The following is a 72,089-nucleotide window of genomic DNA, read 5'->3' as shown; positions in this document are numbered from 1 at the left end:
GAATTAGAATGAATATATTCGAAGAAACTTAGGACTAGCACCAATAGATAGTAAGATGAGGGAAAGTGGACTTGGATTGTAATAACTCTTAATTTTCATACACACACATGCAGCAGGTTTTTTTTTTTTTTTTTTTTTCTGGGTTTTTTCCGACTGTAAATCCTACCTTTTACCCACCGTCTTTTCTGAACACTCCCAAACTTTACTTTTCAAAACTAAACCATTTTGTATGGATAGACTATTTGCAGACGAAAATACCCTTGCATTCACAGTAGGCCCAAAGGCTGTAGCTAAGTATATACAACTACGGATTATAACCGTAGCCATCGCTTTATTAAATTTGTAGCCATTACTTCTATAGTTACAGATCTAATTTGTAGCCATTTCTTTTGTAGTGAAAAGTACAAACAACTAGGGATAATTAAGTGAGCCTAACATGAAATTGAACGAGCTTCAAAGGAAATTGAGCGAGGCTAACATGAAATTCAACGAGCCTCAAGGGAAATTAAACAAGGAAAACATGAAATTCAACGAGCCTCAAAGGAAATTGAGCGAGGCTAACATGAAATTCAATGAGCCTATAGGGAAATTGAGCGAGGCAAACATGAAATTCGATAAGTCTCAAAGGATATTAAGCGAGGCTAACATGAAATTAAATGAGCCTAACTTGAAATTGAACGAGCCTAACATGAAATTTAATAAGTCTAACAAGCCTAACTTGAAATTCAACGAGCCTAATATGAAATTGGATGAGTCTAACATGAAATTGAACAAGTCTAACATGAAATTGGATTTCATGTTAGACTTGTTCAATTTCATGTTATGCTCGTTCAATTTCATTTGAAGCTTACTCAATTTCAAGTTAGCCTCGCTCAATTTCCTTTTAGGCTCGTTGAATTTCATGTTTGCCTCGCTCAATTTCCTTTGAGGCTCGTTGAATTTCATGTTTGCCTCGCTCAATTTCTCTTGAGGCTCGTTGAATTTTATGTTAGCCTCACTCAATTTCCTTTGAGGATCGTTGAATTTCATGTTTGTCTCGCTCAATTTCATGTTAGACTTGCTCAATTATCTATAGCTGTATGTATCTTTTGCTATAGAAGAAATGGCTACAGATTAGATCCGTAGATATAAAACTAATAGCTACAAATCCAATAAAGTAACGCCTATGCTATCAATAGCTATGGTTTAAATTCGTAGCCATAGGTATTTAGCTACAGCCTTTGGCCCTTTTCTTGGTATTGGATGGTGCTACCGTAGACAAGACAGAGTTCCACGGTGGCACCGTGGATATCATGATGCCAACATGAATGCGAGGGTATTTTCATATGCAAATAGTGTGTCCATACATAATGGTTTAGCATTTAGAGAAGACGGTGGGTAAAATGTGGGATTTACAGTCGGAAGATAACCTTCTTTTTTTTTGTAACTCTATAATTTAATGCAAATAATTATTTAGCTAAGTGGTGTGTGTGTGTGTGTGTGTATAGATGAGGAGAGATTTCCCCTTCCTCATCCCTTCGAAAGAGGAACCGTCCTCCCTTCTTAAGGGAGGGATGTGCGTTCTCTCCAAAGGTATTTCAAAGTTAGTAGATTTTTTTTTTTTCTATTATTTAAGGATTTATGCATGGTGCCCACAGGATGACCGGTTCTAATCTACCATGGGTCCAACCAAGGCACACTCGTAAAAACGAGTGCTCACACATACACGGTGCATCGCACGAGATGCATTAAAACAAACAAATTGAATAAGTCTATGTCTGTCTCAGTCAATGGACTTCTTTCTCTTTTAGCTTTGGAAACCGTGTTGGGCCCGCTCTTACGTGTGGGGCCTGATCCAGACAATTCATTTCATTCCTGAGGTCAAAATAGGGTAGACCTCCAAATATCAGACGGATCCGAAGCGTCTTGATTTTCTACCATTGAAAATCGATTTGCAGCCATCGAGGCTTCCAATCAGGCTGATATTTGTAATGACCCTTCAATTGCCAAAATGTACACTTAGTGTTTTAAATATCTACGATTTTGGTGGATATATCCCACGATATATCTTGTATCCTACCCTTGCGATACGAAATGCACAAGTAATGCAGATATATCCCACCTATTCGATCCGGCGAGCATTTTCAATTTTAGATTCATTTTTCCTTATTGAAATTATGTTAAATTAGTGTGGTTATAAATTTATTGCTTCTTCATGTTTTGTATGAAAAATTATGGAGTTGGAGATTTGATATCCATATTTATTGGTTCTTCATGCTCTCTCTCTCTCTCTCTCTCTCTCTATTTTTTTTTTTTACATATATATATATATATATACACACTACCTGTATTGAGACTAATTTTGGAGTATTTAAGAGAATTTGATGAAATAATGATTGCATACGCTTTAATTTTGAAATTTGAATATAGGTGATCTGATTTCGGGGAAAATTGAGAAAAAAGTTAAATTTTCTCCAATTTCTCCCAAATTGCTTGCAATGCCGCATTCCAAACATGAAATCAAGTATATATGAGAGTTGATCTACTGATTTGTTAAGTCCTTGTTAATTTTTGGAAAATAAAAATTATTTTTAATTAAAATTTAATAATTTTTTTAAACTAATAATTTTAGTTTTCAAATTTTTCATTCAACCAGTTGTTAATTAAGACTAATTTTGAAGTATTTAGGAATGTTTGAAGAAATTATCATCATATACACTCTAAATGTTATGCATTCAATTTGAATATGGTTGCATTAGTTTAGTCAGACAGCGCATAGTTTAAGATCATATATAAAGGAAACTTATTATGTGCAGTTCTTTTTTGAGATGTAATGATTTAAAAGTGTGTATTAAAATATATATTTTTTAGCAATTCCTAAAGTTTCATTGAAAAATTTAACTATTTCCTCAATATTTTTTCATGTTTCCCAAAAAGTGTGATAAATTATTCGATACAAACAATATATCTCGTGCAATAACCAATACATATTTATATTCTAAGGATGCGATACGTAACGTGATACCGATATTTCGAATACTGGCAGCACCAATGATCGATTTGAATTTCATCTAGAGCATGTGGTGGGCCTGTTGAGACTCAAATATTACATAGTTTTCCCCATTTATATCTTGGTTTTATGAACATGAATCAGCGTAATATTCAATTTTACTCATGTATATATTGTAAGGTGAATTTAAGAGCTTGGATTGAAAAATGGTGCTAAAAAGTATGGATTTGATGCTCAAGAATCACCAAGGCAATGGATAGATCTTAAGAGATCAAGATTGAAGAATTCACATGCCAAAGATACAAGAAAACTAAGTGAGGAATGAAAAGAATCGAAGATTTGAAGGGAAGAATCCTGAAATCGTCCTGAAAAGTATATTCTAAAGCTTTGAAGTCTATTTTGCGAAACTGCGCAGAGGGAAATCTGTTTTAATGAAACTGTGCAGCAATAAGTCTATTTTGAAAAACTGCGTAAATTTAAAGCAGTTTCTAGAGTTTTCTAACTTTGTACAAAAATTGGAGTTCCCCACTTATAAATAGAGCTTCCTAGGGCATTCCTAAGCATTATTCAAGGCATCTCAAAACAAGAATTTTGATTTTTAAAGAGTTTTTAATTTTATTAAAGTTCTATAAATTATTTTTTTTTTAGGTCTTTTCTATTCACATCTATTTTTTTTTCTTTTTTATTTTTGCAATTTAATTATGTTTTTCTAAGTTCCCTCTAACCCAAGCTAGAAGGGAAGCACATGGGTTTAATAATTCTTTAAGCTCTGAAGTCTATTTTGAAAAATTGCGTAGAGGGAAATCTGTTTTAATGAAACTGTGCAGCAATAAGTCTATTTTGAAAAACTGCGTAAATTTAAAGCGGTTTCTAGAGTTTTCTAACTTTGTACGAAAATTGGAGTTCCCCACTTATAAATAGAGATTCCTAGGGCATTCCTAAGCATTATTCAAGGCATCTCAAAACAAGAATTATGGTTTTTAAAGAGTTTTTAATTTTATTAAAGTTCTATAAATTGTTTTTTTTAGATCTTTTCTATTTGTATCTATTTTTTTTCTTTTTGTTTTTTATTTTTGCAATTTACTTATGTTTTTCTAAGTTCCCTCTAACCCAAGCTAGAAGGGAAGTACATGAGTTTAATAATTCTTTAAGTTATGATGATTTATTGTTTTAATGATGAGAAGAATGATATATGCATGTTATCTATTATTTAGGTTTTGTTTTTTATCCTCTTCTAAGATCCATATGTTTCCATCATATGAGATCCATATTGATGGATAAGCTTACCCTAGATCAATCAGATTTCCTAGATAGGAGAGGTTTTTAACTTGCTTTATTTCTTTGATATTCATTATCTCATTGATATTGAATACTTAAAATCACTGGCGCCTGAGAATATATATCAATGGTACAAATCCATGATTTTCTAATTTTTATTTCATTTATTAAAATTTTTAAACTGTTTTATTCTTCGATTAGGCTGACCATAGTGCTCAGATCCTAGTTGTGTTATCCAAGTCATCATGATTTTGGAACATTAACCTATGTGTGGAACTTTGAAGCTTGGGTGTTATTTTAATTTAGTTGAATTACATCCATTCAAAAATTCCAAAATCAAATAATTAGTTTTAGTTTTTATTACTTAGTTTGTTTTGCATTTGATTTTTTCCTTCTCGTAATTTATCTCCCTATGGAATCAACCCTGTATTCACAGGATATTACTTACGAACCTCTGCACTTGGAGGTAAGCAATCAAGTTTTTGGTGCCGTTGCCGGGAAGAGACTGAGATAGATCAGATCTGTGCAAGATAGCTATGGTAAGTTCTTTTCTAAGGTAAGTTCTTTTCTAAACCTTCCAAATTTTCTGTAGATTTTTTTCTTTGAAAGTAAATTCAGTTGGGTCTTTCAAGCACTAACTATGACATAAGGTTGCCTTGCTTGGGATTTTATCACCCAAGTGCTATGGTTGTTCTACAATTGTTGTTTGATCACAAAGATCATCCGCTGAATCTATTGTCCAGATTAGCATAGTTTAATTTCTGTATTAGTTTTCCTTTTGTTGATTTATTTATTTATATATATTTGCTTTGTGGATTGAACCCTCATGGTCGGCTCTGCCGCCTGGGTTGTTGATTTATTTTTGCTTTGTGGACTAAACCCTTATGGTCGGCCCTGCTGCCTAGGTTGTTGATTTATTTTTGCTTTATGAATTGAACCCTCATGGTTGGCCCTACCGCCTGGGTTGTTGATTTATTTTGCTTTGTGGACTGAACCCTCATGGTCGGCCATGCCGCCTAGGTTGTTGGTTAAGTTTTTATTTTTATTTTAAGTATCATACTTGCTATTTGAATTAGTGGTATTTGTTGTGCGGCGTGGATAGTTTATGTCTCGTTGGAGTAGGGATCAAAACAATCGACTCTCTTCCGAAGGCGGACTAGTTCCACGCCTTGTTCATTCACTTTAAAGAGGCACTCAACATCACTTGGATTCCATGGCAGACCCAGATGATAATCCAAATCCAAATCTATTAGATCAATTATAAATCAAAATAAAGAAAATCAACCTAATCCTCCTCTTGAGGATGAAAATAAAGTTCATAGGAATGTGTTAAACCAACTACGGACTTTACATGAACATTTACACCCTGAGAGATTAACTTTATCATCTTGCATAGTGTTCCCCTGAGAGATCAACTTTACCATCTTGCATAGTGTTGCCTGCTCACACAGGGAACATTAATTTTAAACTAGGTGTGATTCAATTGATTCCTAAATTTCATAGCTTGGATTTTGAATGTCGTGCGCCTCAAGGACTTTGAGGAAGTAATTGCAACGTTACAAGTAAACAATGGTAATAGGGATGTACTTAAGCTTAGGTTATTCTCATTTTCTCTAAAGGATTGAGCCAAAGCATAACTAAACTCTCTAAGACCTAATACCATCACTACATGGAAAGCCTTAAGTAGAGAGTTTTTGAAAAAGTTCTTTCCCGAGCACAAAACAAATGCACTAAAACAAGAAATCATGTCATTCTCCCAAAAGGGGAATGAACTATTTTTTCAAGCTCAGGAGCGCTTCAAAGACCTTCTAATTACTTGTCCACATCATGGTTATGAACCATGGCATGTGATTGATGCATTCCGAAAGAGGCTCACCATGGATACCCTTCAGTTCATAGAGATGATGTGTGGTGGAACCTTTCTTGACAAAGATCATAATGAGGCTTGAGATTTTCTATATATGTTAGCAGAGAATACGCAGACATGGGATGTTTCTGCCAAACCAAACCAAACTAGACCCATTCCTAGAGAGAAAGCGGGGATGTATGTCCTAAGAGATGAAGACGACTTTAATGCAAAATTTGCTGCATTGGCTAGAAAGGTCGAAGCCTTGGAAATTAAGAAGGTTGATATGGTTAAAGCAAACACTTTCTTAGGTAATATTTGTAGCATTTGTGGTGGTACAGACCATGACACAAAGGATTGTCCAATAATCTCAGTTGTACAAAATATCACGCATGAGCATAAGCAAGCAAATGCTATAAATAACTACCAAAGGTCAGTTATGTAACCAATGGGAAACACATAATCCAAATTGGCGTAACCATCCTAATCTTAGTTGGAGGAATGGACCACAAATTAATGCGCCCAATACACCTCAAATGCCTCTACAAAACAACTTCTTTGGGACACTTAACAATGCACCATATGTGCCCCTACCAAAACGATCATCTATGGAGGATGCATTGACCGCATTCATGAACTCTCAAGCTCAAATGAATCAGTCTCTAATCCAATCAAATTAGGAATTAAAGACGGCCGTGGCTAGGATTGAGACTCAACTAAATGCTAGGAAAAAAGGCACCCTTCCTTCTCAACTTGTGCCAAACCCTAGAAACACACATTTCATTGGAGACTTAAATCCAAGTGAGATACATCATGAACGAGCTAAGACCATCATTACCTTGAGAAGTGGAAAAGAGGTCGATAACAAGATAATGCGACCGGTAGAAATACTGGAGGATGAGCCACTGTGTCAAGAGAATGATGAACCGGATATGGTTCAAGAGCCACAACAACAAAAGGATAAAGAGACAAAGTCATATGAGCCTTCAGTTCCGTTCCCATCTAGACTTCGGAATCCGACTGTCCCCATGATATATCAAGAGGTGTTGGATGTGCTCCAAAAGGTTACTGTCAATATTCCTCTGCCTGATGCCATTAGACAAACTCCATCATATGCCAAATATCTGAAGGACTTATGCACTGTAAAGAGGAAATTAAATGTGCACAAAAAGACATTCCTTACTGAGAAAGTGAGCGCTATCATTCAACAAAGGGTCGTACCCAAATACAAAGACCCAGGAAGTCTTACTATTCCATGTATTATTGGGAATTTTCAAATTGAGTATGCTTTGTTAGATTTGTGTGCAAGTGTCAACTTAGTACCTTATTCGGTTTACAAACAAATGGGGTTAGGCAAACTTAAACCATCCACGATTACACTCCAACTCGCTGACCACTCCATTAAGATACCAAGGGAAATTTTAGAGGACTTGCTAGTCCAAGTGGAGAAATTCTACTTCCCCGTGGATTTTATTGTACTAGACACTGAACCATATGTAAATGCTAATGCTCAAGTTCCCATCATTTTAGGCCGCCCATTCCTAGTAACTTCAAATGCAATCGTAAATTGCAGGAATGTAATGATGAACTTGTCTTTTGGTAACATGACTCTAGAGCTAAATATTTTCGATCTATGTAAGCAGCTCATTGATGATAATGAGATCCATGAGCTGAATTTCATGAACTGCTTGATAGAAGAAGAGGAATTGGAACCTAATCTGACTGAGGAATTGATTCAAGTCAGTGGGGACTTGAAAATTTTTGATTTAAAAATAGTGTTTGCTCAAATTTGTGATGATAATGAGAGCACTACCACCTAGGACATTGGTATGTACCAATGGAGACCGTGTACTCAAATCCTATCTATCGAGGACTCGCGATCTCTGCCATCACCAACCAATTTTCTAAAGCTTGATTTAAAACCACTACTAAATGAGCTTAAGTATGCATACTTAGGTGAAAACAAAACTTATCCTTTGGTGATCTCTTCATTTTTAGATAAGAATCAAGAGATTAAATTGTTAAATGTTCTAAGGGACCACAAAGGAGCCTTGGGCTGGACCATTTCTGCTATCAAGGGTATAAGCTCTTCCATATGCACCCATTGGATCCACCTCGATGAGGACGCCAAACCAATTAGACAACTTCAAAGGCGTTTCAATCCAAACATGATGAAAGTTATAAAAAATGAGATGATCAAATTATTGGATGTGGGAATCATCTACCAAATATCTAAGAGTGTTTGGGTGAGTCCAACTCAAGTAGTCTCAAAGAAATCTAAAATAACTATCGTGCAAAATTCTAATAATGAACTCATACCAACACGTGTCACCACTGGTTGACATGTTTGCATTGACTATAGAAAATTGAACCAAGTCACAAAGAAGGATCATTTCCCTCTACCATTTATTGATCAAGTTTTAAAGAGGGTAGCAAGTCACTCCTTCTATAGTTTTCTTGATGGATATTCCGGAGATAACCAAATAGAGATAGCCCTGGAAGACCAAGAGAAAACTACGTTCACTTGTCCATTTGGCACGTTTGCATTCAAACGAATGCCATTTGGATTGTGTAACGCTCCAGCAACTTTCCAACAGTATATGTTTAGGATTTTTTCAAATATGGTTGAGAAGTTTTTTGAGGTTTTCATGGATGACTTCTCTATATTTGGGAGTAGTTTTGAGGAATGCCTCAACAATTTATTTCTTGTCTTATCTAGGTGTGAAGAGAAGCACGTTGTCTTAAGTTGGGAGAAATGTCATTTCATAGTTCAAAAAGGAATTGTTTTAGGCCATGTTATCTCTAAAAATGAAATCGAGGTAAATCGCTCAAAACTCGACATAATTGCCAATCTACATATCCCTCGAACTGTTAGAGATATTAGATCACTTCTAGGGCATGCTGGTTTTTATAGAAGATTCATCAAGGAGTTTAGTGTCATTACTAGACCCTTGACTAATCTTCTTCAAAAAGATGTCTCATTTAAGTGGACAGATGAGTCTGCAAGTGCCTTTAATAAAATTAAATCATCCCTTACCACTGCACCTATCATGCGTCCACCAAATTGGATACTTCCTTTTGAACTAATGTGCAATGCAAGTAATTATGCCATAGGGGGCTTGTTTTAAGTCAAAGGAAAGATAAATGACCCTACGTTATTCACTATACGTGTATAACTCTAAACTCGGCCCAAGTGAATTACTCAACAACTGAAAAAGAGTTACTTATAGTAGTTTTTGCTTTGGATAAGTTTAGGTCCTACTTGCTTGGATCCAAAGTGGTCATTTTCACAGACCACTCGACTTTGAAATATTTGCTATCTAAGAAGGATGCAAACCTAAGACTTTTGAGATAATCCTCCTACTCCAAGAATTTAACTTAGAGATAAAAGATAAGAAATAAGTAGAAAACACAATGGCCGATCACCTTTCCAGATTGGTGTTAGATGATTGCACTGAGGAGATGCATATCCAGGACACTTTTCCTGATAAACAATTATTTGCAATCTCCAAATTACCTTGGTATGTGGATATAGTGAACTATCTTGTAATAAAAAAATGTCATATCATTGGAAGTCACAAGATAGGAAGCATTTTGAAACCGAGGTTAGGAACTTCTGGGATGACCTGTATTTATATAAATATGGGACTGATCAGATTTTTAGATGTTGTATTTCAGATGATAAAATTCAGAGTGTTATTTTATTTTGTCACATGGAAGCATATGATGGCCATTTTTCTATTAAGAAAACCATTGCAAAAATCCTGCAGTGTGATTTTTATTAGCCCACCATGTTTAAAAACACCCATGCTTTTTGTGTTGCTTGTGATAGATGTCAAAGTTTAGGAAGAGTGTTCTAGCGTAACATGATGCATTTATCCCTAATTTTACCATTGGAGATTTTTTATTGTTGAGGTATTGATTTTATGGATCCATTTCTATCTTCTTTTTTATTTCTTTATATATTGGTTGGTGTGGACTATGTTTCAAAGTGAATTGAGGCAGTTCCGGGTAGAACCAATGATAACAAAATGGTCATACGATTCCTAAAGGAAAATATTTTTTCTAGATTTGGAACTCCAAAGGCTATCATTAGTGATGGTGGGTCTCACTTTTGCAATAGGACATTTGAGGCTTTGATGAAGAAATATGGCATAAAGCATAAAGTGAGCACCCCATACCACCCACAAAAGAGTGGGAAAGCTGAGATTTCTAATCGAAAAATCAAACACATTTTAGAGAAAACTATAAGGCCAGATAGGAAAGATTAGTCCCTCAGACTATCCGACGCTTTATGGGCTTATAGGATTGCTTATAAGACCCCGATTGGAATGTCTCCATACAGATTGGTGTATGCGAAAGGCTTGCGACTTGCCTGTAGAATTGGAATATAGAGCCTACTGGGTAATAAAGAAATTAAACTTTAACATGGACTAAGCAAGTGGACAAAGAAAATTAGAGTTGAATGAATCAGAGGAGCTGAGGAGAGACTCCTATGAAAATTCTAAAACCTACAAAGAGAGGACCAAAGCTTTTCATGACAAAAACATCTTAAGGAAAAATTTTGAATCTCAACAAAAGGTCCTATTGTACAATTCTCATCTCCAGTTCTTTTCGGGAAAGTTAAGATCAAGATGGACAGGCCCCTTCATTGTGAAAAATGTTTATACCCATGGGGCTATTGAAATTAAGAATCCACGTAATGGTAATGTGTACAAGGTTAATGGTCAAAGATTAAAGCCTTATGTAGAAAACTTTCATTTGGGAGAGGAGTCCGTCCCTCTTCATGAGTAAGAATATTCAGATTGATGCTCGTAGTCTGACGGAGCATTTGTGTAGGATTTATATCATATTCAATTTTTTTTAGTGTCACCTAGCAGGTGAGTTCTTCATAGTAGATACTATCCACCATTTCTTTTATTTTTATTGTTCTCTTCATTACATTATCATTACATTGGGAGCAATATAGATTTTATGTTGGGGGGTGGATAGTCATTCATGTGAATTTTTTTTTTATATTTTTTTTATTATTTTTTTATTTTTTAGGTTTCAAGTTTTTTTAAAGGTTTATTAGGAAAATTTTTCTAACATTTTCAAAATAATATATTTATATACAAGAATGTGAACATAATATTATGTGAATTCTAAAGGCAAAGTTAATACTTAGTCTAGGTCGATAGTAGTCAGAAATCTGATAACTGAAAATTTTAGACTTGAGTTCAATTATCTAATCACTAGTTTAAAGTGAATTGTAATTTGATGTACTGAATTTGAATTCACAATACACCCTAGCTAACTAAGTGAGGAATATGATATGTGAACTAGAATAACAAATTTTGATTCAAACATGGTTGAATGAACTAGTACCATTGATATATGCTTAAAAGAGAGAATATTGAAGGAAAAAAAAAGTAATGGAAAAAGAAAATTTTATTATAGAGCATGAATACAATGATCATAACAATCGTGTCAGTAATCCGGAGTAAGGATACCTAAGTATTCATTACTGTTACAATTACAAGTACGATACCTTAGGTTATGAAGCAAACCCGGTGGGAATCTTTATCCAAGGGTGGTCTATAATAATGATGATATAATGATAAAAGAAGAAATGACATGAAGGAAATGAGATAACTAGAGATTTCATATTCTTGGAATGATTGAAATGAGTTAGGATAAAGAACATGCATATTTCTCAAAGTTAGACTAGTGTCACGGAGCACCTAAGGATATTGGATCATAACTATTCTAAATTTTGATTAGGTCACTGAACCCAAGAATGTAATGGATTAGTAAATTGAGATTATAACTAACTTCAGAGTTAGGGTAAGCATTGTTTTGTTTTGGAATTCACATGATGAATAAAAGCATAATTGTATGAATTTTTGAGTGTCGAACTATTTTTCATGTTTTTAATATTTGTGGGTAACATTTTGGAAACCCTTACGGACTATAACTCGTCCACTAGGGGAAACCTAGGGGTTTAAAAGCTTGTTGCATATGCTAAATGCAATCGAGATTACCTATGAAAGTGGTGTAGTTAGAATTTTTGTTTTCGTTTTAATTTTGTTTCTAAAATTAGTTTTTATTCTTATTTTTATTTTTTTGGCTTATTTTGCTTGTGATTAGCAAAATGCTGGGGGGGTTGTTGAGACTCAAATATTGCATAATTTTTCCCATTTATATCTTGGTTTTATGAACATGAATTAGCTTAATGTTCTATTTTACTTATGTATGTGTTGCAAGGTGAATTTAAGAGCTTGGATTGAAAAATGGTGCTAAAAAGCATGGATTTGATGCTGAAGAATCACCACGGCAATGGATGGATAAAGATCAAGATTGAAGAATTCACATGCCAAAGATCCAAGAAAACCAAGTGAGGAATGAAAAGAATCGAAGATTTGAAGGGAAGAATCCTAAAATCGTCCTGAAAAGTATATTCTGAAGCTCTGAAGTCTATTTTGAAAAACTGCGCAGAGAAAAATCTGTTTTAATGAAACTGTGCAGCAATAAGTCTATTTTGGAAAACTATGTAAATTTAAAGCGGTTTCTAGAGTTTTCTAACTTTGTACGAAAATTGGAGTTCCCCACTTATAAATAGAGCTTCCTAGGGCATTCCTAAGCATTATTCAAGGCATCTCAAAACAAGAATCATAGTTTTTAAAGAGTTTTTAATTTTATTAAAGTTCTATAAATTATTATTTTTTAGATCTTTTCTATTTGCATCTATTTTTTTCTTTTTATTTTTTATTTTTGTAATTTAATTATGTTTTTCTAAGTTCCCTCTAGCCCAAGCTAGAAGGGAAGCACATGAGTTTAATAATTCTTTAAGTTGTGATGATTTATTATTTTAATGATGAGAAGAATGATATATGCAGGTTATCTATTATTTAGGTTTTGTTTTTTATCCTCTTGTAAGATTCATATGTTTCCATCATATGAGATCTACATTGATAGATGGGCTTACCTTAGATCAATCAGATTTCCTAGATAGGAGAGGTTTTCAACCTGTTATATTTCTTTGATATTCATTATCTCATTGATATTGAATTCTTAAAATAATTGGCGCTTGAGAATATATATCAATGGTACAAATCCATGATTTTCTAATCTTTTATATCATTTATTAAAATATTTAAACTGTTTTATTTTCTGATAAGGCTGACCATAGTGCTTAGATCCTAGTTGTGTTATCCAAGTCATCATGATTTTGGAACATTAACCTATGTGTGGAACTTTGAAGCTTGGGTGTTATTTTAATTTAGTTGAATTACATCCATTCAAAAATTCCAAAATCAAATAATTAGTTTTAGTTTTTATTATTTAGTTTGTTTTGCATTTGATTTTTTCCTTCTCGCAATTCATCTCCCTATGGGATCGACCCTGTATTCACAGGATATTATTTACGAACCCTCTACACTTTGAGGCAAGCAATCAGGGCCCTAGATGAAATAATTTACTTTTCAACTGTAGATATACTTTTAAACATTCTGGCCCAACTGAGTAATAGATCTGGCTCATTTTTTAAACCATGCCCTTAAATGGCCATGTTAAACTGGTAAACGTAGTAGATCTAGCACACACATCATGTGTAGGATACAAAAAAAAGGACACTGGATTGGGCACCATCCCAAAATCATTTTTAAATGAATTTTTGGATCCAGAATTGATCTGGAACTGTTGATTAACTATGTGGGCCCACCTTGATGCGTGTGACAAATCTATGCCGTCCAATTATCCCTATGTGGCCACACAAATGCCTAATAGTCGGATTCTGTGCGGGATTGAAAAATTTGAGGCAGTTTTCGCACCCATGAGATAGGGAGTTTCCTAAACTATAAATAAGAGGTACCTAGGGCTTTCTAGGTAATGCAAGAGGATTTCCTAAAGCTTTACAAGGGTTTGCTAAAGGGTTTAGGGCTATCAAAGGTGTGTGTGTGTGTGAGAGAGAGAGAGAGAGAAAGAAAGAGAGAGAGGAAGCTTGTGGAAGGGAGGTTATGCTCATATAGGTGATCTATTGTACACTCGATATCTTAGCGCTTCTACATTCTCGTAATCGGTGAGATCTCTCCATTTTTCTTTATTCTCTTATTGTTTATCCACTCCTGCATGAGTAAAGAAGGTTTAATCCAAGCAGTGTGTGCTTGTGATCGGTTGTAATGTTATACTTCATAGTGGATTGTTGATCTAGACGAGGTCCCGTGGTTTTTACCTCTTTGAGGGTTTTTCACATAAAAATCTCTTGTGTCGTGTGGTTTGTGCTTCGATTTATTTCATTACTTTATTATCTCATAATTCTAGTGTTTTTGGGAGGCTAGATCCTAAGGTTTTGTGCAACAGTCCCTAACAAAGTGGTATCAGAGCTAAGTTCATTAAATGGAGTGGGATCGATTTTGAATTATGGAAGGTGGCTCATCAAGGATGATCAGTCTCAATGGTTCTAACTGGACCATATGGAAGGCTAAGATGGAGGACTTGCTTTATTGTAAGGACTTGTATTCTCCAATTCAAGGCATATCAGCAAAGTCAAAGGATATGTTAGATGATGATTGGAAGAAATTGGACCGGAAGGTAGTAAAGTTTATTAGACAATGGTTGGACAATTCCGTATTCCACCATGTGTCTACAGAGACCTCAGCCACTAGCCTATGGCTGAAACTGCAAGGGCTGTATGAGAGGAAGACAGCCGGCAATAAAATTTTCCTAATACGACAACTTGTGAATCTCAAGTTCAAATATGCTGGTTCTGTGGTTAAGCACATGAATGAGGTCAGTAATATATTGAACCAACTCTCCATTATGAAGATGGTCCTGGATAATGAATTACAGGCTTTACTATTGCTTAGCTCATTGCCTGATAGTTGAGAGACATTGGTGGTGTCTTTAAGTAACTTCGCGCCAGATGAAAAAGTATCCATGGAACAGGTAACTAGCTGTCTCTTCAATGAAGAGATAAGAAAGAAGTCTCAGGGGTCTACTCAATAAGAGGCCCTTGTGACACAAGAACGGGATAGAGGAAAGAACAGAAAGGGTGGGAAGGCCCGAGATAAATCAAGAGGTAAATCGAGTACTAGGAAGGATGTTGAATATTGGAATTGTGGCAAGAATGACTACTATAAGCATGAATATCGTAAGAATAAGAACGATAAGTAAAGAAAAGGAAAAGAGAAGGAAGATGAATCAGATTTCACTGAGGTCGCTTCAGATGCCGACGTTGTAGTTATTCTTTTAGCAGATCAGGATGTTTATCTCACGACTACGAGTCAGGACACCGACTAGGTAATAGACTCGGGAGCCTCATTTCATGTGACTCCACGTAGGGACTTCTTCACAAGCTACAAGTCAAGTGACTTTGGGAGCGTAAAGATGGAAAATTCTGGCATATCGAAGATCGTAGGGGTCAGCGATATTTGTGTGAAGACCGATGTGGGCTGCACATTGGTTCTCAGGGATGTGAGACATATCTCAGACCTTCACCTCAACTTGATGTCGACAAGAAGGTTGGATGATGATGGCTATGAAAGCCAATTTGTCAGTGGGCGCTGGAAGCTCATCAAGGGTTTATTGATCGCGGCCAAAGGAAAGAAGTGTTGCACCCTTTACAAGGTAAGTATCAGTGTGTGCAAGGGTGGGTTGAACGCAGCAAAAGATTCAACTATTGATATGTGCACAGGCGTTTAGGCTACATGAGTGAAAAAGTACTTCAAGTACTAGCGAGGAAGCAGCTCCTTCCAGACGTGACAGGTATACCTCTCAAAACCTGTATTGATTGTTTATCAGGGAAACAACATAGAGTTTCATTTGTTAAATCTGCTTCTCATGTTAATAAAGTGCATGCATTAGATTTGGTTTATTCTGATGTTTATGGTCCTATGAGGACAAAAACCTTGAGTGGGGTATTGTATTTTGTCACTTTTATAGATGATGCATCTAAGAGTGTTTGAGTTTATACTTTGAAATCCAAGGACGAGGTCTTTGGTGTGTTTAAATTGTTTCATGTTATAGTCAAGAGAGAGAGACGGGTAGATCAATGAAGTGCATCCGCATTGACAATGGTGGTGAATATATCGGTGACTTTCATGAGTATTGTAAGTCCATGGGTATACGGCATGAACAGACGGTTTCCAAAACCCCCCCAGCATAATGGTGTGGTTGAGCGAATGAATCACACCATTGTTGAGAGAATCAGATGCATGTTATCCCATGTGAAGTTGCCCAAGACGTTCTGGGGAGAAGCAATGCACACGGCAGTGTATTTGATAAACAGGTCTCCATCAGCCCCGTTGAATGGAGAAATACCTGAGAAGGTATAGACCGGATATGATCCATCGTACAGTCATTTCAGGGTGTTTGGATGTAGGCCATCAGTTCACGTACCAAAAAATGAGAGGTCCAAGCTCGATATGAAGATCAGGCAGTGTGAGTTCTTGGAGTATGATGATGAAAACTTCGGTTATAGATTGTGGGATCTGACCAAAAAGAATGTAACGCCCTGAAAATTGGGGGTCGAGCAGGTACTCAACTCCCGAGTTCCAACACATCACTTATGCAACATAGATAATGATGTTTTGATGTTATCCATGTTAATGCATGAAACATGAATGAGATTAAGCTAAATTAGTAAATCATACTCCAGGGATAGTTGAATTTACACAAGTGGAAGACTGTGATCAGAGTATAAAATATATAAATCATTGTAGGTCCTCAAAGTATGAACGCATTGCCAGGTTAAATAATTACAAGTATTGATTCAAAATATAAAATGTCAAAAGAGTGATAGTCCTTTACAAAGCATAAACCCTGAAGCCCCGTCGATTCAGAACGGTCTATGAAAACCCGCCTGAATACTATATATATGAGAATGCCTCCTCATCATCTTCAAAGTTCGGCTTCACCTTGCAGACTACGCCATCATCTGAACTTACAACAGGGTCTGGTTGGTGTTTAAAACACCGGCCCGTAACATGGGAGTGAGTGATCAACTCAGTAGAACAATAAAGCAAAGGTTAACATGTTATCAATTCAGTCAAGCAGTAATGATAAAGCAGCATAATCAAACATCCCTACGTACTGTGATTAATGTAAGAATGATATGAAATAATGATGTATGCCCTCGCCTAATCTCCCTCAGCGACTTCATCTAACGATCGCGGCATGCAACTCTTCCTTAGTGCTTAACCTGCTACACCAAACGCACACGTAATGCAGTGCATGAGCGTGATTACCGAGTTCTTATTACACCTTTTTCATACAGCAAGATTGGAAAGCTAAGGTACCTCCCTCATATCAATTCCCAAACAATGATCCATTCTAGGGTCGTCAATCCTAGCAGTATCATACGATGTTGCGGTTACAGGTTGCTACAAAGGGCTCGTCACCTCAATGCATGCCTGGTTTATACTCTTGTTTACTATGGCGAGGCTCGTCACCTCAGCGCAGTCTTAGAGTATGCTCGAGGTCACTGCGAATGGCTCGTCACCTAGACGTAGGCTGACAGCTGGAATACAGTGTCCCATACCACCGTATTCGGCTCACGAGTTTGGGTTGCTCGTTGGTCATTACGGGGAGGCTCGTCACCCCAGCGTAGGCCGACAACTCGACCACGGTGTCCCATACCACCATGTTCGGCTCATGAGTCTTAGCAGATCGAGGTACCAAGGTTAAAGGGGTTTTCACTGGTGAGTTTGGTACCTTAGATTAAAGCAGTAACGTCTATACATGGTGAACATACATCGGGTTAATCGGGTTACTTGACGAGCTCAACTGGTAGGAGTGCACATCGAGTTGATCGACATGAAGTGTGTAAGCACTTTGTGTGGCCTAACTACTGTCGACAACCGAAGTACGACTCGGACTCATCGAACACGTCTTGTGGGGTAAAAATAACCTCAGCCACCAAATCAGGGCCTGTTAGCGATTGCCTGGATTATACCGTAGTCCCAAACACATTACGATGTAAGAAATATGTACATGTGGTAATCATACAACACTTAATAACCATTTCAACCATGGATAGCATTTGAAAATACAATGAAACACATATAACATGTCATTTTACATATACCTATTCTACTCAAACACACCATATAGATCTACAACTACTTGAAGGAATTTATATACATGGCTAAGGTGGTTGAGAATCCTATCTCAACAACCTTATTAACTACAGTTCATCCAGCAACAACTCATTCAGGCATTTTGTCAAACACTTAGACTACACATAAACGACATACATGACGTATGCTGATTTCAACATATAATAGGGCAAATCCTTTCACCGAGGAGTTGTCTAATACACATCAATCATGTTCTTACATTCCATACACATGGCAGGTAAAATCATGAATCCATATTCATTCAGTCATTTCAACAAACACTTAGAATGCATTAAAATCAACATAGTTTACATATATGTGTAATATACGGGAGACATCGTGACTAAGCATATGAGATTGCAATCAAGTCATTCATAAATCATTTTTGACATTGAAAGCCTTGAAAACCATAACCTAAACGTATATAGTCTGCACCTTACGCCGGTAAACGTGTAACGAACTCAGTTTAACCACTAAGTCTTTGTCTACGGCACCACAACAACTTATATCAGGGAATAAGTTAGCTATTTCATAACTTACACTATCTGAAACCCTAAAACAGATTAGGGTTAGGTTTTCTTACCCAAGTACGTTGTCGAAAACGCCGGATTTGTGATACAGATAGGGTGGCTAAGTGCGTGGAGCAACGAGATCAAATCCTAGGATGAATCTCCAACTCTCTCTCTCTCTCTCCCCTTTTCTTTTCCTCTCCTCTCTTTCTTTAGGATTTAAAATTCGTATGGAATGAGAGAGAGAGGGTTTAAGCCCTTTATATAGGCTCAGGTCTGATGAAAATGGCCCCAGGGCCAAGGTATACTTAGGTTATATCCAAAGGGCGTCTGCTTCAGTCCAACGGAGCACTTCTAGAGGCCCCTTTTCTACGTGCGGTCGGACTTAAGCTCCCTGACATTAGATCTAGGTCAAGCTGAGTTTTTGGTTCGATCGGGTTCACAAATTGACCGTGGCGGACCAGTTTCAGTTCAACGGTCACCGTCACTCGATCAGGGCCACAAGTACATTGCCATGTATGAGAAATTTCTCCTGATCCAAGGGTGTATTTGGGTCAAATTCTGACGGTCTGAATCCTTATATTTAGACCTGTAAGTGAACTACTCAATTTACTTAAGTTTGGATTATCTCTTAAAGGTATTCACGTTTCTCACACACTTTGCTCCAGGCTCAAGTTGTGCATTTCTAGACACAATTAAGACTTGATTTCCGAGGGGGTTCTCAAGTCTAGTAATGCGGTCATAACTGTATAGTTTTGTGATTATCAGACTTTTGACATGCGGTCCAAGTCTGATATAGAGATTTGGTGTGCTCCCGAAAGCAACTAGGTTTAGGGATGGATTCTAGATTTCAGGGTAATGTAGCGTCAATGACTCTGTACGTTTTAGGTCTTGTAGATCATATTTAAAGTGATTAGTGCTAATGTCACAAGTACTCTAGTTTACCACCTACTAATCTTAACCTAATTGCTAAAGGTTCTGGTCCTGGATGATTTTCGCCTAAGGTGGTACTCGGGTCCTTATACGGATTTTTCTGAGACGTTACAAAGAAGCTCGTCAGGATCAGAGATGTGGTTTTCTTTGAAGATCAGTGTATAGAAGACATTAGTAAGCCAGAGAAGAACTATCCTAGTTCAAATGAGCTAGAGGACATGGATCCGGTTATTCCTCCCGTGGTGCCTGATGACGGGGGAGTACAACAAGGTGCAGAGGACGAGGGAGTTCCTAAAGAAGATGGACTGGGGGAGCAGCCCCCACTTAATCCACCTGTTGAGCCACAGGTGAGGAGGTCATCTACGGATAGACAACCGTCCAAGAGGTACTGCCGCATGAGTACATTATGCTCACTGATGGAGGAGAGTCAGAAGATTATTCTGAAACTCTAGCCGACGAGCATAAGGGGGAGTGGTTGAAAGCTATGCAAGAGGAGATGAAATCCTTACATAAGAACCACACCTATGATATGGTGAAATTGCCTAAGGGCAAGAAAGCTTTGAGCAACAAGCGGGTGTTCAGAAAGAAGATTGAGTAGAATAATTTATAGACGAGATTCAAGACCAGACTAGTAGTGAAAGGGTTCGGTCAGAGGAAATGTATAAACTTTGAGGATATATTCTCACCAGTGATGAAGATGATATCCATACGGGTGTTGCTTGGGTTGGCGACTAGCATGAATTTGGAGATAGAGCAGTTAGATGTTAAAACTGCCTTTCTCCATGGTGATTTGGAAGAAGAGATTTACATGCACTAAACAAGGGGGTTCGAAGTCAAGGGAAAAGAGCATATGGTGTGTAAGTTGAGGAAGAGCTTATATGGGCTGAAACAAGCTCCACGGCAATGGTACAAGAAATTCGACTTGTTCATATTGAAACATGGATATGACAGAACGGAGTCGGACTACTCTTTGTTCACGTGCAAGTTCTCAGATGGTGATTTCTTAGTTCTGCTTTTATACGTTGATAACATGCTCATCATGGGAAAAGACATCAAGAAGATTGACAGGTTGAAACAAGAGTTGGGCAAGTCATTCACGATGAAAGACTTGGGCCCAGCTAAGCAGATCCTAGGAATGGAAACAACCCGTGACAGAAATAACAAGAAGCTTTAGTTGTCACAAGAGCGGTATATTGAGAAAGTCCTAAAGCAGTTCAATATGAATGTAGCGAAGCTAGTCAGTACTCCACTGGATGGTCACTTCAAATTGAGCGATAGGCAGTGTCCCAAGATAAAGGCAAAGGTGGATAAGATGCAGAAGATACCCTACACGTCAGTAGTAGAAAGTTTGATGTATGCTATAGTGTGTACACGCCCAGACATAGCATATGCGGTTGGTGTTGTCAGCCGGTATCTTAGAGCATTGAGCAGCGATGAAGTGGATACTGTGGTATCTAAGAGGCTCATCCAGATTTAGTTTATGCTATGGTGACGAAAAACTTGTATTAGAGGGCTACACAGATGCAGATATGGCAGGTGACATTGACTCCAAGAAGTCTACATGGGAGTTCATGTTCATGTTTGCAGGGGGAGCGGTTTCTTTGCAGAGTAAGCTACAAAAGGTCGTAGTATTGTATACGAAAGAGGCCGAGTACATTGCAGTCACAGAGGCATGTAAACAGATGCTTTAGATGAAGAGGTTCCTATAGGAACTTAACCTGAAATAGGAGCAGCACATGGTCTATTACGATAGCCAAAGTGCTATACACTTGAGAAAGAATCTAAGTCAGCATTCCAAGTCGAAGCACATAGAGATTCAGTATCACTGGATCAGGGATACTTTGAAACAAAAGGTGTTACAGCTTGAGAAGGTCCACATGGACAATAATGGGTCAAATATGATGACCAAGGCACTACTTAAGGGCAAGTTTGAGGTTTGTAGAAACCTTGCTGGCTTAAAGAAAACGGATCTTTCCTTAGTCGAAAAGGAGGAGATTTGATGAGGTTTTCTCCCCAGGCTCGACCGATCAAGAGCCTCACTCGATCGGTTGATGGTGGCGCTCGACCAGTTGAGTAGGACTCGACTCAAAGTCCAGCAACGAATTGTTTTTATTTGTCCGGGCTACTCGACTAGTCGAGGAGTCTGCTCGACCGGACGAGGCTCCGCTCGACCAGTCAAGGACTTTGCTTGACTAGTCGAGGTTACGCAGATTCTAGTCCAATTCTGCGCGCGATTCAGAAATTTAAGGCGGTTTTCGCACCTATGCGAAAGGGAGTTTCCTAAACTACAAATAGGAGGTACTTAGGTCTTTTTAAGTAATGCAAACGGGTTTCCTAAAGCTTTATAAAGGTTTGTTAAAGGGTTTAGGGCTACCAAAGGTGTGAGAGAGAGAGAGAGAGGAAGCTTGTGGAAGGGAGATTATGCCCATATAGGTGATCTGTTGTGCACTCGATATCTCAGCGCTTATACGTCCTCATAATCGGTGAGATCTGTGTTTTTCTTTATTCTCTTATTGTTTATTCACTCCTGCGTGAGTGACGAAGGTTTGATCCAAGCGATGTGTGCTTGTGATCAGTTGTAACGTTCTACTTCATAGTGGATTGTTGATCTGGACGAGGTCCCGTGGTTTTTACCTCTTTAAGGGTTTTCCACATAAAAATCTCTTGTGTCTTGTGGTTTGTGCTTTGATTTATTTCACTGCTTTATTATCACATAATTCTGGTGTTTTTGGGAGGCTAGATCCTAAGGTTTTGTGTAATGGCCCCCAACACATGGTAATCTAATCACAAGGTGGACCACAATGTAGAAAACAATGTAAGTCTACCCAAACACCTATAAAATGAAGTGGTGAGACCCATGTGGTATGTGTATAGCATCCAACAATCTAAAAGATGTGCCCATTATTTGCACCCATTTTTGGTTCCCCAATGTGGACCATTACAAGGTTGCCACATGTCGACACTATGAGAGTTAGTACAAGTAGAAATTCTACTCACACTTGAGAGTATCTTCATTTGATTTTATTCCGATATTACCTTTTTTTAATTAATGTGGAGGTATATACTTAGGAGAATGAATCAATAAATGCCACGTGGTCAAATTTATGGTGCCAATGACAACGTACCTAACACGTCTATAAAAGACCCACTGAGAGAATGGATTTTATCACGTATCTAGTTATAATACACTCGACAAAATCATCCATGACAGCCCCTTGAAAGTTCATAGCATTTAAGAAGATTCTGAATATTAGGTGATCGAACCGATATTTAAGCGAACCTGATTATAATTCGAACCAAATCAGGAGAGAGATACATCAACCAAATTGAGTCCTAAGCCGTTTAGCAATCGAAATTACGATAATGAGAGTCCTTAATGACAAATTTGATTTATCTAATAACAAATCAGTATCAAGACATCTGGACCGCCTAATACCTCGATATGTCTAGATATCCCATTTAATTATCTGAGTCGGGAATCGGGGTTCAATTAGGATTTGGAGTTTAAGATATCAGGAAGTAATAGATCCCGTCTTTCAATCCTCTCCAACACTCCAAACCATCACATGGTGAATGGTTAAATACAGGAGGCGATTAGATCAAGACAATCCCACACCTCGAATGGAAGAGATAAAGAGTCCGACTTGATAATTGGCCATGGTCGATTTAAGGTTTAGGGTCAAACCTGGAGATTTTTGGATTGAACCCAAGCCCAATTATTTAGCCACAAAGATCTCCATAATGGGATCAAGTACGAGAGAAGGATTTCATAATCCAGTAGTTCCAAATCTGTCCAAGAGATTCCCTTATGCAGAACATGCACTGTAAACACAAAGGATCCATGGTTAGCAAGAAAATCCAGTGAGAATTTTAAAGCCTTGACAAGCTATTAAAAACAAAAAAAAAAACAAAAAAAGCTCAAGGCCCTATGCCAAACACATCTATCCAATTTTCAATTTAGCTTTCTTAATATAGCCTACCCTAGCCTAGTTCTAATATATAATACTTATTGCCTAGCGGCTTCCGCTACAGTCCCTTAGGATTAGATTAAATATCCGTAATTTTAAGTTGTAGTATCATAATCAACAGAGTTTCAATTTAGTTGATCATACCTTATGCGGTTACATCTTGTTGACCATCCGCCTCAATCATTTATTCCAATAAATGAATTAGGTATTTATCTATGGTTTATTCTATTTCTTTAGTTGTTTGATACTTTAAGAAATATTAAGTTATAGTACTAGTGAAAGAATAAGTTTTTAAGTTCGTAAAAGCAAGTCTATTGTCAGAAGGCAAAAAGAATAATTCGGAAGGTCTAACCCCTACCCTTTCACAAATCGCGTAAGTGTTAAGCACAATCGGTAATTGAGAAAATAATTGAATCCTGCATCTAGACTCTAATTAGTTTGACTCAACGCCATCGAGTAGACTCTAGCACACATCATACCCACACGTGAAAACCGATTATAGACCCTCATTCATACGTGTCTCCTTGTTTGATTGAATTGGCAGCAACATCTATGTCCAATTAGCACGTGGTAGATAAGTTTTTAGTCATTTTTCATTGTTTACTATGATGTGACCTAATTTTAGGGTGTGTTACCATCATGGTAGGGCACACTAATTGGACAAGTTGGATGTCATGGGGCTCATTGTGACTTATGGTTGTACTAGTAAAGATTGGAGCATTCCCTAACACCCCGCTTGGCACCTTGGATTTGTTAGTAAATGGGTGTATTTCAAATCCAAATAGTTACTTTTTGTATTTGGCAACCTTCAATCAATTTGGAGGTAAATAGGATTAAGGTATTTCCGATCTATCTTTTTGATGTGTTTTGAAATCCGAGATTTAGTGTAATACAAAGGCAATACTTTTTTACCACATTTTTTAGGACATGAAAGTTGCACATATAGCAAAGGTGTCTCTAGGCTACTAATCCATTAGACACATGACATGTTGATGATACTCCAAAATAATCCAATTATTGTCTACAACACAAAAATCACATCAATGGAATGATTTGAATCATCCAAATGTCGGAAATCTAGATAGATAGTTAAAAAACGTTAATGAGTCTCCATTTTTTAATCCTTGCATTTGTGGCCTACCCAATACTCAACATTTCCTAATTTTTGGCCAAAGTATAAGTTGCAATGGGCTTATTACAATCATTCTATCAAATATGCACACTAATTGGGAATATGAAATCATGTGAATATATTGAAGAATTCCAATGCCCTCCAAATACAAGATCTCAAATATAAGATTTGCTTTCTAATGCATTTCAACCAAATACAAATGAAGATTCAGACACGTTGATTCTAATCTTATTGTTATTTGGATTCCAATGCATTCCGAATCCAAACTCCCAAACGGGCCCCAAGTATGGTGTTCCAGCTACAACAAAAGGAAGCGGGACAAAATAAAGACAGTAGCAGAAATGTAGGAGGATTTTATAACAACGAAAACAGTGAAAAATGTCAATATATAGTACACGGTGTAAAAATTAGGCCCCTTCTTCTTCTTCTTCTTCTTCTTCTTCTTCTGTGTCATGGGCGTCTAATCCGAACTGTCCATGTGATGCTGAATCCCATGAAACAAGGGACCTAGTTTCACCCTAATCTAAGACTCTGGTGGGCCATAGCAAAGAGAGATGCAAATCAAGGGAGGAAACTGTTTTCTTTTTTCATGGCTTACAAAGCTTTAGATCAAAGTAAAAGTTGGGCCTTGTTGGTTTCATGAGGTGCTGCGTCATGTGGACCATTCAGATTTTGGACTAACATCACGTACTATGAGTTCTCAAAAAGTTGGCACGAGTCCCGTGGGAACTGGTGGGCAACCGAGCATTCGGCTATATATATATGGAAAATGTTCTATGCGGTCGAGCTGTGTGGGCCCCACCATGATGCGTGTCAAACATCTACCCCATTGGTCAGATGCACCATTTCATAGTGGGCCTAGGGATTAAAAATCAAGTCAAATCCGTGACTTTTGTGGGTCACACCACATACAAAAGTTGAGAGGGGTTATCCTCCATTAAAACATTCATAATCATTTGTTGGGCCCACCGAGATGTGGTTCACAAATTCAGCCCATCCATTATGTGTGTCCCAATTGGATGAGGGGTCAGACCAAGTTTCAGACACATCCAAATTTCAGGTGGGCCCCACCAAGTGCTTTTATATGTTTTAGGAATGTCTTCATATGATTTTAGATGGTACGGCCCACCTAAGTTCCATATACAACTGATTTTTGGGATATCCATAATTTAAAGGGGACCCATCAAATGAACGGTGTAGATGTTCGACACACACACACACATATACTATGAGGTTGACCTCATGGGAACTTCCCATTAGGTCGAGTTGTGTGGGCCCACTGTGATGTGAGTCAAACATCAACACCATGTATTTGATGGGTCCCTTTAGGTTATTGGATATCCCAAAAATCAGCTGTATACGGAACTCAGGTGAGCCATATTATCTAGAACAATGTGAAGACATGCCTAAAACAAATAAAAGCATTTGGTGGGGCCCACCTGAGTTTTGGATGCGGTTGAAACTTGGTATGACCCTTCATCAAAGTGGGGCACACACAAAGGATGGTCTGGATTTGTGAACCACATCTCGGTGGGTGCCATAAATGATTATGAATGTTTTAATGGGAGGGTAACCCCTCTCAACTGTTGTAAGTGGTGTGGCCCACTCAAGTCATGGATTGACTTGATTTTTAAACCCGAGGCCCACCATAGAATGGTGCATCTGACTGATGGGGCAGATGTTCGACACACATTACGGTGGGGCCCACACAGCTTGACCTCATGGGAAGTTCCCATGAGGTCGACCTCATATAAAACCGATGTCCTGTGGATGGAAAGCTCCAGCAAGCAAGTCGAATTAGAAAACCTTCAAACGTGAGAATGTTTTCATAACATTGTATGTGAACATTCATGTCACTTTTTCTTTTTTTTTTTTCTTTTTCAGATCATCTGAGCCAAGAAAAGGGTGATCCAAATCACAAAAATCATGTGTTGTAAAAATGGGATAACTCCACCAATTAGATGGGCCACATTCATTCAGTCAAAGCATTGGTGGTCCATGAATTTTGACTTTGGAGCCTAGATAGGGAGTAGATCATTATCTTTTGATATTTATGGTGTCCCACCTGTTCCATCTCTAAGTTGTTGTTGTTGTTGTTGTTTTTTTTTCGCAACGCTGTGTCAAATGGTATATAGATTCTCTAAAAGGTTAGAAAATCATGATTTTTAATTTGAATAGGATCAATTCCATAGGATAAAAGTTTTAGTTTAGACTATTTTCTGACCATGTGATTTGGATGCGGTAGATCTGATCGATGTTATCCCTTCAATTATCTACTTCCAAAAGAGAAATAGCATCAAACATTGCGATTCTATATGTTATAGGGATGTAGACAATGGACGCAAAAAATAGGTTGTCAATTTGATAGGCTAAGAGAATGAAAGGATGAGAGGAGAAAACACTCTCCCTCGCCCTCTCCCTCTCCCTGTGCTTTCCACAACCACGGGAGTTCCCTTGCTCCTGCTGCGTTAGATTAGCCAGCATTGCAGTGGCAAAAGGATTAGACGTCCCCCATGCTTCGGTTCCCTGCAGTCCGAACCCGGTGCCCCATTAGGTTAGGGAGCTGGGCGGCCACCAATCCAGGCCTTTAAAAACCGACATAAATATCAGACAGTCGAATCATCCATCAAGCTTTACAACAACAAATCTACGGTAAAAACAAGTGATCCAGCAGTTGAAATTAATCTAGAAAGCATTGAAAACACGTAATGGTATTGGCCAGTTGTTCTAAGCTTGATGGGGCATCCAAGAGGCAGGATCTAATCACTTCACTAAGTCCCGGACAGCAAGTGAATTCCTTTGTCCAAGTGCGTCGGGCCTTTGCTGAATCTCAACATGGAAAGCCCAATAACACATGTTTGCCAAGTCATTGATGTAGCATCAAAATCCCTAAAAAGTCCTTTGCAATCTCAAGTCCGAGGACAAGCTGAGTCGTGGGATCAAATCTATCCCATTTAAGCATGATGGGCACTCCAAGTTAGGAGACTTGGATCCTTACCCTTGCTCGGGTGGTAGACTCTCAGGAGTTTCAACACCCGGTCAAGGGTTCGAGTATCCATAGGTGGTGTAATCCCACTAGGTGTGTGTGTAAAAAAAAAGTTAGGAGACTTGATACAATTCATCCAATACAAGCATTCAATCAGGCGTAGAACTAAACCCCAATGGACAGATGTACATCCATAATCCCAACTGCGGAGATTCCAATTCGTCATTGGTTCATATCATATCCCACCACCGGGTAACTGTAATCAAGTCACAGAAAAATCTAACGTACTCAAGAATATGGAACATCGGCTCTTTAATGACCCACCTGGGCCGTTTTGGCCATTTCATTATTTCCTATAAAAGAGATTTCTAAAGAAATCCATGTAACCCACTAAATCGCAGTTAATTAATAAAGTACATGTCACTAATGACCCTTTCCCATTCATTAAAAGGAGGTCACTCATGACCAAGTTCCAATCAACAACAGAGTCAAATTGGCTTGAAAGAGCATACATAACACCAACAGTTGGAACCATCCCTAGTGGACCTAATCACGGATTGCTTGTCCTTAAAAAAATTGCACGCTATAACACTGAACACAATCCTGGGCGTCATTTTTCTTCCATTCTAGGCACTTAATGTTGAATATTGCTTTGGAGAGAAACCCATCTAGTGGGCCTATTCATTTTCCTTCTATTTTAGGTACTTGACCATTCACCAGTTTAGTCTTAGAGAGAGACATAAATTTTAATTGTTGTTTAATCATATTGCATTTTGCTTGTGTTTTAATGGGGTCCACGAAAAATCACATCTTTTCTACTGATATTTTGACAGAGAAGCCATTTTATACCGATAGATAATTTAAGTGTTTTTTTTTTTTTTTTTTTTTGAAGAAAACAAAAGAACCATCTAATACTGCATATTACTTACTAGAGTCCCAACTTACTACTCTTATGGATTACTTTTTGAAGGAAATCTTTGGTTTAGCTATAGTTCTAACATCATCTACCAGAAACGTGAGATACTGAGAGAGTTAATTTGCATTTCTGGTCCCAGACTGCGACCCCAAAAGAAAATAAAATGTGCCTATGTTTCAGATCATACATCATCAATATCATTAGCTATGACAAAGGTTTGTTTGTTAAACACCTACTCCCCAAGAACATTCATTACACACCTACTCACTCCCCAAGAACATTTCTACTGGCCTCTCATGACCGACTAAAGAAAGGGAACAACAATGGGTAAATAGTTAAAAGAAAAGAAGAATACAATACAAGGTCAAGAGGCAGAAAACCTCAGAAACATGCAATGGAGGAATGCAAGCTACAGAATTCCGCCAACAAGAAGCTCAAACATCTTAAACGCTGTCAACTAGACTTTGCGAGTGCAACCATCCGCCAGTCCACAAGCCAGCTCAATTTACTCAGAGTCGCTATCAGATTGCAAGAAGCTGAACTCTTTTAGCCCATTGAGCCGGATGACCACTGTTCCTTTGTTCCCTTCACTCCATTCAATGCCTTCTTTCTCAATGAGGCAAATCACCTATAATACATACATCCATACATAGATGAAGTTCACTAAACTTGAGTTCTCCAAAACCACAAGATCATTTACTGTAAGTCATGCAAATCACCATATAGTTTAGACTCACCACCCAAGACACTGGGAATTTTAAACATGTTCTACCAGATCTTTCTATAGTGTACGTGAAATGGACAGGTTAGTTCTGGAGCCTATTGTGAACAATACCTCCCACATTACAGCTGAAGTAGCATATTTTAAATGAGTATCACCATCATCATTTGAGGGCTTGTTTGGTAGATGCCTAAAAATTAGTTACTCTCATTTTAGTTAATCATAATTATGCATCAGAGATCATAACTGTTAGCTACTGTAGATTGGAAAAGAATGGAGATGAGAGAGAGAAAACCGATGTGAGGGGGAAGGGAGAGGACTCAATGCCTCCCCCCTTCCAATGAACCTTCATTGATATTAATCCAGGATTACAACATGATAAGCCAGAATAAAAAACAATGTAAGCAGACGAAAATTGAAAAGATACTCCCATCATATGTTGATCGCTAACGTCTTCTTCCTTCAAGAGTACACCAAGTTCTTTACTAAGAAGACAAGTTTGGACATCTTCATTGGATGAACTGTCGGTGACTGGGAGTGGAAGGACAGACGGAGTATTTGTACATTCCCATAAGTTGAAATATGACGTTTTCAAAGAATGTAACATCCTTTGAAACAAATCTTTTCAACACTAACATTTGTATCCCTTCTGAGAATTAGAATATTCTAGAGATATACATTTAATTGATTAGGTACCTATTTTAGTTCAAGATGGCACAAGCACAAAACAAGTACATCAAAACACTGGGATGAAGAAAGGAATGGTAGACCCTCAAAATGAGGGAGGGAGGAGAATGGACGAGAAATACAAAGAAGAAATGAAGTTTTGAAAACTTGAGAAGATTTGGGTCAGATAGGCTATTATACCACGTAGATTGAAAAAATAAAATGGAGATTAGAGAAGAAATGGGAGAGAATGTAGAGGACTTAACGTCCCTCCCCTTTCAATCAACCTTTATCATTATTAATCCAGGCATACAACATGCTTAGCCATAATTAAATATTGCAATTAATAAAAAGAAATAAAAATGGTACCCCCATAATATTGAGATCTGCACGTACACCTAGAATTGTATACGCTAACAGCTACCAAGATTAAAAAGAAATATGGTCTCTAACACATAATTAAACTAAGATGAGATGAATTTAATTTTAGGTGTCGACCATTGTTTGGATTCGTTGAATCCAAGGAACAGAAAGGAAACAAATAATAATTATCTAATGATGTTAATTTCGATGAAACTAATGAAACATGGATTCCAATTTTAGACTTCTTGTTTGGATAGCAAGTAGAAATATCATATTACTCTCACAACAATCACCTGGTTTCTTGTGCCGAGAAGCCAAATTATGGGAAAAAAAGTGCAATGATTGCTTCACGGAATCCATCTTTTTCTATGCTATCCAAACAACACAAATTGTCACATCAAAGGAAAACCCTTATCCTTTTTCATTGTTTGGCATGGAATCCTTGGTATCCAAACATGGCCTTTCCTTTCTCCCAACAATTCAGGGTTGGCTTTAATTAAGTAAAACACAAACAGCAAATCCAATTACTTTTAGAGGTCCTGCAAATGCAATGTATCAGGCTAGTTGGCAGAGATTTCTGACCTTTTAGTAAGTAGCATTGTAAGTAATGAATCACCAACAAACAAAAGCTATGAAACAAAATGATAGAATTGAATTCTATTGCAGCACATACCGATTGTTTTAGTTTCCCCTTCCCAACACCACCATGTGTACCGCACCCAGTGATAACATTGAGAAATTGAATAGCTAGAGCAAAGAAAAATATATTGGCTCAATGAAGCATGACAATTCCAGAATTCAACACGAAGTGAATAATATGCTATTTTAACAAGGAATAAATCCATGAAAAAAAAAAACGAACACTGGAGCAATAGATGCTTACAAGGGATGTATGTAAACAGTATAAGGTGAAGCTTCAACAACCTTATTGCTTGCTTGACATGCTGTCCATGCAAATCAATCGTTACTACATTTTGTATTTCCTTGTTTCTGCAGATAACCGGTGCTTAGAGTCATGTTTAACCCATCTGATATAACAAAAATATTTTGAAAAAAGGAAAGAAAGAAAAAAAAAAAAAAAAACTAGTTGCCATGTTCATCAACCTAGCTTCAAAAATATCTTGGCTAGCCTTTTCATCTGCCTCGCAGGCCTTTCTGTTGTAGAGTTTCCCCTGACCAAAATACAACATAAGCTTGTTTAACATAAAAGGGAAAGCCCATGTCAATTTCACATACCAGAACAGATTGAAGCATCACAAAGGTGAGGAATTCCCTCTCTTCACCCTCTGTGAAAACTACCATGACTTACAGGACAGAACTAACTGCCACCCCTGCATCAAATGGTTGCTTCCTTAGATATGGAAATTTATAGTCTACAAGCTACTCACGAGAGCTTATATTTGCAGCTTTATATCCATGATTAGATCTAATCAGATATTTGGAGTACCATGGACACAATGTCGTTTGGGCTTTAGCCGATCCCAATTAGTCAGGATAAGATGATGAGGATGATATGTTTAGGCTTTCAAGAAGACCGAATGCCAAGTTATTTTTAAAATAAAAAATAAAATAATCCTGATAGGTAAGCTGGACTCGAACCCAGACCTAATTTGAAATTCAAGCAGTATACCACCGAGCAATGGGCTTGAACACAATTGTTAACAAAGTTAATCAGCATAAAACATAAATATTATTTAAAGTTGTTAAGAAAGCTAACTTCAATAAGCTCTAAACTAAATATGACAATCTCGTGCGTTCCTATATTCAGAAATCATACTTTTTCTGAAAGGTAAGCTGCATGACCCCGTTCTCCCCTTGAATATGCCGCTGCAGCCTGCAAAGGAATTTATATATCATTTGTTATTGAATAAAATGTTAACATTATAACCTAAGCATTGTCAGTAAGGTAATTATTGAAATGTACCAAGTGCTCTAAAAGTCACGAATATTCCACAATCATCTTACTTTCTGATAATAGGATACTGTTGTATCCCAGTGCTTCCTCGCAGATCTCCGAAACAACTGATAGTCATCTTCTTTGGCTACAATTTCAAAGACAAGTTAAAGGGACTCTAGTTGTAGTGGATGAAATCAGAAACAAAAAATGCATCCAAAAAATAAGAAGTTCAGTGTTTCAGAGAAGGTAGCAACTGATAGTCATCTTATTTCCAAGTAACCAAGACAAGCATCTGACAAAGTAGTGAGCCACTGATTAAGTGTATGCAACTTAAACAAGTGTATGTGCCAGTGTTGGACACTGACATGAGGTGGACCTCTGTGAATTGTGTGGAACAATGGAGCTTTTATTTGTTGTGAATGAAATATGAGGCTTAGTTCTTTACTAGAAGTATCTTTTCCTTGTATTCCTCTTTAAGTGAACGAGATAGTATATTGCCTTGCTAAGAGAGGAGAAGATTGGCCTCATCTTCATTTTATCTCTCTTTGACAGATTTTGTACCTACTTTCTAAGGGGGGGAATCATGTGTATAATTTGCACCAAGGGTCAGTGAACATAGTTTTACCAACATCCAGTATCGGTAAAAAGGAATCTATGCATTTCAAAATGGGCATTTAAAATTCACGGTTGGAATTCTTGCAAGATCTTATTCAACAGTGGGAGATATGCATGCATTGACTTTTGGTGCCCATTGTACATGTTGAAATTGGGCTCCTTTGTTTTAATAAAATTGCAGTTATCCATCATGAACTTGAGGTGTCAGACATTGTGAAGGGTAAACCTAGCACATATGGATATATGATAATATGGCAGATACGTAGTTATCATAATTCATAAGAATAGTTCATAACCATATAAGATAAAAAGATGAAGAGATCAATGAAAGATGGAGAAGCTATTTCCGAAACTTGTGAAACGATGGCCACTTGGAGACCTTATTAGGGATAGGGGGAATTATAAACCAAAATGAGGAGCTAAAAAAAACTAAATGAGGTAGGAGAATATAGATACTTTCATAGGTTTAGAATATCTGAAGTGAAAGAAGCTTTGAGAAAGATGAAGACAGGAAAAGACCTGGGACCAGATGGTATTCCAATAAAGTTTGGAAGAGTAGGGGAGATATCGGTTTATTTTCATTGACAAAGTTGTTCAACAAGATTATAAGATCGAAGAAAATGTCAAAGAAATGGAGGAAAAGTACCATGGTATCTTTTTATAAGAATAAAAGAGATACAAAACTGCACTGACTATCGTGGGATTAAACTTATGAGTTGCACTATCAAACTTTGATTGAGAGTAATAGAGCTAAGATTAAGGCACAAGAAGAATGTATCAGAAATCAGTTTGTATTTATGCAAGGAAGTTCAACCATCAGAGATGGAGAAATACAGGTCACATAGAGAAAGCATACAATTGGGTCTCTATAGAGCTAATCTAGTGGACGTTGGGAAAGAAGGGAGTCTCAAAAGGTCATTAAGGATATGAGGGAACAGAAACAAATGAGGATTACCAGCGGAGAGAAGTGAATTTACAGTCTCAGACTAGGAGTTAGCATTAAGCTGGTAAGCATTGGTCATGGACGAGTTAACAAGCATTTACAGGAAGAGGTCTTATGGTGTTTGTTGTTTACAGATCACATTGTTTTCATTGACCAGATGAGGGAGGGGGGTAAATACAAAGCTAGAACTATGAAAGGATGCTTTAGAATCTAAAGTTTTAAAATTAGTCAAAGTAAAACAGAGTATATGGAATGTAATTTTAGTAACAATTGGAGTGGAAACGAGGAATTAGTTAAGATATATATTTTTTTAAAGGATACCAATATTTTATTCGAAAGAAAGGGAGAAACAACGGCATGTTTAGATTTAAGCAAAGTTTGTCTGGACTAGTAGTCATGGGCAATGTATATGTCCATGGTTTGTCAACCCTCCTACACACAAGAACCAACACACTTTTGGACACTAGTCATGGATATGTGACCAATAGAACACAGATTGGGTGACTTTGGTGAAAAGGTGAAATTGTTGGTCGTTGACACTTTATAGCTTCAATGCAGATGCGAATCGTACTCATCCATGCACATGTATGACATGTTTTAATGTGCCACAGGCCCACATGTGCAACCGTTCAAGTTCAAGCATCCCTGTGCATATGTGCCACCATCAATCTTCAAGCACTAAAATTTGGCACATATTTTAATGTACATGAGGAAAATGTGCATATGCACATGTAAACGTACCACAAACCAATCTTTAACTTCCTCACATGTGCCACAATCTATCATGTCCAGTCTCTTAAGTGTTTGACAAACAAGGGGTGGAATAGTTAGCTATAGCATGCCCATGACCAACTAGCCTTTAGAGAAGGCCATGGACTACTAGTCCCCAGATAACTTTGCCTAAATCCAGACAAACCCAAAAGGATGACAAGAAGTCAACCACAAGTCACAACCAAAAAAACCCCAACCCTAATGACATTTTTGATATCTTGGGCCTTCAATTCTTGAGAGCAGTGACATTGAGAAGGATTCTCTTAGTGAATTAGACCTAGGTGGATGAAATGGAGAGATACCTCTGGAATTCGATGTGACCACTAGAACCAATCAAACTTAAGGAGAAATTTATAGGATAGTTATAGGACCAGCCATGCTTTATGGGACAATGTTGGACAATAATAGAACAAACACGTTCATAGCATGAGCGCAGCTGAGATCGGGATGTACAGATGGATGAGTGGCAAGACAAGGAAGGAAAGAACCAGAAATCAATACATTCAAGGGAACTTAGTGACGAGGACATCACGTCACGTACACCCTTACGTACGTATCAAAGGAGGCGGGCCGCACTAATTTCCCTGTGACTAGGCGAGTACCCATGATCGTGCTAAAGACCTCATGTGCATGAGCGAGCATGTGGAAGACCCCACACTGGGAAGATGCACATGGGCTGCTTTATAGAGTGATCCAGACTGTTGGTTCGGAGGGACGCGACGATCGGGCTATTGGATCGCATGGATCACATGATCAGGTCATTGATCGTTGATCGTCCACATCGATTTTAGACTTTATCATATTTTAAGATTTAATTTTTTATTATTTTATATTTGGACACATTATGAATGTTTTAGTTGATTTTATTTATTTTCGTTAAAATTCATAAGACGGGGATTATTGTAATTTTTTAAACTTCCTTGATCTATAAAAAGAAGGGGGGCGTGTAACCTCTCTCCCATTGGATTTAGTGATTAAAGAAAGAGAGAGAGAGAGAGAGAGAGAGAGAGAGAGAGAGAGAGAGAGAGGCTCTTGCTTTCTTCTCTCATCTTCATGCAATTTGGAAGGAAAATTGGTGCGAGACTAGTCTTCATCAATAAAGGTGCGAGGTCTGCATCTATCCCCGCACCGTCTTCTCTTTTCTCCCACATCCATGTATTTTCCTCAGATTCTTCATTCCCTCCATTCCAGATCTTCGTCTTCTCCCAAACCCTACTTTCCCATACACATCCACAATTTAAACCCTAACCGATCTAAACCCATCCTCCCATGCCACACGCATGACCATACGGGCACACGTGTGAATCTCACCTGCCTCTTTTGCCAAAACCCCTTTCTTCCATCTCCGAAACCTTAACCCTAAATATAAATTTTTTAATTTTCCTACTTTCCCAAATTACCCAAACGTTAATTTTCACCTTAGGTTGTATTAGGTTTCCTATTTTGAAATAGACTGTACCCTCTGCTAATTGGATGTCCCTACATCCATTAGATCCTAGTTCTTTTTTATTTAATGATCTTGTGTTACAATGTTGGTAGCTTAGGCCAGGATTATACATGATTTTCTTTGGATTTTCATGATATTTGTGATGATTATAGCGATGTTTGTGTTTTTTGTTAAATTTTTTAATTCGGTTATTTGCTCTCACATGTTACTTAGTTCATGCATCGGTCTTGCATCACTTAGGAGTAGCACCAACAGGAAATAAGATGAGCGAAAGTAGACAAATGGTTTGGTCATGTGCAACAAAGACCAAGAAATGGGTCAGTTAGGAGTGGGTTCAAGTTGAAGGCTTTAAAAGAGAAATGAGAAGCCTAAATGACGTGGGTGAGGTAGTAAGAATGAGGGGAATAAGATTCGTGCAGCCGATCCCAATTACTTGGGTTAAGGATATGATGATGATGATGGCGATGGTGATGGTGATCACAACGACAATGATGAACCTTATCAGATAAAAATGAAGAACCATATAAGATAATAATAATAAAAAAAAAAGTGTATGCGAAACTAGGAATACAGTTTACATAAAACTATACAAAGAGTAATGAATCATACAAAATAAAAAGCCTACTCAGGTCTTTCTGAAGGAAATCAAATAGTCTACTTCCCATTCAAACTGAAAGCATGTGAGGCAGATTAAAGTTCCTTATATTATGTGCTAGAAAAATTTTATATACAGAAAAGTATGCCAAAAAGAAAAGAAAAATACAAAATAAAAATAAAAATCTGTGACATAAATTGGTATAAGCCAAATAGAATAAGAATATCAGTTGGATTTCAATCACTTATAGTAGTGACTAGCAAAAAGTTAAGAACTCAATCGCAAAACTAACAGAAGTCAGCATCTACAAGACATAGCTGGCTTCCATGAGATGAAACTACCAACTGCAGTCATATTAAATCTTATTATGTTGCATACCATGCCTGGTACTTTGCTGCGGTTTTGCAGTGCTTGACGAACGAAATTCCAACCCTTGTCCAAATGACTCCATTGTCTTGATGACCTTCTTCCAGTCCATAGAGTCAGGCTTACGTTCGGAACTCTCAGGGATATTGAACAAAGACTCCAGTACCTTTTGCGGAAGATATGATTTCATGGTTCCCGAAGTGAACGATGAATGTTCTTCTGAAATGGAACCAAGTGTGGTACAATCCCTGCATAAATACCAAAAAGTAAAAAAATAAATAAAAATAAATAAAAAGAAGAAGAAGAAAAGGGAAGTGTTCTTTAGGACTGATGAAACTATAAGACTGATCCAATAAGATTAGTACATCAAATGTCATGAGATACAACTGTTTCGCCAATCATTTGAAACAGGATTTTGCCAATCATTTGGGGCTTGCCTTGCGAATCCTGTTTCACCAATCATTTGAAACAGGATTTCACCAATCATTTGGGGCTTGCCTTCTGAATCCTGTTTCACCAATCATTTGAAACAGGGTTTCTCATGATTTCCCGACAAAAGTTTTACAATCAGCTGCCCACCTGACTTCAACCATCATCCATAGGGCCTGTTTGGATAATGCCCAAAAAATGGGTGCATTTCATTTCTACTCAACAGTTGATATGCCAGCATAGGTCTCTTGGTGTTCTTCACAAAAATCATTTGGACGAGGTTATGATATACCACCTCCCTCACACCTGCAAATGTGTTGTACATTTGCAGGACCCAGACCATTCACAGGCAGCGTCATCACGTGAAAGGTTCTCCACTGAACAATCAGGCTCAACAGGTTAACAGGTAGGCCATAGCCAGTGGACACAATCTAAATCGTCGGTGGGAATTCCAACAAGCATTGACACAACCTATCATGCCTTTAGGCCAAACTTGCTAAAATGATTTTTGGGTGCCACCCAAATGTGCCCTTACCTGTGCTGATAAACATTTTTTTTCTAATTTTTATAAACCAGAAAACCATTTTGTATACAATGTAACACGATATTTTAGGAGTATCACTATATATATATATATATTTATATATATATATATATATATATATATATATATATATATATATATATCTGTGTGTGTGTGTGTTAGGCCAAGCTGTGCGGGCCCCAGCGTGATCTATATCAGACATCCACCCCATGAATTAGATGGCCTAAAAATCAGGCCAATTCATGACTCAGGTGGGCCACACCATAGACAACAGTTGAGAGTGGATATTCACCCATTGAAACCTTCATGATCGTTTATAGGGCCAACTAAGATGTGGTTCAGACATCCAGCCCATCCAGTGTGTGTGTCCCACTTGGATGAGGGGTCAAACCAAGTTTCGGTCTTATCCAAAACTCAAGTCAGCCCCAACAAATTCTTTTAGATGTTTTAGGCATGATTTCACATAATTTCAAATGGTTTGGCCCACTTGAGTTCCAGATACGGCTGATTTTTTGTATATCCCATAACCTAGAGGGGACCCACCAAATTCATGCTATGGATGTCCAATATACATCATGGTGGGCCCACACAGCTCGACCTCATGGGAAGCTCCCATGAGGTCAACCTCAGAGTACCATTTTCATATATAGTGAAATGCTCACATGTTCTCACTAGAACTCCTGAGAATTGGTGTGCAGGTGAGCATGACTCTTCACACACACACACACACACACACACACAAAGAGAAATGTTCACTTACGCACCTTTTTAGTTGAGAACTCATGCACATCTTTGCACGTGTCATGGGAACAAAATCTAAACAGTCCATAGTGTTGAGTGCCAAATATTGCATATTTCCCCATGTTTATACCTTGGTTTTTTTTTAACATAATAGCACTTAATCGATATATTTATGCATGTTTGTCTTGCAAGGTGATTTCGAGAGCTTGAAATGAAAAGGATGCTAAAAGCATAGATTTAATGCTCAAGAATTGCCAAAGCAAGGATTGTGGATATTTTGAGGCTAAGATTGAAGATTTCAAGGGTCTAAGATCCAAGGAAACCAAGTGAAGAAGGAAGAAAATAGAATTTGTAAGTGCAGAAATTCAGAACTGCTGAAACTTGACTGTTCGATTCAACAAGACTGTTATACATGGATCATTACTATGGATGTTTGGAATCTGTTTTGGAACAGTTTATGATGTTTTAACCGCTCTATCATCCAACTAGATAGATTAGGACTTTGATTTCAGTCGAAGCGTCGATTGAATAAAGGATGCATTAAAGCAACTACAAGTGGATCCTTGGCGCTATAATTCCCATAATCTGATAATTTCATTCAATTCACAATCTCTTCAATTACAAGTCTTAAGTTTAGTTTCTAGTTCTAATCCTTAATTATTTTAGAGACATTACACATCTTCAGTCCTGTGGGTACGACCTCGGTCTCACCGAGATTATTGCTACATCGCAACCCTGCACTTGGGGTACAAGCGAACAAGTTTTTGGCACCATTGCCGGCGATTGCAACGTGTGTTTTTCTGAATTATTTAACTTCTAGAATTAGTTAGGATTAACTTTTTGACTATTTTTCTTAGATTTTCTGAATTTGTTTTAGGAACTAACTTAGTTTTCTGTTTTGTAGCATCTAACTTAGCGGTTCTTCTCTAGTAACATCCTTCTAACTCCTCTTTTCTCTACTTTCTGAATTTATATTTTAGCTTAGGAAGTTTTAGAACTAGGAGGTTGTGAGTGTTTCATGCCCAAGTGTGTTTGTGACAACACTCGGCGTCTCTTGAGCGAAGGAGGATTAGTCGAAAAGTTTCCTATCCATCACCGGATTAGACACCACTTGAGATCCCCTGCGTTAATCTAAGTAATGGTTGTAAATCAACCACAACATCCAGTTGAGGAGGTTCAAGATGAGAATGAAATGCATCACGCTTCTCCGCTACTTTACGAGATTAATTACAACCAGCGGGGGTAAGTATACCTTCCTACATGGTGTTTCTACTTAATGCAGGAAACGTGAATTTTATACTAGGAGTGATACAACTTTCCTAAATTTCATGGACTAGACTCTAAAGGTCTATACTTGCACATTAAAGAATTCGATGAGATAGTCGTCATATCGCACTTTCCAAACGTGTATGAAGACACAGTAAGACTGTAGTTGTTTCCCTTCTCACTGAAGGAGAAGACTAAGTCGTGGCTGCACTCCTTAACGTCGCGATCTATCGGCACATGGGCTGAGATGACCTGGGAGTTCCTTAAAAAATTCTTCTCGGTTCACAAGACAAACACTTTTAAGGAGGGCGATCATGAATTTTGCCCAAAAAGAGGAAGAGACCTTCTTCGAAGTTGTGAGAGATTCAATGATCTCATAACTTCGTGTCCACATCATGGCTACGAGATATAGCGGGTAATAAGCTTTTTCCATAATGGATTGATTTCGCCCATGAGCCATTTTGTAGAAATGAAGTGTAACGACGAATTCATGAATAAGGGAGCTGATGATGTGTGCGTTTATTTTGATCTACTCGTAGAAAACGGGCAGTCATGGGACACCTCCCCAAGACCCACCACTTCTAAGCCTACTCAGTCAAGAGAGGGGAGGAATGTATGTCTTAAAAGAAGATGACAACATGTGTGCAAGGGTGGCCAATCTCATGAGAAAAATCGAGGTCATGGAACTTAAGAAGGTAGAAACTGTCAAACCTGATGAGGTTGTGGGAGTTGTCTGCGGTATTTGTGCTAGCAACATGCATACAACTGAGGATTCTCCCACAATTCCAGCTTTTCAAGGGCTATTGAATGAACAATCAAACACCGTAAACAATTACCAACAACCATTCAACAGACCCACCTCAAATACTTATAATTCCAACTGGAGGAACCATCCAAACTTCAATTAGAGGAACGAACAAACGGCCAATGCTCAAGAGGCCCTTACTCAACACTTCTCAATCACAGGAAAACTCGAGAGGATCCAGTTCTAAAGCACAGTCAAAACCAAGAGCTCTTCAATCAAGGCACGCTACAAGCATTCCAAGACCTTATTAAGGCTATACAAAGGATTGAGTCACACTTAGCGATTTGGGAGAAATGGACTTTTCCAGCCCAACCTCTACCCAATCCAAAGCCGCAATGTGAAGTGACCCGAGCTCTTCTCATCACATAGAGCATGCTAAATCCATCACCACCCTGAGAAGTGGAAAAACGACTGATAAGACTATCCCGACGAGGGTTGATTAGGGACTCGGAAAAAAGCTGAGAGAGATGATGGACCTAACATTGCTCCACAAGAGAAAGAGCCAGAAAGAGCATACAAACCGATTGTGTCATTCCCCCAATAGTTGATTACACCAAAACCTCTATCTAACTCTTAGAATATTCTAGAGGTGCTAAAACATGTGAAGATCAACATTCCTCTCTTTGATGCCATTAAAAAAATAACATCGTATGCCAAGTTCCTGAAAGACCTTTGCATGGCCAAAAGACGGCAAAGCATACAAAAGAAAATTATGTTAACTGAAAAAGTGAGTGCCATCCTAAAACAAGATGTACCACAAAAGCACAAAGATCCAAGTAGCCCAACTGTCTATTGTGTAATCAGGAACCACCGGATTGAGCACGCACTTCTTGATTTAGGACTAAGCGTAAATCTGATTCCCTACTTGGTCTACGAACAGCTTGGCCTTGGTGAATTAAAACCCACCAAGACCACACTTCAATTAGCTGATCGATCGGTTCGTATACCGAGAGGAATGATGGAGGATGTGTTTGTCCAGGTCGACAAATTCTACTACCCAGTAGACTTTATTGTTTTGGATACAACGTATTATAGATGCGAGCACTAAGATTCTAGTCATCTTAGGCCGCTCATTCCTCGCCACACCAAATGCAATCATCAATTGCAAGTACGGGGTGATGAAATTGACTTTCGAGAACATGACGTTAAAGCTAAATAATTTCAATATGTGCAAACAACCCGAGGAATTTGATGATGTCCACGAAATCAACCTGATCGACTCATTCGTGCAAGATAGAGCTATCCTGACTCTATACTCTGATGCTTTGGAGACACGCTTGGCCCACTACCCCGATTTGGATGATGACATGATTAGGGAGATGGATGCCTTGCTCCATGCAACATCGGTACTTGAAATTGACCGGTGAAGGCCACAATTTGAACAAATGCCCCTAAATGAGACAAAGCCTCTACCGTCAAGCATCAAAGCACCGAAGCTTGACCTAAAACCTCTGTCGGCTGATCTTAAATATGCTTACTTAGGTCGATATGTTGATCGTAAACCTTTGCCAATAAGCCATTCTACCACCCTTCCTTCCGATACCCCCAATATCACTGCTGCAACATAACTGAACTCGAAAGACCCTAAAGAGTCCTCTAACACTTTGTTATGAATCCTTACTACTGGACCTTCGGCCGACAAATCCTTCCAAACCCACTTATCACCCTTGTTTTGCACTTCATCTGTATTTTTGCCCTCCTTATCTATCAAGTTAGAAACAACTTTCTTGTAAGATTTTCCTCTCGCATCCAACCTCATTTGTTCCAATCTTGAAACCCTCTCCAATCCCCGAACTGTCCTTCTCCTTTATTATCGAAGTCCCAACTTTGAAATCATCCTTCTGTTCTATGTTCTTCCTCTCTGGACCGTACTTAGCCCTTTGGATATTTAATCCCCCCCGAAACTCTCCCCGTTCAAATGGTATACCGCATTGTCCATCTCCTCCATTGAACTCATTTGAACAAATGTGAAACCTCTTGGGAACTTTTGAGTTTCTTTCTTTCAGACACACGACCTCCATTACCAGCCCAAACACACCGAAAACGCTTTCGAAATTTACAGGTGACCATCGTTCCGAGAAGGATTCGGCGAAAAGGGTCGGATATTCCGACAACGGTAACTTCCCCCTTCTCCCAGCTTCCCGACTCCCAGTCTTTTTCTTTATTACCGTATGCCAACCCACCTATCCATCCCCTTCCTCCATTAACAACGGATCTTTGCCTCTTACCACCTGTTTCTCCCTCCACTCCATACAGAAGCTATTTCTTTACTAGAGTTTGGCCGACCTTTAGTATCAAAAATAGGAAGACATGATATTACCCTTACAATCTCTTAGAATGCCACCCATAACACAATAAAGAATCCCTTGGTTCAAAATTTAACTTTCAACTCCCACGAGGTTAAAAAACATCAATTAAGCAAAACAAACTATAGCTAAAAGATGTTGAAATGTTAAACCATAGAATTATCAATATAAAACTAAGGAAAAGTTTTTGAGTTTGTACCCCCATCATTAATTATGCATTAAATTGTAGGTACTGAAAATTCAAGGTGCCTGAATAAATATGCTACCAGCCTGCAGATTCTATTATAACAAAAGGAGTGATGGAGATACAGATGATTTAAAGGAATTTACCCGCAAAATTGTCCTGCAGATTCGAAGTCTTCATGAAACTCTTTTTCAGATGGAGGAAAAATTGAATCTTCTGTTAACTGCCTCAAAATTTCACGTGTCATGAAAAAGTTGTGTGCTTCAATTAACAAATATTTTGGCCATGCTAATGGAATTTCTAATTCACCTAAGTGAGAGTAAACTACAAGATACTTTCACAATGTTCTAGTCTTAGAAAGTGGGTAGCAGCAGTTAAAATACACAGAGCTTAAGCAGAAAGCAGTAGATTGGCACAAGAATTCTTCTGTCAAGGAAAGCTACACAGTTCAGCATTAAGGTACCATTTGGATTCCCAAATCAAATATTTGAATATCCAGTTCTTCAAAATTCATACTTGGTGTCCCTGAACCAAACATCACTGAAGCCCTTGTTTTGTGTTCAATTGTATCTGCATAGAAACTTCCAAAATGAGAAGAGCTTCACTGATGTGTTCAGTCAACACCCACCAAATTTGTGATTTTGAGAAGTTTAATTTTCAAATAGTTCAAGTACAATTAATGCCTTAAGCACAAACATATGTTTCTCTACAGAACCCAATGGATAACTGAAAATTACTAAATAAACAAAGTAGGTTATTCTGTGGATACATCAACTAAGTCAATATTTTTCATAAGTTCAATAATATGGTCAGTGCACTGTCAAACTGTAGCATGAGACTGAGGGATGGAAGTGATATTAGTAAGAATAAAGATCACATCATAAAGTTCCATTTAAATTGATAACAATGACTGTATAAAGCCTTCATCAATAAATAACGGGAGTATACAAATGAATAAGTATGAAAATTGTGAGTTTCAGCCATAGGCAATGATTGCTTTAACATTAGGTCTCAGGTCCAAGCCTGGCTTATCTACCAAAAAGAGAGAGGGAAAAAATTATAGATGAAAAAAAAAAATGCACAAATGCTAATTTTTAATATAGCCTCACTGGAAAATGAAGATGGAAGCAACCACTCCCCAATCCACAACTCCTTCCTAAACAAGGTATCCTGTATCGGTATCGGTTGGCGTAACGGTGCTCTCCGATACCGATACAGATACGGGGGTGTAACAGCGATACGGGGGCGTAACGGCCCATAACGGTGCAAAATTATTTTTTTTTACCAAAAAAATATGAAAAAATATGGATTAAATCTGGAATATTCTAAGCATTCCAAATATGCATTCATTTATAAATTGGAACATGTTTATGGTGGTGTAACGGTCCACTCTTTGGTGAGAAGTTGTATCGGACTGTCTGATGAATTTATGAACCAGATAACTTGAATTTGACTACAAAATTCATGTATTTAATTTTATAAATATCTAATTTATATACTTAACAATTTGATATCATTTCTTCCAATAGTTCTTTAAAAAAATGAAATTAAATTCAGGTAGATAGCGTTGTCAATTTGGGGCTGACTTGGCGGACCAATCCATGCCCCAAATCAGCCTCAAATTCATGCAATTTATTGGCATTATCCCACTTATGAATTGGTAGACATTTATTGGATAGTGAATCATGAAAAAAAAAATCAAAAGGCACTATTTAAAAAAATAAGTGTCCACAAATTAACAATTAAAACTATTCAAACAATTTGATTTTGGCATTGTGAGTTAGCAATTATAGTCCATAATTTAATTGGTTAATTTTAACTTAATACATGTCTCGTGTACAATTTTTTAGGGGCCCGAATTAGGCGAGACCCGAATTGTGAAGTGTAGCACACAAGTGCCAAAGTTTTTTGGGCCCCACCCATGATGAATGTGTTATATCCACACCGTCCATCCATTTTGTCAAATAATTTTAGGGCATGAGCCCAAAAATGAGGTAGATCCAAAGCTCAGGCGGACTGCACCATAAGAAACAACAATAATTAAATATCCACCATTAAAAATTTAATAGGGGCTACAAAAGTTTTAAATCAAGCTGACATGTGTGTTTTCCCTTCATCCATGTCAATGTGACCCAATTAACAAGTTAAATGAAAAATAAACATTACAGTGGACCCTAAGAAATTTTTAATGGTGAGCATTCTATAAGTGTAGTCCACCTGAGATTTGGATCTTACTAATTTTTTGGATCATGATCTAAAATGATATGGCAAAATGAATGGACGGCATGGATAAAATATATACATTATGATGGGGCCACGCGGCACGTGTACAAAAGCGTGCTGCGTAACTCCAGAGAGTCCTATTTCTTTGAAAGCCTGGTGTACCTATGTGTATTGACGTCAGTAAGTCCTGTGGGTCTAATCATGAGGTATGTGTTATATCTAAACTGTCCATTCATTTGATGAGATCGTCTTAAGGCTTGACACGAAAAATAATACAGATCTAATTATCAAGTGGACCACACTGCAAAAAGCAGTGGGGGATTGAACGTCTACCATTGAAACCCTTTTTGGGATCACAGAACTTTTGGATCAATATGAAATTTGTTTTTCCTCTTCATTCAGGTCTTTTTGACCTTATGAACAGATTGGATGGAAAATAAACGTTACGATGGGCCTACGAATTGTTTAACGGTGAAAATCATCATCTCCGCTGCTATTTTTGGTGTGGTCCAGACGATCTTTGGATACGATTCATTTTTTGGGTAATGCTCTAAAATGATATTTAAAAATAGATGAACGGTGTAGATATAATAAATACATCACTGTGGAGCCCATGTAACTTTGATCTCCTTTGAACTGTTCGTACAACTTGGAGCTCAAGCAGTGTCAGCGCTCGTCTTAGCATGACACGTACCTACAACAGCTATACTGGTGTGTGCTACACCAGTCAATCCGCTTCCGATTTCAAAAGAAAAAGACGGGAGAGGAGGGAAACCGAAAAGAAAAAGAGGGAAAGAAGAGGGAGAGGGAGAGGGAGAGAGAGAGAGAGAGAGAGAGAGAGAAGAAGAAAAAGGAGGAGGAGGAGGAGGCCTGGGCCGAAGCCGCAGCAGGGCGAGAAGAAGAAAGAAGAAGGAGGAGGAGGAGGAGGAAGAACAGAGAAAAAAACAGGTATGCTTTTTTTTCTATTTTTTTCCCTATTTTCTAGGCCCGTAACAGCCGTTATGGGACCGTAACGGGCGCAACGGCTGTTACAGTCACAGAATCTTGGGGGGGGGGGGTCCGTTTCGACCCTGTATCGCATAACAGTGTCGGTCGTTACCGTTATGTATCGGCCGATACCGCCGTATCGTAACGGATACGGGACACCTTGTTCCTAAATTGAATTCCTTTTCCTTCTCCCCAAGAGACAAATTCCATCCTTAAACTTGCTCATCAATGCGACCACCCTCCACAGCCTAGAGGCCCTATAGAGGGACAAATTCTTCACCCACAATCCTCCATCTTGGAGACCATATTTGCTAACTACTACTTCTCTCCACAAAGCTTCCTTCCTTCTCCCTGTGCCTATTAGAACAGAATAATAACATCGCTTACCTCCTTAATTAAAAGGTCCACACATGTGGGGTAAGTCGAATGGGTGTGTACTAACAAGCTTACCCAAAAAAAAAAAAAAAAAGGTCGTATGTGTCATGGATAAGAGCCTATCCTCTTCTTGACCACATGTACAGCCGTCCTCCACTAAGCCACCATATACATGCTCCAAGCCAAAGTCCACCCATCACAAATCAACGTTTGACTGCTTCGAAGCTCCCAACCTGAATTCCAACTCCAACCCAGACATACAAGCCTCCCCTTCATCACCAACTGAGAGTTGTTGCTACTCTACAAACTTCTAGCGCACCGTTCGCAAGCTTCCATGATGCACCGCCTGAATCTAGTGCTCCGCCAAAGTAAACAAATTGTACTCCATCTCCTGAGCTCTCTCTCCTACCACCACCTCCTTCCCTTTCAACATCACTGTTACACTAACAGGCACTAGATCGAACCTCGCTTCACTCTTCCTTTGCACACTACCCTAGCCGAAAGCTTCACGTTTCCCATCACACTAGAAACTCCCTCACAAGCTTTGCATCCCTCTTCTTCCCACACACAAATCCAAACCGGTCTCATCTCCACCAAAGCTTTCATTATTGGATCCATTGCCATCACTTCCCCAATGCAAGACCCCATAGCAACAGAGAATTCAAAGAACCATAGTTCCAAAGGCAGACCCCAAAGCTAAACCCCGAAGATCTCATACTCAACTTAGACCAATCAGACCATTGGTACAAAGTTTTCACCGGATCTTCCTTAAACATGGCATCAGCGATAAGAACCCTTTCTAGATTCTCAAAAGACCTAAGAGATATCCAAACCTCAAATTTACTCAATGGTTTCAGAATACAATCCTCCTCCTCCACACCACAATAGGAAGACAACTACTCTCCTATCTCAATCACCATGCCCCCCTCCTTGTCACCACTACGCACCATCGGAGATTATTCCATGAGTTCTCCACCACTCCCTTAAGGAAGCGCACCTTTGGACCCTCCAACTTCTCCACCCATACCCATTTACCCTCTTTCAAAGGTTCCCCCTCCCCTTTCTTATACTCTCCTTCCGTCTTCTTCTTCCCTAATCGAACCTCCCACCACTACGTACCAATAGGATCCTAATCTTCTCGACCCTCGAGGCTTGTAGGACATTGCATATCGCTAGCTTCATTTTCCCCATTCCTTTTCTTCTCTTCATCACCCTTACCATTCCCCGCCCCTTTTCAAGAATAGGACTGTTGACGACCTCTGGCCCATAGTAAGCTCATTGTATCGAGAGCCTCCTTCCTTAATAGCTTTTTTCCATTGATCGTTGCTATTTCTTTGCTCATTTCCTCCTGTAACACCATTCTTATTACAAAGGTGAAACCTCTGCTAAACTTTGAATCCCTTTCCTTCGGATAACACTTTGATTACCTTCCTACAATCCCAAATCCCGAGAAAAATGCCATTCCTTCCACTTGTTTGAGAAGTTCTCCACAAACATTGACCGAAATTCTTGCAGCAAGCGAAACTCAAGACCTTTCCTTCTTACCGATTTAACATTACCCTTCCTCCCCCTAAACTCCCTCTCCATGAACCCCCTCGAATATCGACCCCTTCCCCCTATCCTCTCCTTCAAAACTCTTACCATCGCTTCCAATGCCCCGATGCCCTACCTCCCTATTCTGATGCTTGTCCTCAATCCTCCCTTGACATTCGCCATCTTCACTTGAAGAGAGGTAAATCCTTTCACGAACCTCCCAATTCCTCCGAGCTGATCAGCCTCTTGATCGTAATCTAGAACACCCTCTCGATCACCGCGTCTCTGGGTATAGCTTATGCATCTCGATCACAATTTAGATATAATCTTATGATTCTCTCCTAGATCTTTTGACAAGGGACAAATTTACCAATTCTATTTTGTCAATCACATTCTAAATAATTTCCATGATTGCTTGTCTAAAGTTCTACAACTAGTAGCCCACTTGACATCAACCCTACTTTTTTAACTAGGCTTGACCCCCTTTACCTCCCTCTCTGCGAACACCTCTTAGCAATCAACCCCTTCTCCCTATTCTCTCCTTTAAACCTCCCACCATCGCTTCCATTGTCCCGATGCCCCACCTCCCTATTCCGCTGCTTGTCCTCGATCCTCCCTCCACGTTCAATATCATCACTTGCAAAGGAAAGGAAAAAATAGGAAAGGGGAAAAAAGATGATAGGATTGGTCGTCCTCCCCTATTGCTTTTTTCACTTAAGGTATAAAACCAAATAGACGATCTAGAGGATAGAACTGGAGGATTAGCTGGGCGTACGATCATATGGTCATACTAATCAGCTTAACAGATCTAATTAGAAACTGGCTTGGGTTGTGTACCCGAGTCACCCGTCAAGTACCAGAATATACGATCTTTTTCTAGTTGTTTATTTTATGTAACTATATTTATTATGTAAAAGTCATATAAAAGGCATGCTTTTAGTATGGACTTGAAGTTAAGTACAGACTTGACTAGATGTCCCAAGCACATTGATCTTAATTTGCACTTGAAATTAGACCCACTAGGAACTCCATGTAAGGCGCTTGTGTCCAAACTGGACTGGAGCTGAGTCATATCCCATTAAAAAAATCTGGCTCTCAGTACACCAATATCAGATGTAAACCCAGCCCATTGACAGGCCTATTAACCACCAGCCTGAATCTTTACAAGGCAAAGCTTGAACTGCAGATTAACAAGAATAATAACTATGCCTTGTAACCTTTGTTAGTAGTAGTATGTAATCATGTATAATTAGAAACTATAACTCTACCAAATATTGAAAATGTATCAATTTAATGAAAAATAAATAAAAATTAAACAAGTGTTTTCTTTATAAACTTCTAAAACCTATATTTCATGTGCTCTATATTCAAGTGACCTTTGCCCTACTTACAAGTATGTAATTATGTACTTAATGGAGTGCATTTAAATTTAAACATAATTGGGAATATTTGATTACTTAGCAGAAGCACATTAAGAGTGATTACTAAACAATTAAAACATTAATAAATATTAGATAAAACAAAACAACAGAAAATAAAGTACTCATCAATTGAAGTTAGGAATTGAGAATAAAATTCTACAGGTATGCAATCCAAATACCAGAGGTTGAGAAAATACCTGGCATTTCCTTTTGATACTATCAGCTAGGTGATCCCTGTTTCTAACAGGAAAGATTCCTATATCAAGTCCATCTGTTCTTCCAGAGCTACTGTGGTCGCTTTCCACAAACTGGTCGTAGGAAGAAGCTGACATTTCAAGCAACGTATCCAACGCCTAGAATTGAATAAATTTTAACTGAGATAAATGAGCATTCTCGTTGATAGGTCCAATGAACATACAAAGATGCTGTAAAAGCTGTAATTAATCCTTTTCCAATGGTCCAATGAACCTTCTCATTGATAGCTCCAATGAAAAAGACTAATCTTTTTCAATGGCCTCATTATGAACTGTAATTAATTCTTCCAGATGGCCAAATAATGATATCATGAAGCTGTAAAAGTTGTCAGACTGTATAAAGTGTCAGCCCAATCCCAATATAAAATTGGTTCATTTTTGGGCATGGCAATTTTAACAGTGCAAGCTTATAATAATCTAGTAAAACGGGAAGTATTGAAGATGTTATTCCTATGTTTTCTTCACTCAATTAGAGCATAAAATCCAGATTATAGACCTAGAATCTTTAGTAATAATATTTAAAAAATTAGGATTATCAAATAAATATGCCATTGGAGTCAGCAGAATTATAAGTGAATGGAGGCAATGGTATTCTCACAGCTAGATGGTTAAATCTGTGACATAGAAAGAGTATGGCTGAAAATAATAATAATTTTTTAAATTGAAAGGTAACACTTCCAGGGATTGAACCCTGGATCACTCACACACACTGCATTGTCTCTACCAATTCATCTAACAAGCCACACCACAATTACACAGAGATCCTCCTTGTAAACACTATAGTCCATCTAAAAATAGAGAGAATGCGTTACCTGTTAATAGATGGAACAAATAAGGTACAAAACTTGAGAAAACAAGAACTAGTCTTGAATGAAACAACAATCGAACTTGATTAGGGCTGCAAATGGGTAAGGCTGAGGATTGTACAAGTCTGACCCAATCTTCAAAAACTAAAAAATGAAAAGAGAGAGAGAGAGAGAGAGAGAGAGAGAGAGAGAGAGAGAGAGAGAGGCCTGAACCATGAGTTAAAGGCATGTCTCAACCCAGACTACCTTAGCCAAGAACCCAAGACCAAGACCAACCTGACCTGTTGGCTAAGGACTCAGGTTCAACAGTGTTTAAATAAACTAGGTCAGACGAGGTTAGCCTGTTGGCCTCTAGGCAGCCATAAGCTCAACCCCAACCAGACTATTTAACACATGGTATTAAAGAACAGTTACAGTACAGCTGTTATGTAATGGTAATGGTGGTGCCCCTTACGTAATACAGAGCCCTAGAGCCCAATTTGAAGAAGGAAAAAAAAACTGCCTGCAACGGGCCTGTAATGGCCATAGTAGCCGTTAAGGGGCTGTAATGGGGCCGATACATTAGGTTCGACATGCAGAATACATGAAAGACAATGACCTGCTCTTTAAACTAGGTACAGGCCGTTTTTTCTGTAACTGATGTTACAGCCGTTTCAACACGCTACTCAACTCAGCCTTACTCCCACTTGAACCACCAAGTACTAAACCCCAAGGACTTACTGAGAATGCAAGAGTACTCGAGAGAAAATGAAGAGCGGATAGATAAGCTTATAGTGTACTAAGAGTGAAGGTTACAATTATGAAGGGTTCAAGTCCCAAGAGCGGATAGAAAAGCGTATAGTGCACTAAGAGTGAAGGTTACAATTATGAAGAGTTCAAGTGAAGGTTACAATTATGAGTTCAAGTCCCAAGAGCGGATAGAAAAGCGTATAGTGCACTAAGAGTGAAGGTTACAAGTATGAAGAGTTCAAGTACTCCTTGTATAGACATAAGAATTCTCACTCCTTATATAGACATAAGAACTCTCTCATGAAAGCGTAAGTCAAAAAAAGTTCGATGACAGTATGTCCCATAGTTACCTGAGGTTCAAATTCGTAGTTAAAAGTTCGATACATTCAAAAAAGTCCCCGATTCGATGAGGTGGGCTCATTTCAAGGTATTATGTAATGATATTGGCTGGCTGTAACTGCAGATTTTTATTTTTATTATTATTATTATTTCTTTTTTTTTGGTGGGGGTTGTTCTTAAGAATGATTGGAAATTTTCTAAAAAATGGAAGGATCCCAAATATGTGTATGTTTTTTTTTTTTCCAAACATGTAATTGATGATGTAACAGATCATTCTTTGGTAAGAATGTTACCTATTAGGCATTGTCAGCTTGACTTGCAGAAAGTTGACCAAATAGACTCTAACCAAACACAAATCAAGTGTGATTTGGTGGATTAGGGCCCATAAAATACAACAGACGAAAAGTTGAAAAAAATGAAGGATAAAAAGGGATGGCGTACTGCCTCTTCTGGTATTTCCCAAAATGGTCCACCAGTTCATCAAATCTACTCAAATTTTGTGTTTTGATCCTTCAAATAGGCCCATACCTAGTTTAAAATTACTTTCTAAGTTTCCTTCATGATTAAAATGAATAAAGAAGTGGAAAATTGAGAGAAACTGAAAACGGAAACTTTTGTGAAGGGCCCTTTATGATCTTATCTGCCTATATCATCCGTATTGTTCTCATAATAGTACTACTAATACAGAGGAATCAGCCGATACAACCCATTTTTTCATAACAGACTGATTTAGCACCATATCACGTAACAAGGATGATAATTTTTTTCAAGGATAGAAGGGGATGACCATTTCCTTTACATAATAGGTAATAGCTTTTTAATCCATGTCATCTACTTCATTTTTGGACAATAACTTATCTACTTTGGACAATAGCTTTCAACAAATGCCTAATAACCATAAGTTACAATTGTTTAATCAATCATACTTTTGGACAATAACTTATCTACTTTGGATGGCATAATTTGGACAATTTAGCTTGGGATGGTGTACAACAAATGTATGGTTTTCATCATGATTAGCCCAAAATACACCATGTACACTTTTTTTCCACATCACCACATGGGAGTATGCAAAGTTGCAGTGCCAGATACTCTATCATAGTTTTTGGTAAAATGCAATTTTTTTTTACAAAATCAAGGTATTCAATAACGGTAAGGATGGCCATAGCACATTACTGTTATGATACAGGCCTTTTTCTTTTTCTTCTTCTCCTTTTTTTTTGGGGGGGGGGCTGTCACCGTTACGTAATAACCATTAAGTAACTATCTTTTAATACCTTGGTCAAAATACAAATTCTTTAGAGAAACTTTAAAACCTCGGCAGAACATGATGAATGATAAGTACGCACTCATGAATTGCATATAACTTGCATATATGCCATACAATAAGTCAAATTGAACTGTCAAAATTATGTTTCACAGCTTAAGTGTATCATTAAAAAGAAAAAGTTACGGCTACCTGATTATCTGACTATATGAACATATATCGGAAAGTTAAAAATGAAAAATATCCAATGATCCTATTTCACTAGTCATTGATAGAGTGGAACGGCATAACAAGATTCATGCAGCCAACCCCAATTGATTGGGATAAGGCTTAGATGATGATGATGATGATCATGATCATTGTATTTCAACAAACAAGTGTTCATAAATCAGAGTTTAGGCTTGTTCAACCAATATGATTTTGGGACTCTTAGTGACAACGGCCTCCACAATTTAGTCGGTCTTTAGTTAATGTATATCATGTGTAAAATTTCTGACTGCCTTCATATCAGACGAGACATCATATGCAGCCTGAGTATTACATCTCCCCAATTTTTTAATTTGCAGCTGCAATCATAGGCTGGACTCCCACAAAGTAGTGGTGACTGGTGACTCATGTTCATCACATGTGGTACTCACGCATGGCTATCTGGACCATTCAAATTGTGAGGCACATTATGGATGCAGAATATCTCTAAAAGCAGGCTGACCTAGCAACCCTAACCATCCAATTGATGGCAATCAAATGGATGGCTCAAAGTAAATAGTGAGGGGTCCAAATTCCTAAATCAGATGGTAACTATCTTACTCTCAGTGTGATATTTGGATTATACTCAATCACACTTAGGTCAGCAATTTGGACTGTCAACGGTCTGTATTTCTGTGAAACAATGCTAGGCGTTCAGTTAAAGATTCATGGTGAATTACCCTAGGTACGCTGCCCATATGCTGCCACTGGATGAAGTCCACAAACTAGGTCGACATAATGTTGTTTAGTGGGAACACAAGAAGAACTGCTGGTTGAACAGAAGCAATCTAGTTCGATTGTAACCACTAACTTCTAACGAATTGAACTGCGATTTTGGTCACTGCACCTAAATTGCAGATTGAGGATAAACTTAGCACATAAGGCAACTATGGTATGGCCCTAAGTGCATCTATATAGACTTAGTTACAACCTCAAAGAAACTTCCAGAATAAAGCTTCATACTGGCCCATACATATTGCTAAATTTAATCCAAGCTAGCTTGTATTAAAAGAAGAAAACAACAAAACATGGAAAAATAAAAAGAAAGAGCCCAAAAAGAAGAGCGTATCTGCCGAAAAAAAAGAAGTAAGAGTGTGTGCGGTGTATATACACACAGAGGATACATACCAAAATGAGTCCTTAGAAACAACTAAATAGGGTGCATATAGGGAAAACCAAGTAAATGTCCAAAAATGGAGTCCAAAACGAGTACAAAAAGGATCCCAAGAAGAGTATGAAGCCTACTAAATAGGTTGTATGTACACAACCATAACCATGGTTTGTACAAAGCCTCTTATCACTTATGCAGTTTGTGTATATAACATAAGAAAGGTGAAAGGTAGAAGCAGACACCACAGTCTAACTGGCTGAAAATGCACTGATGGATCTATGGGTTCGGCAATCCAATCAGGCCCTTGAACTGGTCTAAATCTTACATCAGGACCATTGATGTGGCAAAGATCTTCAATCAGTCAAGCTAAACCCTTGATATGGTCAATATTTTTTATTTGGACCCTTGGACGAGCCTGATCTTCAATCGGTTGCCACTTCAGGACCATTGATGTGGCAAAGATCTTCAATCAGTCAAACTACACCCTTGATATGGTCGATATTTTTTATTTGGACCCTTGGATGAGCCCAATCTTCAATTTGTTGGCAACAGGGGCAAATTTTAGCCCTGGGTCGATAATCAGATGACCTGGATGTGACACCTTTCCACAACCATGACTTAAGATATATGGTCTGCTCAGAGAAAGGGAGTTCAAATGCCACCGCTCCTTGTCCAACCTGCGCTTGGAGCTCCCTCCATCCTTGCCATTTTCCTTTTCAATCATCATTGGAGATGAATAAATGGTTCTTTCATTTGGCACCTAGGGAAAATTCCAGCTTCATGTGAGGAGCATCCGCCAGCACCCCTATTCCGTCCAACACTTGTTTTACACCCTACAGTCCCATGTGCTCTATATCATCATGTGACTGACACAGGCCAATCTTAGCCAATTTGCTTCTCACCCTTAAGTTGGGTAAAATGTACTCATGTTTAATAAGAGGAAAATGAAGCAGTTTTCCCATAATGGGACATTCCACTATTTTTATTTTTTTTTAATATATAGCATAGGAAATAATAAATTTTACATAGCAACAACTACCCATCCTATAGTCAAACTCTCATGCACAAGATATGCGGTGATCATTGTCTCACAAATATGAAATTTCCAATTGCTATTCAAACAAAACCCCCAACCAACACACACACACGCACAGAAATGGTTTTGGAGCACAACTCGCTAAGGATCAAAACTGTTACAAATCACTGCAGAAGAATGAGGAGACAACTCGCTAGGGATCAAAATTGGTACGAATCACCACAGCAGCAGGAAGAGGAAGAGGCGCCCACCAGGCAGTGGATAAGGCTCGTGATTTGAAGGATCACCTGAGCCTAGAGTAGCACTATTTGATTTCTCCTCACACACAGCAGTGGTTACCCCCATTATCACCTGAATCCCACTTCTTCTATGGAAAATGGGAACAAGAAGAAGGAGAAGAAGCATAACCAAAAGAGGAAGAAGAAAAAGAGGAGGGGAACTGCTCATGGATGTGGTTCCATTGTCAAACCACCATACCCTGGCACCAGCTCCTCCAAACATCATACATAAGACCAAGCATTTATTTATGTAAATGACACCCAAAATGAGGGAGATGACAGAAATGCCCAAGTCAGCCCATGTTTAAAATGCCAACCCCATGCACAACAACCACAGGGAAGGAGAAACAAAAAATCGTGGGATACTAGTATGAAAATATCTTAGTTTTCATTGTTTCCTAACTACAGAAAATATCCAATGGAATATTAGGACACATGCAATAGAAGTGTTGCATATGCTACTGAATGAAGGCCTTCAAATGCATAAGTTTGCACAGTGAGTTTAGGGAGGACTGGGCATCAGAACACTAATTCTATCAAATCCCATATCAAAATGCAAATAACTAGAGTTAATAGATAAATGATTTAGTAATTTCTCTCTTCATTTCACTAAACACAATGAAGTGTGATCATCAAGAACAAACTGAGCAATGAACCGGGTAACAATTGTTTGTTTTATCCTTGCAATTATGTTACCAAAAGGTCATTACTAGTTACCGTTCAAAAAAAAAAAAAGCTACCAAAAGGTCATCCTTCCCATTAGTAATAGATATTTAATATTCTCTGCATGAAAAATAAATAAAAATTACAACACCAGGTACAAGATCTACTATACCTTCTCAACATCATATCCACACTGACCTGCAAAGACGAATTCTCTGGTTATCCACAATGGATATGAAGTTCAACACATGATAAAGATCATGTTAGGTCAGGAGACTACACCAGGCTATATGTTCTAATGGAGCACAAAGAGGAAATTGAACTTGAAGCATAAGGATTTGAATACGTACCAAATTAGATGATCAATTTCCATCAAAATAAGCTCCAATCACGCCACAATAAAACCAAGAAAAGCATAAAATAAAGAAATAATAGAAAGGGTTAACTATGTGAAGTCACTCCTGAGGGAATAACTCCTAGAGGTTGTCTACAAGCATTGCACCACTAGACCATGTTTCAATTCACAAGAAGCACAGGAAAAAAAGTTATTTTCTAAATCATTATAACCATAATATCACCCATCAGTACATACATGACCCTTGGGGCTTATTCGGACCTCCCCAGCAGTGTTCGAAATATTGGTATTGCGCAATGTATCGCACCCTTGGGATACAGATATGTATCGGTTATCGCACGGCACATATCATTTGTATCACGTAAGTTATCGCACTTTTTGGGAAACATGGGGAAACATTGGGAAAATGATTGAATTTTTTAATGAAACTTCAAGGATTATTTAAAAAGACCTTAATACCAATTTGGCACATCTTTGCAACCTGGGATTTTCATCATGTGGGGCCACCATTGATGTGTCTTGGCAGATAATCAGGCCAATACACTCATCAGGTATGCCACATTGGCACACTAGCTCATGCCCCTCCAAGTAGTTTGGGTTTGAATTAAAAGTTCAGAATTTGCTCAAAAGGCTGGGATTTTTTTTTATCATTTTCCCAAATAATTACTTAACACCTTTGGGTACAAGCGTATGGATGCAGGGAGACTGTTTAGTCAAGGAATCATGGATGAAAATGTTGCAGGTGTATGAAAAACAGTTAGTTGCCATGCACAAGAGGAGAAACAAATAAGCATCCACTGTGGAAGCAATAAGACTGCCCCACATATATGTCAAAATTAATAGATGAGAAAGGAGATCAAAGCCGAAGCCAGATGGATTTGTAGAGCATAGTATTGAAAATAACATGAGAGCTTGTTTACCAATTAAAACAGAAGCAAACAAACACCAAAAGACTATTAGAATAAGAAGGAACAGGAATCGCCATTTTACTGTAAGATGGATTTTATTCCCCAGATAGGCAGATATGACAGATATAAGAAAGCAAGTACAAATGGACCCACTAAATTGCCAAACTAGCAGTAAAAAACAGAACCCAAACCTTCCAGGGTTTGGAGACTTGGGACTATTCATATGATCCGTAGCCCAAGTGGACTGTTAAAGTCAACCTTTTTTAACTGTCTATTTACAGGCAACTGAATAGATGATCAGGATCACCTGGTTAGCATCTTGGCCCATCAATGGTAGGTCTTGAATGGTTCTGAACACCACCCTACCCCCATTTACAGTTGAGATCAAGCAGACTTAGATTTATGGTGGGCTGCTTTAGAATCTAAAGGATTTCAAATTAGTCAGACTAAAACAGAGGATATGGACTGCAATTTTAGTAGCAATAAGAGTGGGAATGAGGAATTAGTTAAGATTGCTAGCCAAGAAATTTCCCAAAATGACCACTTTCGATATCTTGGGTAGATAATCCATGAGAGCGGAGATTGAGAAGGACGCCACCCATAGAAATCAAGCACGGTGGAAGAAATGGAGATGTGCTTCTGCAGTTTAATGAGATCACTGTGTACCACTTGAACTGAAAGGGAGATTTTATAGGATAGATATAAGACCTTGTCACATTCTGCTCAAACTGAAAGGGAGATTTTATATGATAACTATAAGACCAGCCATGCTTTATGGGACAGAATGTTGGCCGGTTAAGGAACAACAGGTTCATAGGATGTGTAGCTCAAACGAGGGATGTGCAATGGAGACCAAGAAATGCTCCGGTTAGGAGTGAGTTGATACAAGTTGGAGGCTATAGAAGGGCAAGGGGGAATCACGAGCATGGATGAGAGTGTAGAATGATTTGACCGAAAACTGCCCCGAGCTATTGGCCTTCCAAAGAAGCTTATCCGACTCTAAAGATGGGATATAGAAATGGATGCGGTCCAATAAGGCCACAAATTCAAGGACTTCTTTATCTCGAAGGAACCGCCTACGTGTCCCAAAAAGATGTAGTGCCCAAATGTGAAAAACACTTAGCCATCGATACCGAAGGATTCGGAGACAAGCAACAGATCTGTGGAAAGTCTAGCGTCAAAGGGGAATCCCTTGCCCACACATCTTCCCAGGAACCTGATTTTGTCCCCACTCCCTAAGGAGAATGTCACTTCCATCATGAAAGCCTACTTCACAAAACAGACCCCTTTCCAAAAAGCGGAAGCTCTATACATAGAAGAGTCCCTAGTCCACCAATCCCCCTCCGAACAACCATACTTTTGATCACGTTGTTCCAAAGCGCATCCCTCTCCTCACTAAATCTCCAAAGACATTTACTGAGAAGAGCTAGGTTCATAGCTTTGAGGTCCTTAATGCCCATGCATCCCTCAATGTAAGGTTTGCAGACCTCGTCCTAGTTAAGCAAGTGGAGTTTCTTTTTCTTCACTGCCCCTTGGCACTAGAAGTTCCGACTCAGCTTTTTGAGCCTAGAAAGCACCTAAGCCGGGCATTTGAAGAGCAAGATGAAGTACACCGGGAGATTGGACAAACCTACTTTAATAAGGTTGATGCGCCCACCAAGTGACAAAAATCTAGTCTTCTAACCATCTAGCATCCTTTCAAATCTTTCAACAACCCTATCTCAAAGGTGCTTAGCCGGCTTGCCCACACATAGGAGAAGGCCCGCAAACATAGCTGGGAGAGAACCTACAGCACACCCAAAGGACCCTGGGAGCTACTCCACTTCATTGGGCTCCATTCGAATCCTAACCATTTTGCTTTTGGCTATATTTACTTTAAGACCATAACCGCTTCGAAGCAATGGATAAGGGTCCTCGGCCTGTCCACCATGTCATGTGAGGCATCACACAAGAGAAGAGAATGGTCTACGAAGTGCAAATTCAAAATGGGTCGTTGGAGGCTTCCCTCCACACAAAAATCGTTAATCAATCCCTCCTCCTGGCCCGCCCACCCCCCACCCCCGCAAGCTTCAACCACCATACGGAAAAGAAATGGGGACAACGGGTGACCCCCTAGAGCTTTTGAAAGAAGCCCTTTGGAGACCCATTGAGAAGAATCAAAAAGCGAGTTGATCCAATGCATTCCTGAATCCACGAGCACCATTTAGAGCCACACCTCAAACGCTGCAACATGTAACCCAGAAAACCCCAGTCAACATGATCATAAGCTTTCTTGATATCCAGCTTGCACATTATGCCCTTCATACCCCTTCTATATTTTGAATCAAGGCATTTGTGGGCTATAGGAGCATTATCCAAAATTTGCGTCCCCAAGACAAAAGCACTCTAGTTTTCAGAAATGTCACTACCGATCACCTTCTGAAGCCAAGTGGCAAGAACCTTGGCCAAGATTTTATAGGGCCCTCCAACAAGACTGATCGGGCATATAATCCCTTAAGGTTTCCACACCTGACACCTTCGGAATGAGGGCAATAAAGGAAGCACCAAGTTCGCTTGATAATTGGCCCCTATCATAAAATTCTGTCATAAATTGTATAATATCATCCTTCACCACTTCCAAAAAAAAATTTAAAGAATGCCATCGAGAAACCATCCGAACCTAGGGCTTTGTCCCCCCCCCCCCCCCCCCCCGACTCAAAAAGAATACTTTTAACCTCTTCTTCTAAAAATGGTGCTTCAAGCGAGGAGGCCTCCTCCTCCTCGAAGTGGCGAAATGGGAAATGATAAAGCCTTGGCCTTCTCGATTCCTCCCCTAAGAGCAAATCTCTATAGAAGCGAATAACCTCCTCCGATAATTAATCTTTATCTTCTATTCAATTCTTGTTCACCATAAGATCGCTAATTTTGTTGATTCGAGCCCGAGCGCTTGCAATACAGTGGAAAAACTTTGTATTCTCGTTGCCCTCTTTGATCCACCAACTTTTAGACCGTTGCCTCCATTTAATCTCGTCTCCTACCACCTATCAGCATAGTCTTGGATTAGCTTAACCTGAATAGCCACTTCTTCAGAGGTTAATGCCTCATTCTCAGCTTTAACATCCAAGGCCTAAAGATCTGAGAGATTTCCAGTTGTCTCCGCATCTCTTTTGCTAAGCACATCTTTCTTCCAAACCTTTATTTTATCTTTTAACAATTTTAGTTTGTGACATAGCTTGAATCCCTCGAAGCCCTCAACTTCCAAGTATGGCCCCCAATCCTTGATTTTCTGTGAAAAGGATTCCACTTGAAGCCACAAAGAGTTCAAATTTGAAAGGTTTTGGGCCCCGATTCTTGCCATCGACAGATAGCAGAACCGGGCAGTGGTCTGAGGTAGGTGGTAGGGCACGCTGAGAAACTAGGGGGAAGCACTCAATCCATTCAAGAGAAAGTAAAAAATCAGTCTAACCTGGACATTATAGGAGTCGCTTGGCCGTTGGACCAGGTAAATCATCCTCCTTCCAAATGCAAATCTAACAGCTCGTGAAGGTTGATCCAATCGGAAAAGGATTGCATGTTGCTTGTCACATTGCCTTCGTTCAATCTCTCAGCAGAGAAGCGAGTTATGTTGAAGTCTCCCCCAACACACCATGGGCCGAGGAATTTAGATCGAGCGTCATTCATTCTCCCCAAAAAGCCTCTCTCACGTTGTCATGTTTAGGCCCGTAAACTAACATGAACATCCACAAGAATCTTGAAGAAATCTCCTTAAACTAAGAAATCTCCTCCCCACCAATCTTCCTTTGTCCAAATAGAAGAATCCCAAGCCATCACCACACCCCCAGTCCTACCAGAAGCATTAATAACCACCTAATCCACTGTAGGAATACCCCACAAAGTACGTAACAGCTACAAACTGAAGTTTTGCACCTTAGTTTCTTGGAACGGCACTATCTGGGCCTCATATCTTCTAAACGCATCTTTGATATGCCTCCTCTTCTGCTTGCTCCCTACCCCCTCACATTCCATGAAATAATCTTCATTTGGGAACAAAACTACCCCTTCTACCCTTTCTGACGCCCCTTTCGAAGCCCCCCACATTGTAATTCATATTGGATGACAAACTTACCAATTCCCTATTGCTTCTGGAAGTTATAATATCCTTCTTGGGAGACCTGGAATTGCATAATGTGCATCCCTGTTCTTCTTCAAATTGAAAAATATATATAATAACAAGCGCTATGTGATAACTTGTGGTGGTGGTAAGAGCACTATAAAAATAGATACCCAAAAGAAGATCCCTTTCCTCATCACAACAAGCAAAAGAAACTGAAACTGAAAGGGGTGGTCCTAACGTGTGGTTAAATTAATTTTGTGGAATCAATCTGATTCCCAGGTACATCGGAAAGGATGATTTAATACACTATTTGATAATGATAGTAATAACAATAATGCAAGGGCTGTAAAAGGCCAAACACATTGGCTAATTCAGTCTGAGAACCAGCACACCAGAATCATCATCATCTAAGCCTTATCCCAACAAACCAGGGTCAGCTACAGGAATCCGTTTCTGCCGTTCCACTCAATCAAGGGCCAAAAGAAAAGAAAGAAAAATATAAAAAGAGGATAACAAAAGCATAGAAAACTTACAGAACACGTCTCTGATCACCCCCATGTTGAGTTGGGATTCGTACCCAAGCATGGAGCACAAGAAATCCTCAGCCTCATCATTGCTGATGCGAGGCCCCTTGGACTTGGAAGAATCCTTCCTTGTGCTCCCCAGATAGGCCTTTCCCAAAACACTCGAAACCAGGCCTGTGGAAGAAGTAGCGAAACTCCTCTGCTTGCGTCCTTTGGGCAACTCCTCTTTACGAAGAAGGACAAGAAGGGCATTACCGTCGTCGTCGTCAAGGGACGAGCCCGCACTGAGAATTTCAGCAGCTCTGTTTGAATCATGGTCAAGAGAAGGAGAAGAAGAAGGAGAAGAAGAGGAAGAGGAAGAGGAAGAGGAAGGGGAAGAGGAAGAAGTGCGAGAAGAAGAAGAAGAAGAAGCATCAATTCTACTAGAGCCAGAATCGTCGTTGTCCTCCTTCACTGCAGTTGCACCACCATTGGGTTCATGGGGCTTCCTCTTTTTCTTCTTATTCCTTGATTTCCTGGAGGGATTCATGCCTCCCTCACAGAGATTATTAAATGATGATGAAGAAGCAGGAACCCTAACCCTAAGAGATGAATGAATGGTGGGATTGCCAGCCAACAATTCCTACTCCTCCATCATCCTCTAACTAACGGTAGCCAAACCCTTTTATTCTTCTTCGTCTTCCACTTTCGTCTGAGGGAGGGAGCTCCACCTCTACCTGGCGAGAGTATCGGCCTTAACGGTAATTGCGTAAGAATGACGGGAAGCGGATTGGCTGGTGTACGACACACCAGCTATATAGCTGCTGTAGGTACGTGTCGTGCGAAGACGAGCACTGACGCTCCTCGAGCTCCGAGTTGTACGAACGTTCAAAGGAGATCAAAGTTACATGGGCCCCACAGTGATGTATTTATTATATCTACGCCGTTCATCTATTTTTAGAAATCATTTTAGGCATTATCCAAAAAGTAAATCATATCCAAAGATCATCTGGACGACACCTTAAATAGCAGCGGAGATAATGATTTTCACCGTTAAGATTTTATTAGGGCCCACCATAACATTTATTTACCATCCAAACTGTTTATAAGGCCACAAAGACTTGAAAGAAGAGGAAAAAAAAATATCATATTAATCCAAAACTTTTGTGAGCCCAAAAAGTGTTTCAATGGTAGAAGTTCAATCTCCCACTGCTTTTTGCCGTGTGAACCACTTGGTAGTTAGATCTGTCTTATTTTTCATCTCAAGATTTTAGAAGAGTTCGCCAAATGAATAAACGGTTTGGATATAACACATACCTCATGACCAGACTCACAATACTTGCTTATGTTAATGTGAGGTACACCAGCCAATCCTGGACGCGAATTGCGTACTACCCCGTCCCTAGCTCCGAACAGGCAGTTCTGTGGGCGGACCCACCGTGATGTATCGGTACATCCAAGCTGTCTATCCCTTTTTTCAGATTATTTTAATGTATTAAAAAAAAATGAAGTAGATCCAACGGTTAAATTGACCACAACTCTTGCATTTAATGCATTGTGCATTTTAAAGCAACAAAGCTTATTATTTGGTGTGTTCCACTTGAGCGTATTTGACTCATTTTTGCATTCATGCCTTAAACTAATCTGAGAAAAGGGATTGACGGCTTGGATGTACAGATACATCACGGTGGGCCCGCCCACAGAACTGCCCGTTCGGAGCCAGGGACGGGCGGGGGTTGTACGCTATTCGCGTCCGCCAATCCTCGGATTGCCTAGGGTGGCGCACACCACCCGCATCGGTGCTGTGTTGTGCTGTAAAAGTTCTATGGAACCGGAGTAACACGTTTGTAGCTGTTTGGCGGCACCCCGGATCCCGAAATGAGTGGCATCCCTGACGGTGGGGCCCCTTGGTGCATATTATTTTAGTTTATTTTTTACACCATTAAAAACTTCCCGTGAGGCCATAAAAGTTTTGGATTAAGATAATATTTGTGTGGTACCTTCATCCAAGTCCTTGTCACATTATAATTATAAAAGGTTGGATACTAAATAAACATTTCAATAGCTCTCAGGAAGTTTTTAATGGTGGAGACTCTCACGCGCTCTTTCCCATGATATGGTAATTGAGATCTGGATCTACTTCATTTTTCACGGGAACATGTCCTAAATTGGGATGTCAAAACGGTAGAACCGTGGATGTAAGGAAAATACATCAAGGTGGGCCCACAGTCAAGGATCCCACCCCGGAAGTGTTACCCTGACAGGATGGGGGCACTCCTATAAATGTGTTATATACCCACGGTGTCCATCCAATTTTCCATCTTATTTTATGATTTAATCCTAAAACTCAAGCATATCCAAATCTCTACAATTGACCATTAAAAACTTACGGTAAGCCAAAAAAACTTTGAATCAATTTTCGTGTTTCATGTAAGTGACAAATAAACATTATAGTAAGTCAAAAGTAGTTTTTAATGGTGGCATTAATCACCAGTGTCCACCTAATATTTGGATTTACTTAATTTTTGGAACTACATCTTAAAATGTCATGGAAAAATAGATAGATGGCGTGGATATATAACACATTCATCAAGGTGGGCCCCACGGTCAAAGTAACACCATGAGTAAGACCTAATCTCCTCCCCCACCATAATGCATGTGTTTTTTCCATGATGTCCATCATAAATGAGGTATATCCAAATCTCAGGTGGACCACACCATAAGAAACAGTGGTGATTGAATGCCCACTATTAAAAGCTTATTGGGGGCTATAAAAGTTTTGGATCAAGTTGATGTTTGTGTTTTCACTTCATCCAGGCCCAGCATGACCTTATCAACGGTTGGATGGCAAATAAACATGACATTGGGCCAGGAAGGTTTTAATGATGGGCATTCAATCACCATTGTTTCGTATGGTGTGGTCTACTTGAGATTTAGATCTGCCTCATTTTTGATATGGTGCCGGGCAAAATGGATGGATGACATGGGTGGCCAAGACCAATTGATCTCACGGCTAAAATGGGCAGGAGTAAGTCAGGGGAGGCACAGCCCCTTCAGTCCCAATTTCAGGAGTGAATCCAAACGGATGGATAGAAACCAAATGCATGGATAGCAGTAACTGATGATGAAAAAGTTAATTAGTTGTTGTCTCATAATTAGTTGGGCCCGTCTTATCTAAATGATTGTTAACCAGCACCGATCTTTCTCCATAACTGATGAACACACTAATCCTCTGCTATATCCCTTTAAGGGAATTCACCAAGGCTGGCTTACCCGATTGCAGCAACAGAGGCAAGCTAATCTTCTGCAGCTTAATAGAATCTTGTTTATTTTCATTTGGTTCATATAGTTTCCTCAATTTAAATCAGAAAAGTGGATTTTACCTTTATAAACTCTTTTTTTATTCTTTTTATAAATTGAAGTGTTTTAGGAATATATCTTGTTTTTATTAATTTTAAGACTCTTAGAAACCATATTGTTCTTTCTCCTAAACCTATTACAACTAGAAAACATTTCCTTTTCACTTTTCTATATATATTTTTTTCGTGTTCTTTACAAATGTGTTTAAAGCTGACTTAACAAAATCCACTGACCTGCAGCGTTTCAATCTTGAATCAAAGAACTGAGAACATGCAGGCTGGGAAGTGGAGGATGCGATGACTAGTGAAGTTTATGAGGTTAGCTTGGGTGGGAATGATTGGTTTATGGTGCCAAGACTACTGGATTAAATCTTCTAAACAGAATAGGTGGAGAAAAGTCAATCAATTCGTTCTGCCGTTATAAATAACCTTTCTTTGGCTGATTCTGTGGAATATAAGCAACCAGGGGAATGGAATGTGTTGGAAGCAGTTCTGAAACCGTATTCTCCTCTTCCATCTGTCACGGACCGTCATGTTCAGGAATGGAATGTATGTGTCATATCACCCTTTTTTTATTTAGGGATTGCCCATAGCCCAGACCTAAGCTTTGTGGGGCCACCGTGATGTGTGTGTTATGTCCACTTTGTACATCCATCTCACGATCTCATTTTAAGGAATGAGATGAAACATGAGGTAGATATAAAGATCAAGTGGACCACAACATAAGAAACAGTGGGGATTCAATGCTGGCAATTAAAAGCTTCCTGAGGGGCACACCAGTCTTAACTAGTATATTTGTACTTTCCCTATGCCAAGGATGGCATATACATCATACTGGCCCTAAGAAATTTTTTATCTTTCAGGTGGTGATGTTGCAAGTGTTCTCCCGTGATTTAATCTAGAAAGCTTCTTAGAGATATCACAAGCAATGCAGAGCCATGATAGATAGGTAATCAGTTTGTCCATTGATTTGCCAAGGCCTGCTGATTGATTTTCTTACTTAATGGAGTTAGTGATGATGGCATTTCAAGAATTAGATGAAGATCTAAATGATTATGAAGAGGATAAATATTTTTAGGCAGAGTAAGAGGAAGAACTTCGAAAACCCACAAAGGAAGAATTTGAGGCAACGGCTAAAGGAGTTACATAGAGGATGAAGGAATCTACAGTTTCTGTCAGCCATTCTGACGCAGGGACCATGTAATGAGGTCAATCACCGTCTTCCTAAGGCATAACTACTTTGAATCCATGAAGCCCTCTGGATTCCTTGTAGAGCTTTCCTTGAATCCACGATGGATAAAATAAAAATAATTTCTAATAAAACTGAAAATAAATTGATTGATGATAAAAAACAAATTAACAACCCTTTAAATAATGAGTCCAAACCTATGAATAAGTTTTAGACTCAAACTCCCTGAAAATGAGACTTACTATTTATAGACGATCATGATTCTTACTAGACTTCATGGGTTTCAGCCAAAAATAGCAAGTGTCCGATTTAGCCTAATCACGTTATTCTTCTAATTTTTCTAAGCCTTTTTTTATGTTGGTTACTTCTACAATTCAAAGGATTAAAAGTTATGATGAAACTAAAACTTACTATTTATAGTAAAAATAAAATTAAAATGGACTTTTGACCATAAATGTGATGAGATATCGCAAATCAAGCGTAGGCAACCCAGCATAGCAATGTTGGTTGGCTAAAGTAGTTTTTCTTACCCAAAATCCTATATGAGACGTCGAAAAACTCATTCTAGTTTGCAAGATACACCTATTTTAAGGTTATAACGGCCGAATCACTTCCGCCTCTGATTGGGTCTTCTATGGTCCATCTTCACCATGAAAGTGTATGCAACCCGCTCTCACATTCTTAAGAGAAGAATAATAAACTTTCATATGACAAGCGAATAATGCAATTATTTTAATTTGAAAGATAATTGAAATTATATTAGAACACAATTGATAAAAGATAAATTAAAACACAAAAGAAGAAGAAAAATATACAAGAGATGATGAGCAATCATATGATTGATACAAAGAATAATTACTTCCCTAGCTTTTTCATGTAGGACATAAAATTCAGGTATCATGTACAAGATTTTAGATTTAAGATCACATAGTTCATAAACAATTATGCAAATTCCATATCCCACACAAAAGTTCAAATATTCAATTAAGGGAAATCTATATGGGTCCAGGCTTACATATGCTAAGGCTGGATCAATAAAAATTACGAACCAAACAATACTAAAAAAAAAATAGAAATCATCCACACATGCATGCAATCAATTCCTAACCCAAAGAATTTACCAATTTAAAATCAAGGAACCCTATGGTGAAAAAAGAGATAGAAATTAGAGATTTAGGACAATCTAGGGTTAGGATTTATAAAATTAGGGATAAAAAGATGAAGATAAGAGAAAAATCTGACCCAGAAATATCTCTCAAGTGCATACGATGCCCCGGGGCTGACACACTTGCACAGATGGGCTGGCCACACATGCGATGAAAGCCCGCCTTCCCAAATCGGGTTTTTGGCCTTGGTCGGCCAAGCTGGGGCTGCAAAACCTCCAAATCTCACGTCGATCCGGGCTGTGGTGTAGGCGTAGTGCTCCGTCGAAGTTTCGACCCTTCTACAGGGCTAGATTTTGAAAACTGGCTGTGGAGGGATAAACAGCTACAAAACAAACGGATTAGGTGGGAAGATGGTTGTAAGAAGGATGAAATAAAATGGAGGGGCGGATGAGGATAAATGTGGTTTCACACAAAGTAGTTAACCCTTCAAAAGGGGAGGGCTTTGCACCCACTTTAATCTCAGCTCTTCGAAAATGGAGGGTTTCGCATCCATTTTAATTTTTTCACAACTTAGAAACTCGGAGAGCAGAAAAACCATACAGAAATTTTTATTTAACTTCGATGAATCAAAAGAACTATAAGGGGTGCCTATTTATTGGTTTCGTCCCATGATAGTTAACCCTTCAAAAAGGGAGGGTTTGCACCTACTTTAATATCAGCCCTTCGAAAATGGAGGGCTTCGCACCCACTTTAATTTTTCCACAACTCGAAAACTCAGAGAGTAGAAAAACCACATAGAAATTTTTTATTCAACTTCAATGAATCAAAAAAATACAAGGGGTGCCTATTTATAAGAAAAATCCTATATCCCTAAACTCACGTCATGTGTGCAACCTCTTACTTAGCAATCAAGTAAATTAAAATAAAAATCAAACAAAGAAATCCAAAGCGTTCATGATGTTCTAAATAATAACAATAAACAAAACCTAAAATATGAAATCAATCCAACTAGTGGGCCACGATTATGAGATCCCATGGTGAGCTTTTTTTGACTATCGGGCCCATTCTTTTGAATCAAAACTTTGTCTTCTATCTAGGAGGCCCTCCCTGTACGTCGTTATCGAGTCAGATAGACGGTGGAACCCTCCTTCGTACATACGTGCGTAGGGGGGCGGTGTGCGTGCACGTGTGAACGATGTGCGGGCGTGCGTATGCACGATGTCCTCATCACTTTCTTGAAAAGTCCATCGGCAAAGCAACAAAGTCATGGAGGCCCTGGCATCATCCACTTCTTTAGAATGACTTATTATGAGATGCACAATTTATCTTTAAATAGATTCAAATGCTTTGTTCCTTCTCATTCAAGGAACCGCTAACAAAAGAAGCCACCAAAAAGGTTCCACTTTTCCTCCCTCTTTTCTCAAAGTGCCACGGGTTAAAGAGTTACCCAGTCTTCCAGGCATCACTTTTAAGTGGGCTAAAGAAATTTCCGCAAATCTTTTGTGCAAAAGAGCAATGCAGCAAGTAATCCAGTTTCCACATAACCCAAGTTCAATTGCACCCATTGTAAATAACCATCTCTGTTCCTACAAGACAAGCAGGGAACCCTTATTCTCTAAAAGTTTCATCAAGCTGAGCAATCCCCTCGTAGGGACAAAGGAAATCGTATCTTTGACTGAGTTTGCCTCCCACGCTCTATTTACTCACCTTATTCCAAATGATATCCCTTTCCTCCCCAGATCCAAATGATATCCCCAAATCCCAGTTAGCCAAAAGGTTCGAGTTTAACAACTTTAAAGATCTAATACCAAGACCTCCCTCCTGCGGCTTGCATACCTCATAAGAATTCCCTCTGATTATTTTTTTTCTTTCTTTCTGCCTCCGCCATAAGAGCTCACTCTGAACCCTTTCCATGAATGAAATCGGATTGCGTACTGAGTTTCTCAGTAGGCTCTTATCCTACTGAGTAAACTCAATTGGGCCCACCCTGAATGTATGTAGTCTATCCACACCTTCCAAATAATTTAAGGGTTGATCCCAAAATTGAAGCATATCCACGGAACAAGAAGATAATACCACAGGAAATAGTGGGAATAATGATTTCCACCGTTGAAACCTTTCTAGGCCCCACAGTGATGTTTATTTGTCATCCAACCTGTTCATAAGATCATGCAGACATGGATGAATGGAAAACATAAAAATAATTTTGATCCAAAACTTATGTGGCACCAAGAATTTTTCAACCGTAGATATTCAATTCACAATGTTTCTTGTTGTGTGATCCATTTGAGTGTTAGATATGCTTAAATTTTGGGTGCAAGTCCTAAAATTATCCGATAAAATGGATGGACGGAGTGGATCAAATATATAAATCATGGTCTACCTCATAGAGTTTACTCAGTACGCTAAGCGTAGTGTGTTACTCAGTACGCAATCCGCTACCTCCGTGAATAGGGCATTGCAAGAGGGTCATACAATATAGAGGCATGTCGTCAAGGGCTGACTTAATCAAAGCTATTCGGCATCCAAAAGAGGACAAGTGGCAACTCTTCCAACTAGATAGTTTCAGCTCTAATCCTTCCTGAGCCACGTCCCAGTGATGCTTCATTGGCTTCGATACGTAACAGTCCACACTGTTATTCAGGTGCGCCAACTAAAGTTTGGCATTACCCCAAACACCACAAGGATCCAAAAACTCAGTTACTCTTCCCCATGGTGTGGCCTACCTTCTTTCTTTTTCTTTTTTTTTTCTTTTTTCTTTTAGTGAACATGAACAACACACGTTATGCCCGAGGTGAATCTCATGCACGAGCCAGCATAATTTAAACCAATTCGTTTAAAGAGCTCCTTCTTGGAAAGAAGGGTCGTTCCATAGGTCTTCCAAGCCCCCACCCACTGTACAGTAGAACAACCGTTCAACTAGTCACTTGATTCGTGCTCGAGGACAAAACCGTGTAGCCGTAGCTATTTGTAAAAGATAAATGGATAATTGGAACAAATCCAAGAGTCCAGTTTCAAGTTCAGCATATACACAAGTGACTATGGCTTCAAAACTTGGCACTTAGGACCAGATTCACTGGGTCTGCTAAGTCAGGTTAAGTCGCCCCCTATTTCTTAGATGGTGGCCATGGTTTAGTAATAGAGACTATCATTATATTATTGCAACTTTAACGGAGGAAGTCCTTAAAAAAAATTATACTGAAATAATCCAATTGTTAGTCTTAATGGTGATAAACAGTGGAATTAAAATTTTCAAAAACCAATTTCAGATTTATATTAAAGATTGCCATATTTGAAACACAAATATACGTCCCATAATACATGATCAACCTAACATGTAACATACCATAATACATGATCAATCCATAATTTGAAACATAAAAATCATCCCTTCGGTGATCTAAACCACTTGGATTTACGGCGGTGTGCTGTGTAGTGGCACGGCCACCCTCAAAACTGTTTGCCTTGGTGTAGCCCACCTGAATTACAAATGGGCCTGAATTTTAGGCCTAGGGCAGAGAGAGAGAGAGAGAGAGAGAGAGAGAGAGAGAGAGAGAGGTGTAATAATTTTCATCTGAATTGGATCCCTGCTCAATAGCAGGATAGAACAACACCCTCCATGGAATTGGATCCCTGAAAAATAACCTGCACAAACAATTTCCCTGATAGAACAACACCCTCCATGGAAGCCAAATACTTTTGCTTTGTGTAGTCACCGGCCAAATAAAACCCTTCTACCTATCCTCAGCACACACATAGATTGAGAAATAAAGAGAAAGTGATCCAACAAAGATCTACACCGTAAGATGAATGGACAACCAAATCGTGACCCTTCATCATTTGGCCCAAGCACTCTCAAGTGTGACCATGCATTTCTGGATTACATGGCTCAAGGCATGTGCTTCATCCCTACCATTTTTTTCTGGGTTTCAATTTAATAACTTGTATATGTACGCATACATTTTTGATCCTTGATCCAGATCCCTAACCATTACTC

The 72,089-nt window shown here is 38.7% G+C and overlaps 1 protein-coding gene across 5 annotated transcripts; it reads right to left on the bottom strand.

The window, feature by feature from the left end:
* Window positions 1-26,980: 26,980 nt before the first annotated feature.
* LOC131252510 (SMR domain-containing protein At5g58720) lies at window positions 26,981-63,234 on the bottom strand. 5 transcript variants are annotated; one of them, XM_058253084.1, is made up of 11 exons: window positions 62,469-63,234; window positions 56,752-56,777; window positions 50,048-50,203; window positions 43,458-43,534; window positions 37,049-37,284; window positions 32,368-32,444; window positions 32,180-32,236; window positions 31,507-31,574; window positions 31,286-31,392; window positions 31,076-31,149; window positions 26,981-27,335 (listed from the first exon to the last, which is right to left on the bottom strand). In XM_058253084.1, the coding sequence occupies exons 1-11, from the start codon at window positions 62,986-62,988 to the stop codon at window positions 27,306-27,308; spliced, it is 1,428 nt and encodes a 475-aa protein (XP_058109067.1). In that variant the 5' UTR covers window positions 62,989-63,234; the 3' UTR covers window positions 26,981-27,305. The 5 variants fall into 5 exon arrangements, with proteins under 5 accessions (XP_058109067.1, XP_058109065.1, XP_058109064.1 ...); XM_058253082.1 differs by lacking the exon at window positions 26,981-27,335 and adding an exon at window positions 28,807-29,280 and having other exon boundaries at window positions 32,368-32,438; XM_058253081.1 differs by lacking the exon at window positions 26,981-27,335 and adding an exon at window positions 28,807-29,280 and having other exon boundaries at window positions 62,469-63,233.
* Between the last annotated feature and the right edge of the window lie 8,855 nt (window positions 63,235-72,089).

This window comes from Magnolia sinica, chromosome 8, assembly GCF_029962835.1.
Source record: "Magnolia sinica isolate HGM2019 chromosome 8, MsV1, whole genome shotgun sequence".
NCBI lineage: Eukaryota > Viridiplantae > Streptophyta > Magnoliopsida > Magnoliales > Magnoliaceae > Magnolia > Magnolia sinica.
Note: the sequence above shows the minus strand (reverse complement) of the source record. Positions and strands in the feature narration are given on the sequence as shown.

Coding starts and splice junctions, on each gene's coding strand:
- LOC131252510 (XM_058253081.1), bottom strand. CDS start 62,988: ATGAATCCCTCCAGGAAATCAAGGAATAAGAAGAAAAAGAGGAAGCCC. Junction 50,204..56,751: donor GTGGATATGATGTTGAGAAG/GTATAGTAGATC, acceptor ATTCAATTCTAG/GCGTTGGATACGTTGCTTGA. Junction 31,575..32,179: donor CAGCTTACCTTTCAGAAAAA/GTATGATTTCTG, acceptor TATTTTGGTCAG/GGGAAACTCTACAACAGAAA.